Source organism: Panulirus ornatus, chromosome 2, assembly GCF_036320965.1.
Source record: "Panulirus ornatus isolate Po-2019 chromosome 2, ASM3632096v1, whole genome shotgun sequence".
Lineage (NCBI taxonomy): Eukaryota > Metazoa > Arthropoda > Malacostraca > Decapoda > Palinuridae > Panulirus > Panulirus ornatus.
Window position 1 is genome coordinate 104,457,225 of NC_092225.1, and position 72,089 is coordinate 104,529,313.

The window sequence follows — 72,089 nt, forward strand, 5'->3', positions numbered from 1 at the left end:
GAAATATAAAAAAGAAACTTACAGAAGAGGAAAACGCAAACAATCTTGCATGAGGCAGGAATATAGACAGTCCGTCACTAAATGCGTTAAGTTAGGCCAAGGGAGATCGTTATTGTCCGGGGATGGCGCTGCGGTCAGGTCGGGCTCGTCTGTTCATCTCTGACCTTCATAACCTAAGAGTTTGGTCAGTGACTCGTCCCCCGTCCTGTAATGGCGGACTCTGTAGCTTGTGGTTAACCACACTCGCTTACATCCTCTCCAGCTGCCATGTGTAATGCACCGAAATCCACAACCAACTCCTACAGTCTTCTCCGTCTGCCCTCAGCCGTACGTTCTGGCTCGGTTAGGATACCCAGGGAACATTTAATATCCTTTGGGGAAACGATCATCAAACATAAAGAAAACAGTAGTTAGCTGTTAGCTCGTTGGGTCGTTAAAAAGTTTCTTTCTGATGCTTTACCAACGACGTCAGACTTTCCCAAGACTATTTTTCCCCCCATTGATGTTTCCTGCCAGCCAGATATATTGAAAGGAAATCAAAGAGACGTATTTATTCAGGAAACCCAAGCCGAGGGCGTCATTAAATTTAATGAGAGAAAACTGTGGCATTCGTCAGAAAATATGTGAATTTGTTCAAAATTCTTTCCGGAGGTTTTGTTTGTGGATACATTTATGATGTCCATATATATATATATATATATATATATATATATATATATATATATATATATATATATATATATATATATATATATATATATATATTCTTTTTTTTTTTTTATACTTTGTCGTTGTCTCCCGCGTTTGCGAGGTAGCGCAAGGAAACAGACGAAAGAAATGGCCCAACCCCCCCCATACACATGTACATACACACGTCCACACACGCAAATATACATACCTACACAGCTTTCCATGGTTTACCCCAGACGCTTCACATGCCTTGATTCAATCCACTGACAGCACGTCAACCCCTGTATACCACATCGCTCCAATTCACTCTATTCCTTGCCCTCCTTTCACCCTCCTGCATGTTCAGGCCCCGATCACACAAAATCCTTTTCACTCCATCTTTCCACCTCCAATTTGGTCTCCCTCTTCTCCTTGTTCCCTCCACCTCCGACACATATATCCTCTTGGTCAATCTTTCCTCACTCATTCTCTCCATGTGCCCAAACCATTTCAAAACACCCTCTTCTGCTCTCTCCACCACGCTCTTTTTATTTCCACACATCTCTCTTACCCTTACGTTACTTACTCGATCAAACCACCTCACACCACACATTGTCCTCAAACATCTCATTTCCAGCACATCCATCCTCCTACGCACAACTCTATCCATAGCCCACGCCTCGCAACCATACAACATTGTTGGAACTACTATTCCTTCAAACATACCCATTTTTGCTTTCCGGGATAATGTTCTCGACTTCCACACATTTTTCAAGGCTCCCAAAATTTTCGCCCCCTCCCCCACCCTATGATCCACTTCCGCTTCCATGGTTCCATCCGCTGACAGATCCACTCCCAGATATCTAAAACACTTCACTTCCTCCAGCCTCTCACCATTCAAACTCACCTCCCAATTGACTTGACCCTCAACCCTCATGTGTGGCGGGGTGGCGACGGGAATGAATAAAAGCAGCAAGTATGAATTATGTACATGTGTATATATGTATATGTCAGAGTATGTATATATATGTATACGTTGAAATGTATAGGTATGTATAAGTGCGTGTGTGGACGTGTATGAATATACATGTGTATGTGGGTGGGTTGCCCCATTCTTTCGTCTGTTTCCTTACACTACCTCGATAACGCGGGAGAATATATATATATATATATATATATATATATATATATATATATATATATATATATATTTTATTTTATTATACTTTGTCGCTGTCTCTCGCGTTTGCGAGGTAGCGCAAGGAAACAGACGAAAGAAATGGCCCACCCCCCCCATACACATGTATATACATACGTCCACACACGCAAATATACATACCTACACAGCTTTCCATGGTTTACCCCAGACGCTTCACATGCCTTGATTCAATCCACTGACAGCACGTCAACCCCGGTATACCACATCGCTCCAATTCACTCTATTCCTTGCCCTCCTTTCACTCTCCTGCATGTTCAGGCCCCGATCACACAAAATCTTTTTCACTCCATCTTTCCACCTCCAATTTGGTCTCCCTCGTTTCCTCGTTCCCTCCACCTCCGACACATATATCCTCTTGGTCAATCTTTCCTCACTCATTCTCTCCATGTGACCAAACCACTTCAAAACACCCTCCTCTGCTCTCTCAACCACGCTCTTTTTATTTCCACACATCTCTCTTACCCTTACGTTACTCACTCGATCAAACCACCTCACACCACACATTGTCCTCAAACATCTCATTTCCAGCACATCCATCCTCCTGCGCACAACTCTATCCATAGCCCACGCCTCGCAACCATACAACATTGTTGGAACCACTATTCCTTCAAACATACCCATTTTTGCTTTCCGAGATAATGTTCTCGACTTCCACACATTCTTCAAGGCCCCCAGAATTTTCGCCCCCTCCCCCACCCTATGATCCACTTCCGATTCCATGGTTCCATCCGCTGCCAGATCCACTCCCAGATATCTAAAACACTTCACTTCCTCCAGTTTTTCTCCATTCAAACTCACCTCCCAATTGACTTGACCCTCAACCCTACTGTACCTAATAACCTTGCTCTTATTCACATTTACTCTTAACTTTCTTCTTCCACACACTTTACCAAACTCAGTCACCAGCTTCTGCAGTTTCTCACATGAATCAGCCACCAGCGCTGTATCATCAGCGAACAACAACTGACTCACTTCCCAAGCTCTCTCATCCCCAACAGACTTCATACTTGCCCCTCTTTCCAAAACTCTTGCATTTACCTCCCTAACAACCCCATCCATAAACAAATTAAACAACCATGGAGACATCACACACCCCTGCCGCAAACCTTCATTCACTGAGAACCAATCACTTTCCTCTCTTCCTACACGTACACATGCCTTACATCCTCGATAAAAACTTTTCACTGCTTCTAACAACTTTCCTCCCACACCATATATTCTTATACCTTCCACAGAGCATCTCTATCAACTCTATCATATGCCTTCTCCAGATCCATAAATGCTACATACAAATCCATTTGCTTTTCTAAGTATTTCTCACATACATTCTTCAAAGCAAACACCTGATCCACACATCCTCTACCACTTTTGAAACCACACTGCTCTTCCCCAATCTGATGCTCTGTACATGCCTTCACCCTCTCAATCAATACCCTCCCATATAATTTACCAGGAATACTCAACAAACTTATACCTCTGTAATTTGAGCACTCACTCTTATCCCCTTTGCCTTTGTACAATGGCACTATGCACGCATTCCGCCAATCCTCAGGCACCTCACCATGAGTCATACATACATTAAATAACCTTACCAACCACTCAACAATACAGTCACCCCCTTTTTTAATAAATTCCACTGCAATACCATCCAAACCTGCTGCCTTGCCGGCTTTCATCTTCCGCAAAGCTTTCACTACCTCTTCTCTGTTTACCAAATCATTTTCCCTAACCCTCTCACTTTGCACACCACCTCGACCAAAACACCCTATATCTGCCACTCTATCATCTATATATATCCCTCATACTTAATCTCCATTTCCCGCCACTCCCACACACCATTCTAAGGTGAGTACCCATTTATCGACAAGCATAATGGTGAAGATGAACACCTGGGGTTAGGTATGGGCCGACTGCCACGCCGATGATTCGAACCCACGGGGTGTAACCCCGGGTTGGCCTGTGGCGACTGAAGGTCAGGGAGTGTATGCGTGTGTGTGTGTGTGCGTGTGTGTGTGTGTGTGTGTGTTATTTCTCAAGGAAGGATGGAACATTGCAAGTTCTTTCCAATTCGTCCTCTCCAGTTTGCGACAGTTTCATTGCTTGTGTGTCGCCCATGAAATATCTCAACCGTGTAGTTATTGACCTACATTATTGTGCCTGGAGCCTGACTGATCCAGGTTAAGTCACACAGTAAACAAGCCAGACATTAGTTTGAACCGAGGTGTATTTACAGCAATATAAATTGCTCAGATGTACTGAAACGAAAGTCCAAATTGTTTTGCAGTGTTACAGAGCAGTCAATATATTTGCAGCAGTTGTTAGTATATGTTAATGACCTGTATGTCTCCTACTCCAGAGTTTATATTGTTTTATATATGAGGAAAGAAGTGGAAAAATGCCTCCATTATCTACCAGCCAATGTACAACGTGTATGTTGCCTGCATACGATCCATTTTAGAAGGAAGTGACAGACTCACTAACTTATTGAGTAGTGTACGTTACTGCTTCCAAGGCACTTCAGACACATTATGTGACGAGATGATTAGGTTTAGATTTAATTTCTAATACATTTTTCTATACGTTAAAAACATCATTTCTAAATCGCGAGGAATACGACACCATGTTAATCGCAAGAAATACGTCGCGATGTAAGATATGATGATTTTACTGATGGTGAGAGTTGTAGTCTCTAATCTTTAGCTGAATCTAAAGATAAAGCAGTAATGATATTCCCTAACTCTCGTCGTTATATTTTGTTTACTAAAGCACTATTGTACGAGATGAGGAATTCTTCGATGACTTTCTGATATATATTCTGTTTCAACCCTTTTTGTTCTGACCATTTTGATAACAACAGACACTTTACTAAATGGTTTTCCAAGTAAGATAGTTTTAAATTGCATTTTTGCAATCTCCCTCAGTTCCTCCGGAATATAAAGTGAACCGATAAAGTTGAATATAATCTGCTGCTGAGCAGCTGTGAGAGGCCCGGGAACATAAGGCTGGCTGCCCTTCCATCCTCATCTGATCTGGTGGGACGTGGAGAGAAGATCAATGAAGAATTAACCGTATTTTGACTTAAATGTTCCAGTGTCTCAGAGCCAGTTACCTGAGAACCAGTTTCTATGAGAAAGTCCTGGTGTTACACCAGGACTCTTTCTCAAAGTTCCTACAGTCGCAGAGCTGCGGCAGCTTCTAGCAGCAGGGAAACGTTGATTCCTTTGATGTAATGAGTTCTTTGACGAGGTTGAAATCCCTATGATGCAGCCTCAACAAAGGTATTTTTTCACTCGCAGTGTAAACACAAGCAGGCGGAGCATGTCAACACCCCCTCTCCAACACTCTCGACCACATTCATCTTACCACCACATCTCGCTCTTACGCTATCATTTTCATCAGACCTCCTCACATCACATATTTTCCAAGACCATTATATTTGAAAGACATTCTGCCTTTCCCATTCTTTAATATCTATGATCAGTGCATCGCGTGCCTCGCATCCATATAGCACCGATGGAACTACTGTAAAATCAACAATACCCATCTTTTCTCTTCACACAAAGAAATCTGTCTTTCCACACTCCAGAATACACCCAAAACCTTAGAATCTCCATCCAACCTATACTTTACTTAAGCTTCCATGGTTCAATCCGCTCCCATGCCCACTCCCAGGTATCAAAAACACTCCAGCTCTTTCAAGTTCTTCCAACGTAAACTCACACAACAACCATCATTTTCCTTTCCCATGATTAACTTAATGAACTTAATTCAGTTCACAATAACACCAACCTTTCTCTTCTCACACACTCTCGAACTCAGAAACGTTTCTGCAGCTTCTCACTCTAGTCTGTCACTAAATTCGTGTCATCAACAAAAAACAACTGAATAGCCTCCCAGTCTACATCCCGACACCCTAAACACTATAGACCCGACTTTGTGTCCAAGATTCTTGCATATATCTGCCTCACCACCTCCACCATAAAGAGATTAAACAGCCATGGTGACAACACAAACCCTTGCCGTAGACCTACCTTCACCTGAAACAATTTACTTTCCTCTCATCCCACTCCTACGCGAGCCTCACTCCTCACAGAAACTCTTCACTACATCTGTCAGTTATTTTTCCACACCATAGAAATATAACACCTCCAACATAACAACTCCATCAGTGAAATTCTCGACGGAGCCGTCATATTGCGTGCCCTAAAGCGCCATCGTAGTAGCTCCTTCCGTGTTCACCATACCATTCATCATTCCAGATGTAAGCCGCTTAGATCCTGGTTTGATTCATTCCAGAAGGCGCCGCAAGATGCTCGAACAGAACGTCGACAACTTCTACGGAGACCTGTTATACAGGATCCCTAATGACATTCCAAATAAAGTAGAGGCTTTAGAAAACTTAACAATGTAGAATAGGATTTATTTCTAGGCTGTTTTATGACATGTCTGAGAGTTGTGATCTACCTATACTATTCAGCAAGTATGCATATGTGCATGTGTATATATGTATATACACGATAAGTATTTCATTTCATTTTCCCTGTAGACTCATAAGAATATCTTGATCACGCACAAAATTGTGATCCTTTCCAATATATATATTTATATATATATATATATATATTTATATATATATATATATATATATATATATATATATATATATATATATATATATATATATATATATATATATATATATATATATATATATATATATATATATATATATATATATATATATATATATATATATATATATATATATGTGTGTGGTGTGAGGTGGTTTGATCGAGTAAGTAACGTGGGGGTAAGGGAGGTGTGTGGAAATGGGGGGAGCGTGGTTGAGAGAGCAGAGGAGGGTGTTTTGAAATGGTTTGGTCATATGGAGAGAATGAGTGAGGAAAGATTGACCAAGAGGATATATGTGTCGGAGGTGGAGGGAACGAGGAGAAGAGGGAGACCAAATTAGAGGTGGAAAGATGGAGTGAAAAAGATTTTGTGTGATCGGGGCCTGAACATGCAGGAGGGTGAAAGGAGGGCAAAGAATAGAGTGAATTGGAGCGATGTGGTATACCGGGGTTGATATATATATATATATATATATATATATATATATATATATATATATATATATATATATATATATATATATATATATATATATATATATATTTTTTTTTTTTTTTTTTTATACTTTGTCGCTGTCTCCCGCGTTTGCGAGGTAGCGCAAGGAAACAGACGAAAGAAATGGCCCCACCCCCCCCCCCCCCATACACATGTACATACACACGTCCACACACGCAAATATACATACCTACACAGCTTTCCATGGTTTACCCCAGACGCTTCACATGCCTTGCTTCAATCCACTGACAGCACGTCAACCCCTGTATACCACATGACTCCAATTCACTCTATTTCTTGCCCTCCTTTCACCCTCCTGCATGTTCAGGCCCCGATCACACAAAACCTTTTTCACTCCATCTTTCCACCTCCAATTTGGTCTCCCTCTTCTCCTCGTTCCCTCCACCTCCGACACATATATCCTCTTGGTCAATCTCTCCTCACTCATTCTCTCCATGTGCCCAAACCATTTCAAAACACCCTCTTCTGCTCTCTCAACCACGCTCTTTTTATTTCCACACATCTCTCTTACCCTTACGTTACTTACTCGATCAAACCACCTCACACCACACATTGTCCTCAAACATCTCATTTCCAGCACATCCATCCTCCTGCGCACATCTCTATCCATAGCCCACGCCTCGCAACCATACAACATTGTTGGAACCACTATTCCCTCAAACATACCCATTTTTGCTTTCCGAGATAGTGTTCTCGACTTCCACACATTTTTCAAGGCTCCCAAAATTTTCGCCCCCTCCCCCACCCTATGATCCACTTCCGCTTCCATGGTTCCATCCGCTGACAGATCCACTCCCAGATATCTAAAACACTTCACTTCCTCCAGTTTTTCTCCATTCAAACTCACCTCCCAATTGACTTGACCCTCACCCCTACTGTACCTAATAACCTTGCTCTTATTCACATTTACTCTCAACTTTCTTCTTCCACACACTTTACCAAACTCAGTCACCAGCTTCTGCAGTTTCTCACATGAATCAGCCACCAGCGCTGTATCATCAGCGAACAACAACTGACTCACTTCCCAAGCTCTCTCATCCCCAACAGACTTCATACTTGCCCCTCTTTCCAGGACTCTTGCATTTACCTCCCTTACAACCCCATCCATAAACAAATTAAACAACCATGGAGACATCACACACCCCTGCCGCAAACCTACATTCACTGAGAACCAATCACTTTCCTCTCTTCCTACACGTACACATGCCTTACATCCTCGATAAAAACTTTTCACTGCTTCTAACAACTTGCCTCCCACACCATATATTCTTAATACCTTCCACAGAGCATCTCTATCAACTCTATCATATGCCTTCTCCAGATCCATAAATGCTACATACAAATCCATTTGCTTTTCTAAGTATTTCTCACATACATTCTTCAAAGCAAACACCTGATCCACACATCCTCTACCACTTCTGAAACCGCACTGCTCTTCCCCAATCTGATGCTCTGTACATGCCTTCACCCTCTCAATCAATACCCTCCCATATAATTTACCAGGAATACTCAACAAACTTATACCTCTGTAATTTGAGCACTCACTCTTATCCCCTTTCTCTTTGTACAATGGCACTATGCACGCATTCCGCCAATCCTCAGGCACCTCACCATGAGTCATACATACATTAAATAACCTTACCAACCAGTCAACAATACAGTCACCCCCTTTCTTAATAAATTCCACTGCAATACCATATATATATATATATATATATATATATATATATATATATATATATATATATATATATATATATATATATATATATATATATATATATATATATATATATATATATATATCTCAACGTATATATATATATACACACACAGACATATACATATATACACATGTACATAATTCATACCGTCTGCCCTTATTAATTCCCATCGCCACCCCGCCATACATGAAATGACAACTCCCTCCCCCCGCATGTGCGCGAGGTAGCGTTAGGAAAAGACAACAAAGGCCACATTCGTTCACACTCAGTCTCTAGCTGTCACGTATAATGCACCGAAACCACAGCTCCCTCTCCACATCCAGACCCTACAGAACTTTCCATGGTTTACCCCAGACGCTTTACATTCCCTGGTTCAATCCATTGACACCATGTCGACCCCGGTATACCACATCGTTCCAATTCACTCTATTCCTTGCACGCCTTTCACCCTCCGGCATGTTCAGGCCCCGATCACTCAGAATCTTTTTCACACCATCTTTCCACCTCCAATTTGGTCTCCCACTTCTCGTTCCCTCCACCTCTGATACATATATCCTCTTTGTCAATCTTTCCTCACTAATATATATATGCCTATTTCTTTGTGTGTCTGTGTGAGTAACTTGAAAGCACATTCTCTTATCTTAAGATTAATGAACACAATACTTCTTACTTCATCAATGTATGATATATTAAGTCAAAAGAATGAACAGCAGCCAAGAAGCTTTTGTACCAAGTTGCCTCATAATCAAACAGAAAATATCAAACCTTCCGTTCCTCACGCACAGGAGAGATTCGAGCTGTAGCTTTACCATCTGATCAGTTTTGTTCACATTGCTTTTATGTTATGTGGTCACTTCCTCCGGTCCTTACACATAAGCATCATGACTGTGCTGTAGCGTATAGAGACAGGATCGATTTCTGATGGAGTTGCATTCTACTTCATAAGAGCAAGGAAATGAGGTTTCTGTAGGCTATAACAGTGAGACTCGATTCCTGGATTTCAAGTGATATTCTGAACAAACACCGGGACCAAAATACAGGATTTATTGCAGTTGTGTCTCAGTGAGAATACTGGAAAGTAATGGAAATTAATGTACACACCTGCTTGAAACATTATTTACCAGGAGCTGTGATTACGTTGTTGAAAAACAGTTCAAAGCAACAGGATCAGTTACAGAAAAACATGCCATTCTGCCGTAATCCAGATGAGTTGTTTATGCTACATCACCTTAACGTACTAATTCTTTTATTCCCTCAGTACCCATTCCTGCATGCTAACCTACCCCCCCCCCTCCTCTCTCTCTCTCTCTCTCTCTCTCTCTCTCTCTCTCTCTCTCTCTCTCTCTCTCTCTCTCTCTCTCTCTCTCTCTCTCTCTCTCTCTCTCTCTCTCTCTCTCTCTCTCTCTCTCTCTCTCTCTCTCTCTCTCTCTCTCTCTCTCTCCACTCTCCACTTTTCCACGTCAAGCCTTGCTCACACAGACTGACAACATGAGAGAACAATGCATTGTTTAAATGGAGAACAAACTGCAGTGGAATTGTGTCATATTCAAGGGGATCTCATATCTGGGATAAATTCTGACAGAAAAGGGAGGGTTGAGTATGGCAAGATTCATCAGAAATAGGCGATTGGTGATCAAGTGATACCAAAACAGACAAGCCATACACTCAACCAACAGAGCGTAAGCCTTGTGGTGATGGAGGAGGATGGGGTCAGGGGGCACTGTCTGGCTTCTGGTTCGGTGGTGGTTTTGTTGTGTGGTTTTCTCGGTACCACGTCTCCAGGGTCAGGAGTAGACAGGCGCAGATCTGCCATGTTTGAGCATCTATCATTGAGCAGGTCCTGAGTGACCGTGTACAGTTCATTACTGGTAGAGGTTCACGACGAGTGGTGAGATAAGGCGCTCCTCACATGACCGTTCATGGTGGAGGTGTTCTACCGCTGAGGCGCACACTGTCGCCGTCCACACAGTGTCCAGAGTGGGTGACGTGGACGTAGACGATGATCAGCAGGAACGTAAGGCCAACCAACAAGAAAACATCACATCTCTTGCTTGAACACAGCCAGCACCAAGACCAGCACCAAGACCAGCACCAAGACCAGCACCAAGACCAGCACCAAGACCAGCACCAAGACCAGCACCAAGACCAGCACCAAGACCAGCACCAAGACCAGCCCCAAGACCAGCACCAAGACCAGCACCAAGACCAGCACCAAGACCAGCACCAAGACCAGCACCAAGACCAGCACCAAGACCAGCACCAAGACCAGCACCAAGACCAGCACCAAGACCAGCACCAAGACCAGCACCAAGACCAGCACCAAGACCAGCACCAAGACCAGCACCAAGACCAGCACCAAGACCAGCACCAAGACCAGCACCAAGACCAGCACCAAGACCAACACCAAGACCAGCACCAAGACCAGCACCAAGACCAGCACCAAGACCAGCACCAAGACCAGCACCAAGACCAGCACCAAGACCAACACCAAGACCAGCACCAAGACCAGCACCAAGACCAGCACCAAGACCAGCACCAAGACCAACACCAAGACCAGCACCAAGACCAGCACCAAGACCAGCACCAAGACCAGCACCAAGACCAACACCAAGACCAGCACCAAGACCAGCACCAAGACCAGCACCAAGACCAGCACCAAGACCAACACCAAGACCAGCACCAAGACCAGCACCAAGACCAGCACCAAGACCAGCACCAAGACCAACACCAAGACCAGCACCAAGACCAGCACCAAGACTAGCACCAAGACCAGCACCAAGACCTGAGACTTTCCAGAGGAGTCATGTCGTATACAAATTCTAGTGGAGCAGTACATTCAGTGGTACAGGATGTCCACATCCACTGGAGCCACACATTCAGTGGTACAGGAGGTCCACATCCACTGGAGCCACACATTCAGTGGTACAGGATGTCTACGTTCGCGGGCCCAAAAATCACCAATATTTCCCACATTTTTTCCCCATGCAAATTTTCCACTGAAAATCATGCGATACTTGAAGAGCCGCAAATGCCAATATTCCAAACGTTGTATCGCATCATGATATAATTTTCTGGGCATTTGTTTTACGCGTTATTAGTTGCTATCTCGTTAACGCCAATGAAACAGGATGAAAAATATTTGCAGGGGAGATGGGGTGTAGGGGGGGGGGGGGGGGGGGGGGCGATGGCGTCATAAAGCCACAATTTAAATGTTTATTGGCATTATGTGGGCGTCAGCCGCTGGCTGTGTCCTGACGCTTGTTGTGGCCGACTGACAATGATGGTGTGGTGAATACATTATGTTACCCGTCCTCCCAGGGCTAATCCTACGTGACAGAGAGAGAGAGAGAGAGAGAGAGAGAGAGAGAGAGAGAGAGAGAGAGAATTTACGTTAGTGCTGCCCCTACTCTTAATATTGTACACATGCCATGTCACTTAATTTCCAAATATATATATATATATATATATATATATATATATATATATATATATATATATATATATATATATATATATATATATATATATATTATCTATTTATTCATTTTGCTTTGTCGCTGTCTCCCGCGTTAGCGAGGTAGCGCAAGGAAACAGACGAAAGAATGGCCCAACCCACCCACATACACATGTATATACATACACGTCCACACACGCAAATATACATACCTATACATCTCAATGTATACATATATATCCACACATAGACATATACATATATACACATGTACATAATTCATACTGTCTGTCTTTATTTATTCCCATCGCCACCTCGCCACACATTGAATAACAACCCCCTCCCCCCTCTTGCGTGAGAGGTAGGGCTAGGAAAAGACAACAAAGGTCACATACGTTCACATTCAGTCTTTAGCTGTCATGTAATAATGCACCGAAACCACAGCTTCCTTCCCACATCCAAGCCCCACAGAACTTTCCATGGTTTACCCCAGACGCTTCACATGCCCTCGTTCAATCCATTGACAGCACGTCGACCCCGGTATACCACGTCGTTCCAATTCACTCTATTCCTTGCACGTCTTTCACCTTCCTGCAATTTTAGGCCCCGATCACTCAAAATCTTTTTCACTCCATCTTTCCACCTCCAATTTGGTCTCCCACTTCTCCTCGTTCCCTCCACCTCTGGCACATATATCCTCTTGGTCAATCTTTCCTCACTCATTCTCTCCATGTGACCAAACCATTTCAAAACACCCTCTTCTGTTCTCTCAACCACACTCTTTTTATTTCCACACATCTCTCTTACCCTTACATTACTTACTCGATCAAACCACCTCACACCACATATTGTCCTCAAACATCTCATTTCCAGCACATCCACCCTCCTCCGCACAACTCTATCCATAGCCCATGCCTCGCAACCACACAACATTGTTGGAACCACTATTCCTTCAAACATACCCATTTTTGCTTTCCGAGATAATGTTCTCGACTTCCAAACATTCTTCAAGGTCCCCTCCCCCACCCTATGATTCACTTCCGCTTCCATGGTTCCATCCGCTGCCAGATCCACTCCCAGATATCTAAAACACTTTACTTCCTCCAGTTTTTCTCCATTCAAACTTACCTCCCAATTGACTTGACCCTCAACCCTACTGTACCTAATAACCTTGCTCTTATTCACATTTACTCTCAACTTTCTTCTTTCACACACTTACCAAACTCAGTCACCAGCTTCTGCAGTTTCTAACATTAATCAGCCACCAGCGCTGTATCATCAGCGAACAACAACCGACTCACTTCCCAAGCTCTCTCATCCACCACAGACTTCATACTTGCCCCTCTTTCAAAAACTATCGCATTCACCTCCCTAACAACCCCATCCATAAACAAATTGAACAACCATGGAGACATCACACATCCCTGCCGTAAACCTACATTCACTGAGAACCAATGACTTTCCTCTCTTCCTACACGTACACATGCCTTACATCCTCGATAAAAGCTTTTCACTGCTTCTAACAACTTGCCTCCCACACCATATATTCTTAGTACCTTCCACAGATCATCTCTATCAACTCTATCATATGCCTTCTCCAGATCCATAAATGCTACATACAAATCCATTTGCTTTTCTAAGTATTTCTCACATACCTCCTTCAAAGCAAACACCTGGTCCATACATCCTCTACCACTTCTGAAACCACACTGCTCTTCCCCAATCTGATGCTCTGTACATGCCTTCACCCTCTCAATCAATACCCTCCCATATAATTTACCCGGAATACTCAACAAACTTATACCTCTGTAATTTGAGCACTCACCCTTATCCCCTTTGCCTTTGTACAATGGCACTATGCACGCATTCCGCCAATCCTCAGGCACCTCACCATGAATCATACATACATTTAATGACCTTACCAACCAGTCAACAATACAGTCACCCCCTTTTTTAATAAATTCCACTGCAATACCATCCAAACCTGCTGCCTTGCCGGCTTTATTCTTCCGCAAAGCTTTTACTACCTCTTCTCTGTTTACAAAATCATTTTCCCTAACCCTCTCACTTTTCACACCACCTCGACCAAAACACCCTATATCTGCCACTCTATCATCAAACACATTCAACAAACCTTCAAAATACTCACTCCATCTCCTTCTCACATCACCACTACTTGTTATCACTTCCCCATTAGACCCCTTCACTGAAGTTCCCATTTGCTCACTTGTCTTACGCACTTTATTTACCTCCTTCCAAAACATCTTTTTATTCTCCCTAAAATTTAATGATACTCTCTCACCCCAACTCTCATTTGCTCTCTTTTTCACCTCTTGCACCTTTCTCTTGAACTCCTGCCTCTTTCTTTTATACATCTCCCACTCATTTGCATTATCCCTGCAAAAATCGTCCAAATGCCTCTCTCTTCTCTTTCACTAATAATCTTACTTCTTCATCCCACCACTCACTACCCTTTCTAATTTGCCCACCTCCCACGCTTCTCATGCCACAAGCATCTTTTGCGCAAGCCATCACTGCTTCCCTAAATACATCCCATTCCTCCCCACTAGCCTTACCTCCTTTGTTCTCACCATTTTCCATTCTGTACTCAGTCTCTCCTGGTACTTCCTCACACAAGTCTCCTTCCCAAGCTCACTTACTTTCACCACTCTCTTAACCCCAACATTCTCTCTTTTTTTCTGTAAACCCATGCAAATCTTCACCTTCGCCTCCGCAAGATAATGATCAGACATCCCTCCAGTTGCACCTCTCAGCACATTAACATCCAAAAGTCTCTCTTTCACGCGCCTATCAATTAACACGTAATCCAATAATGCTCTCTGGCCATCTCTCCTACTTACATACGTATACTTATGTATATCTCGCTTTTTAAACCAGGTATTCCCAATCACCAGTCCTTTTTCAGCACATAAATCTACAAGCTCTTCACCATTTCCATTTACAACACTGAACACCCCATGTATACCAATTATTCCCTCAACTGCCACATTACTCACCATTGCATTCAGATCACCCATTACTATAACCCGGTCTTGTGCATCAAAACCACTAACACACTCATTCAGCTGCTCCCAAAACACTTGCCTATCATGATCTTTCTTCTCATGCCCAGGTGCATATGCACCAATAATCACCCATCTCTCTCCATCAACTTTCAGTTTTACCCATATCAATCTAGAGTTTACTTCCTTACACTCTATCACATACTCCCACCACTCCTGTTTCAGGAGTAGTGCTACGCCTTCCCTTGCTCTTGTCCTCTCACTAACCCCTGACTTTACTCCCAGGACATTCCCAAACCACTCTTCCGCTTTACCCTTGAGCTTCGTTTCACTCAGAGCCAAAACATGCAGGTTCCTTTCTTCAGACATACTACCTATCTCTCCTTTTTTCTCATCTTGGTTACATCCACACACAATTAGACACCCCAATCTGAGTCTACGAGGAGGATGAGCACTCCCCGCGTGACTCCTTCTTTGTTTTCCCTTTTAGAAAGTTAAAATACAAGGAGGGGAGGGTTTCTAACCCCCCCCCCGCTCCCGTCCCCTTTAGTCGCCTTCTACGACACGTGAGGAATGCGTGGGAAGTATTGTTTCTCCCCTATCCCATATATATATATATATATATATATATATATATATATATATATATATATATTTTTTTTTTTTTTTTTATACCTCGTCGCTGTCTCCCGCGGTTGCGAGGTAGCGCAAGGAAACAGACGAAAGAAATGGCCCAACCCCCCCCATACACATGTACATACACACGTCCACACACGCAAATATACATACCTACACAGCTTTCCATGGTTTACCCCGGACGCTTCACATGCCTTGATTCAATCCACTGACAGCACGTCAACCCCTGTATACCACATCGCTCCAATTCACTCTATTCCTTGCCCTCCTTTCACCCTCCTGCATGTTCAGGCCCCGATCACACAAAATCCTTTTCACTCCATCTTTCCACCTCCAATTTGGTCTCCCTCTTCTCCTCGTTCCCTCCACCTCCGACACATATATCCTCTTGGTCAATCTTTCCTCACTCATTCTCTCCATGTGCCCAAACCATTTCAAAACACCCTCTTCTGCTCTCTCAACCACGCTCTTTTTATTTCCACACATCTCTCTTACCCTTACGTTACTTACTCGATCAAACCACCTCACACCACACATTGTCCTCAAACATCTCATTTACAGCACATCCATCCTCCTGCGCACAACATACTTGCCCCTCTTTCCAAGACTCTTGCATTTACCTCCCTAACAACCCCATCCATAAACAAATTAAATAACCATGGAGACATCACACACCCCTGCCGCAAACCTACATTCACTGAGAACCAATCACTTTCCTCTCTTCCCACACGTACACATGCCTTACATCCTCGATAAAAACTTTTCACTGCTTCTAACAACTTTCCTCCCACACCATATATTCTTAATACCTTCCACAGAGCATCTCTATCAACTCTATCATATGCCTTCTCCAGATCCATAAATGCTACATACAAATCCATTTGCTTTTCTAAGTATTTCTCACATACATTCTTCAAAGCAAACACCTGATCCACACATCCTCTACCACTTCTGAAACCACACTGCTCTTCCCCAATCTGATGCTCTGTACCTGCCTTCACCCTCTCAATCAATACCCTCCCATATAATTTACCAGGAATACTCAACAAACTTATACCTCTGTAATTTGAGCACTCACTCTTATCCCCTTTGCCTTTGTACAATGGCACTATGCACGCATTCCGTGCATATATATATATATATATATATATATATATATATATATATATATATATATATATATATATATATATATATATATATATATATATATATGGTGTGTGGACGTATGTATATACATGTGTATGGGGGTGGGTTGTGCCATTTCTTTCGTCTGTTTCCTTGCGCTACCTCGCAAACGCGGGAGACAGCGACAAAGCAAAAAAAAAGAAATATATATATATATATATATATATATATATATATATATATATATATATATATATATATCGAGGCAAAATTGCTATCAAGTGAACACATGACCCAGACGTCCTGGAAAAGATAATGATCACCTGTTGTGGCTGTCAGTCACACACAGATGCTAGATGATTACCAGTAATTATAGACAGATATCCTGTTAATTAGTAGCAGCCTCATAATGAACGTAAGGCTACGACAACATTATATTGTATTTATTATTCAGGTGATCGGTATCAGACAATGCTAGTATGAAAAACACAGTGTTAGAATATGCACAGGTCATGATCTAGCACAATAAACAACAAGAACTGAAGAGAATTTCTAAAGAAAATATGCAAATGAAGAGGAAATAAACAAACGCGGCTGAGGGACTCTGAAACTCATTTTAACCAGCCAGTACATATTCACCCACAGCCAAGCTCACACACTCACAGCCAAGCTTACTCACTCACAGCAAAGTTCACTGTCTCACAGCCAAGTTCACACACTCACAGCAAAGCTCAATCACTCACAATCAAGCACAAACACTCACAGAAAAGCTCACTCACTCACAGCCAAGCTCACACATTCACACAGAACAAGAAGGCTACTTCTCTGATCAACGCGGGACAACAGCAATTCTATTCGCTTCCAGGAAAATATTCAACGATTTTCTAAGTTTCTAAGATTCATCAATTTTCTAAATTACCGTGCAGAGGCATTGTTCTAAGCTGTGAAGGGCTCTTAATCAAACACAGTATTTTTCTAACTTTAGTAGGTAAACTAACAGTTCCAGGTGACGTTAAATGTAATTCCTTTGCGAAATTGTTTGTTACATATCGTTAGGATAATGAGGCCTTCAGCGTACTGACACTTCAACCAGCGGTGACACAGACTCACAACTCATGAATGAGTTTAGCAAAGATGAGCAACAGCTGAGGTGATGGCGCCGTAGCAGCGGTGGGCTGGCTGGCTGGTAGTACTGCTAGGATGAACGTGTTTGTATGGTATATCTTCAGTAATGGTGGGTAATTACCCTCACACACAGATGGTGGATGACTACACACAAGAGGAGGAGAGCGAGTCTGCAAGCCGACTGCTTGAATTCAAGTATAGACCAGGGAAGGTGGAACCTGCGCCCGGCCAAGTGGAGGAATGCAAGGATTCCACACACACACACACACACACACACACACACACACACACACACACACACACACACACACACACACATACATACATACACATACTTAACTCCTCACGAACTTAGTGAAATAGCCGTGGGTGAAGAAAATCCACTCAAAAATTCTGACAACAATTGAAATACTTGCTCGCCAAACTTGTGCTTACACAAAGCAAGACAAGCAACACCAAGCAGCGTCTAGCCAATAGTGATGAATATTATAAGAAGTGATTCATCACTATCGGTTACTCACACAAGCAGCCTGTATTCCCATTACCATTTTGTAACTTGAAGGCGATACAGAGTAGATCCACGTAACATTCAACGTATGTTATTATGTGAAGTTTGTCTCCATGGTTCACTGGTAAGGTTGAGGCACGACACACCATTCAGAAACATAACCATAAACTTTATCTACACTGCCGACGTATTCAGCCAACTTGGCAATTAACTATGACCATAAAAAGACACACACATTCATACCACATAAATACAGATGAAAAAGTGAAGAAAAAAATAGTACTTCCTCCGACGTTACCCAGAGCAGCAGACAACGTTACAACTGATGATGGTGTTGTATGTAAGGCTGGCAGGCAGGGAGGGAGGCAGGTGAGAACAGGATATTTATGCCGTGGAATAATTCAGGAGACGAGACACAGTGTCACGTACACACACACACCCAAGTGTGCGTCAGGCGCCCATTCATCGACCAGCTCCAGTGGGAACGATGAACAGCTGGGTCGGCCCTGTGTAGGAGTCGATCCCCGGCTCGTTAGATTAGTGGATCGCAACGCAAACCACCTCGTCACGAAAGCATTCGTGTGTGTGTGTGTGTGTGTGTGTGTGTGTGTGTGTGTGTGTGTGTGTGTGTGCGTGTGTGTGGGTGTGTGTGTGTGTGTGTGTGTGTGTGTGTGTGTGTGTGTGTGTGTGTGTGTATTTCTAAGTGTATATACATTTGTGTGGTTCTGTATATCAGACATTCTGTATACTTGATTTTCTGTCTATGTGTCATTGTGTTGATACAGTGTTGTGTGTCTGTATGTGTTCAGTGATGTGGACGGTACTACAGGTAAAGTATTCGTCAAATGATAAACGATAAACAATGAAACATGTAGTTAAGTCTTGTGTCCGCTGGTCTTGGTGAACACAGCTCATGTCGATGAGAAATAACAGTTCCAACCCTTCACACACACACACACACACACACACACACACACACACACACACACACAGCGGTCTACCAGAAATAACGGTATGAAAAAAGAAAAAAATTTTACCTTGAAGCGTTGATTTGTGCGGCGGTGTAGAGACCAAGAAATCTTGGAAGCTTGGAAGTGTGGATCTGCGGTCGACAAGTGGGGATACGTCGAGCAAAATATCACATCTTGTAAGTTATACACAAGGAAGAGCTTACTGGAACTGGCAGTGCAAAGACAGAAGACCTGAACAATGCGTAAGCAGCGAGGAGAGTCTGGTGAGAGGTGTGATAGAAGAAAGAGATGAAGGTAAACGATCACGAAGGAACCGAGAGGAAACCTATGCTGGGTGACTGGAAGCCAGGAACAGTTAGCACATGAAGAGGAAAGCTAACGACAGAGTTACATCCGTGAGAACAGACCAGCCAACAGCCAGCCAGAACACAGGAGAAATGTTGACAAGCTAAAGAGCAATTTACTTGTCACTGGACTCAATGTGGATGTCATTATTTCCAGGTATTAATCAGTAGGTCGTAACCCCAGCTGTTGATCACGAGAGCTGGAATTCAAACTGTTGACCAGGAGACCTGGAACTACAGCTGTAGACCACGAGACCTGGAACTACAGCTGTTGACCAGGAGACCTGGAACTACAGCTGTTGACCACGAGACCTGGAACTACAGCTGTAGACCACGAGACCTGGAACTACAGCTGTTGACCACGAGACCTGGAACTACAGCTGTTGACCACGAGACCTGGAACTACAGCTGTAGATCACGAGACCTGGAACTACAGCTGTAGACCACGAGACCTGGAACTACAGCTGTTGACCACGAGACCTGGAACTACAGCTGTAGACCACGAGACCTGGAACTACAGCTGTAGACCACGAGACCTGGAACTACAGCTGTTGACCACGAGACCTGGAACTACAGCTGTAGACCACGAGACCTGGAACTACAGCTGTTGACCACGAGACCTGGAACTACAGCTGTTGACCACGAGACCTGGAACTACAGCTGTTGACCACGAGACCTGGAACTACAGCTGTTGACCAGGAGACCTGGAACTACAGCTGTAGACCACGAGACCTGGAACTACAGCTGTTGACCACGAGACCTGGAACTACAGCTGTTGACCACGAGACCTGGAACTACAGCTGTTGACCAGGAGACCTGGAACTACAGCTGTTGACCACGAGACCTGGAACTACAGCTGTTAACCACGAGACCTGGAACTACAGCTGTTGACCACGAGACCTGGAACTACAGCTGTTGACCAGGAGACCTGGAACTACAGCTGTTGACCACGAGACCTGGAACTACAGCTGTTGACCACGAGACCTGGAACTACAGCTGTTGACCAGGAGACCTGGAACTACAGCTGTTGACCACGAGACCTGGAACTACAGCTGTTGACCAGGAGACCTGATTAAAAGTCCTACAACAGCTGTTGGTAAAGAATCCTAGAACCCCAGCTGCTGATCGGGGGGCGGGCCTGGAACCCAAGTTGTGATAAATAACGTGTGACGAACAGACAGACAGACAGACAGGATGGCGTCTCTCTTTTTCCTATGATTTTCCTACACGTCCTAGATATTGAGAAACATATTTTTGAAGTTTTCACTAACTCTGGTTATGGTACAATCCTGTCACCCTGAACAATTACTGCCTGATGAAGACGAACAAATAATGGAAAAAATGTACACAGATCAGAAGTTCTGATGTGAACAAAGTTTCCTAGTTTTTATCAACTGTGAATACTAGCACACCTTTGCATCCTATGTATCTCTCTGCGGACTCCTTGCAGGGCTGGAGTTCCCAACCTGAACTCTACCAGCAAGTGAACAAATAGACAAGTGACGCCCAACTCCCCAAGGTTAACCTGCCAACGGTGCTGCCTGCAGGTAGCAAGTGAAGATGAGATCAAGGAACATGGAAACACATGTCTCACTTCAACACATCTGGAATGGGATGAAGATGTGCTTGAGTGTCTCGTGACTATATGTTCTTGATCCAACGCACAGAAGTGAGATTAGATTGATAGATAGATAGATAGACAGATAGGCGGATAGACAGTATATCGTCCCAAGTATCAGTCCATAGTATATTTTATAACTAAGTATTGATATATGGAAGCAGTCGTATGTCTGTATAGGTTACACTTACCACATTAATCATCTCATCATGTTATCATCCCAAGCTGGATTACGAACGTTATGTTGGTGGTTTATCCTTTCCTATGTACCTTCCTTGGTCGTGCCAGTAACACTATATCTGAATTTATCACTTGATGACCTCATGATTTTGTACACTTTCTCCTTTTCGTACTTGGCATCTTGTACATAAACATTGTGTAATTTTCATCAGAATCTTTATTTTTCCTATATTTGGCTTATTATATTGTATAAACACTCTGATTTCTATTACGTTATGATCTGTAAAAGTATAAGGTTATATAGAGACCGTTTATGTACAAGCTTATATAGAGACCATTCGATTCTATATCTGTTTCCGAGAGCAGTGTCCTGATAGACGTGATTGACATAGGCTTTGAGAGATGAATCAGAAATTCATTACGAGCAGCCAGTCATTGCTCCAGTCTGCCAATTGGTATTAGCCAATGATTGGTATTGGCAGCAGTAAGTGTTTGGGGTAAGTGATTTATGGACCTATTACCAAAGACAGACAAATGCAAGTTTTATTTACCCATCAACAGTTGGGTAATCTCCCCTCACGTGATGAGGTATGGTCGGCGGCTACGAATAAAAACGTGACTTTTGATGAGGGTTATTGTGTACAGAGACGTCCTCCTCCTCCTTCTCCTCCTCGTACAGGAACACCCAGGAAGGTGGGACTCATGTTGCTGAGTGTATACAGTCGAGGAGGAGTGACTCCTCTGTGTACGCACAGGTCAAACTAACTATTTTCATTTTTCAACGTTGGCACTGACAACAAGGGCCTTAATCAAGGCCATCCCATTAACATTATAGGTATACCGTGGCCTGATCCAGATACCCATTTTATCAACTAACCCCTAGGGGTAGATGAACAGCTGGGTTGACTGTGGACCGACCGCCGCAACCAGGATTCGAACCTATGCGCTCGACCCTGGGCGGCCCGTGAATGCGTCACGGTCAGGAACGTAAACCATTACATCACGGGAGTCCTTAACTAAAGTACATTTGTTCATCTTGACAACTCCGGATATATCCTGTTACGTGTACTGACTGTCCTGTATTTCATGGAAAAAAATTGATATCTACATGTGGGAGATTAAGTACTCACACAGTCGGACACAAATTAAGATACATAAGACGTGGAAAACCTATTTTGATTCTGAGGATTTTTTCAGACAATCCTTCGCAAGTAAAGCCTATCTTAATGATTTCAGAGGCTGTTCTTGGTTTGGGGAAGATTCCCCGTTGAGATATTGGAACACCTGACTGAATATTTGGAACACGAGGGAATGTTTGGCTCACTTGTGTGAAAGTTTAATTTCTTTTCAAAAAATTCAAGAATTAATTCCACTTCAGTCATAAAATCCACATATAAACCCAGCCTTCAGTATCGATAATGGATAACATAACATCTTGTATAATCTCATCTCATTATCAACTCACAAGGTCTTCATCTCATGAGTTATGATTACAGACGAGTTTACTCAGCCGTTATACCCAGCTTATCAGTTTTCTCACATATCTTCCCTTCAGTCCACAATTTGGGACTGTTTTCTTTACTAACCACTAATATATATTATCATTTTCATTCTGTTCTCCAATCAGTATTATCTCTTTAGTCTGCATGACTCTCCTGTTCCATCTAAACCTCTTGTTATGGATGAGCATCTCAACTGTCTCTTGATTTCATCACATCTGAGGACTGATCGTTTGAAGAAGTCATCCTCCTCTGTCTTACAAAGCTTCATTCCTCTCCTGAACTTCGCACATTTTCCTCTCTTCCGTATTACCTTCTTCCTCTCTCCCTCTCGCAGGATTAAGTCTCGTGCTGCTCCAAGTCTTTCCCGATACTTCCGCTTTCACTTCCTGAAGGTCTTCGTGAGTCACTTTTGCTTCACATGATTTCCTCAGCCCATCGTGGTTTGGTCCTCCTCCTCCTCCTCCTCCTCCTCCTCCGGCCATACCCCGTTAGCCACCAGGGGCATCTGTTCCCTCTTTCTTGTTTCATCATTTTCACATATTCCTTCATTATTCTATATATCCATCCTTCCGGGTGTGTGCTTCAAGCCACAACCTCCATTGCTCTTCCCATCAACCATATCACTCCTATCTCCACCCTTGTCCTCTTCCTGTCTTCATCACACACTCTCACTCACTCCCAATCCCTCAACTCTCTACTGCTCCCCTTTATCTCCCTCCCTCCAACCCTTGCCGCCGGCAAGCCTCCATCACGATACATATTCACAACGTCAGTTTTAGTTCGTCTGTTTCCTACTGGCTTAAAATCCATCTCATTTACATAGAATCTCATTCTCAATCGAGTAAACTTTGGCTTCTCAACTTACTTCAACGTAGCAAATTAATGCGTAAAGTAGAATCCTCATTCTAAGTGTATGGCATCAAAAGGGAATTTAAGGAAAGGTTTCTGAGTCGTAAGTCATTTCATTTGCATATAAAATACACACCAGGCTGGAAGGCGAGCTGGAGTGTTTGTGTAGAGGGAGAGGGTGTGAGAGGCCAGCTTTTTCCCATTTATGTGTTTACATAGTCGTTCCACTCTCTCAGTATATATATATATATATATATATATATATATATATATATATATATATATATATATATATATATATATATATATATATATATATATATATATATATATATATATATATATATATATATATATATATATATATATATATACATATATATATATAAACATTCGTAATTTCCCCGTTAGCTGTTTAACGTCAACAACTGATGACTGAGCCTTAGATGGAAAAATCTTTCTATGGCCTCCTTTTCTCTTCCTTCTTCTGGAAAGTAAAAACAGGAGGGTAGGATTTCCAGCCTCCCGATCCTGCCCCTTTTAGTCGCCTTCTAAGACACGCAGGGAATACGTAGGAGGTATTCTTCTCCCTTGTCCCAAGGGATGATGTGTGTGTGTGTGGATATATATGCATATATTCTTTTTTTTTTTCTTTTCCTCTGTAACTTATTTCTGAGACACAGTCAACAGTGAAGGTCAGAACGCATGCATTATAAGCGGTACGTCCAGTATTGGAAAGCCATCAAGGAAATGAATGTACATTAGATAGGAGAAGTGCGTCGATAAATGTATCATAAATATGTTGGCAGATGTTAAAGTTTGAGTGTTGGTAGTAAAGCCCCAGGCTCACACGCCCATCCTACACCCCAACACACTGCCTCTTAACATGAAATATTACAAGGCCAAAAATCTATCGTTGGAATGCCTCCCGCTGCTACTGGACGGAATACTGTTGATAAAACTTTAAATGTAATAACTGTGTGATACATCCAAGAGAGCGGCACTGTAGTAAAGTTGGTTGGTCTATGAATAGAGAGAAAGACGAAAACTGGTCACTATTTCTTTACAAGCGTTATTTCAAGCATTACTTACCTGTGTCATGAAGCCCCACTCTCAGTCAATAAACGATTTATAAAGTGTTTAACATTATGTGTGAGAATTGATGAGACATACACTGAATAACGTTACTTTAACGATGATGTGTATATCTTGTTGTGTACTGAAAAATATGTGAGATGCTATGATTATTTCTATTTACTTACTGCTATGAATACATCAATGACGGTATATTTACTCTCGAAGTTATTCATCTGCACCAGCACCACCAGCAGCGCCATCTGCACCACCACTCTATAATAAACCACCTGTGAGCCAACTGTTGATCCACCTGAGACCTGGCCTCCCAACGTGGCTTCATATTTACTCTGATCATCAAGAAACTGAAGTGCCAGAACTGATGGCTGATCTCAGATTCTTTGAGAAGTCAAATCGGAAGAGTTTGTCTTCTGTGTGATGTTGTTTTGGTTAAATATTGAATAGCCAACTCAGCTGGCCAGGAGGCTTGAGATAGCCCACTCAGCTGACCAAGGAGGCTTGAGATAGCCCACTCAGCTGGCCAGGAGGCTTGAGATAGCCAACTCAGCTGGCCAGGAGGCATGAGATAGCCCATTCAAATGGTCGAAAAGGCCTGAGATAGGCCACTCAGCTGGCCAAGAAGCTTGGGGTGGGCCACTCAGCTGGCCAAGAAGCTTGGGGTGGGCCACTCAGCTGGCCAAGGAGGCTTGAAATAGCCCACTCGGCTGGCCAGGAAGGTCTAAAATGCTCACTCAACTGGCAAGGAAGACATTAGCAGATGGTCTCGCTCTACAGATACGATGTTCTTTCATACCAGACAGTTAACAAAATATCAAACCAGGATTTCTATTTAACTTTTTATATTAGGAGTAAGGAAGCAGCGCAGGTAGTGCGTCAAGGGTGTGTGATGTAGCTGTGGTTGTGGTGGTGGGGTAGCCTGTGTTGTGGTTGTGGTGGTGGTATGCCTGTGTTGTGGTTGTGGTGGTGAGGTAGCCTGTGTTGTGGTTGTGGTGGTGAGGTAGCCTGTGTTGTGGTTGTGGTGGTAGGTAGCCTGTGTTGTGGTTGTGGTGGTAGGGTAGCCTGTGTTGTGGTTGTGGTGGTGAGGTAGCCTGTGTTGTGGTTGTGGTGGTAGGGTAGCCTGTGTTGTGGTTGTGGTGGTAGGGTAGCCTGTGTTGTGGTTGTGGTGGTAGGGTAGCCTGTGTTGTGGTTGTGGTGGTAGGGTAGCCTGTGTTGTGGTTGTGGTAGGTACCTGTGTTGGTTGTGTGGTAGGGTACCTGTGTTGTGGTTGTGGTGGTGAGGTAGCCTGTGTTGTGGTTGTGGTGGTAGGGTAGCCTGTGTTGTGGTTGTGGTGGTAGGGTAGCCTGTGTTGTGGTTGTGGTGGTGAGGTAGCCTGTGTTGTGGTTGTGGTGGTGGGGTAGCCTGTGTTGTGGTTGTGGTGGTAGGGTAGCCTGTGTTGTGGTTGTGGTGGTAGGGTAGCCTGTGTTGTGGTTGTGGTGGTAGGGTAACCTGTGTTGTGGTTGTGGTGGTAGGGTAACCTGTGTTGTGGTTGTGGTGGTAGGGTAACCTGTGTTGTGGTTGTGGTGGTGAGGTAGCCTGTGTTGTGGTTGTGGTGGTAGGGTAACCTGTGTTGTGGTTGTGGTGGTAGGGTAACCTGTGTTGTGGTTGTGGTGGTAGGGTAGCCTGTGTTGTGGTTGTGGTGGTAGGGTAGCCTGTGTTGTGGTTGTGGTGGTGAGGTAGCCTGTGTTGTGGTTGTGGTGGTGAGGTAGCCTGTGTTGTGGTTGTGGTGGTAGGGTAGCCTGTGTTGTGGTTGTGGTGGTAGGGTAGCCTGTGTTGTGGTTGTGGTGGTGAGGTAGCCTGTGTTGTGGTTGTGGTGGTGGGGTAGCCTGTGTTGTGGTTGTGGTGGTAGGGTAGCCTGTGTTGTGGTTGTGGTGGTAGGGTAGCCTGTGTTGTGGTTGTGGTGGTAGGGTAACCTGTGTTGTGGTTGTGGTGGTAGGGTAACCTGTGTTGTGGTTGTGGTGGTAGGGTAACCTGTGTTGTGGTTGTGGTGGTAGGGTAACCTGTGTTGTGGTTGTGGTGGTAGGGTAACCTGTGTTGTGGTTGTGGTGGTAGGGTAACCTGTGTTGTGGTTGTGGTGGTAGGGTAACCTGTGTTGTGGTTGTGGTGGTAGGGTAACCTGTGTTGTGGTTGTGGTGGTAGGGTAACCTGTGTTGTGGTTGTGGTGGTAGGGTAGCCTGTGTTGTGGTTGTGGTGGTAGGGTAACCTGTGTTGTTGTACTTAAACCTGGAGACACAGAGAGGAAGTTGCTATGGTTGTTGTATGTATATTATGCTGTGTTGTTAGTTTGATCAGAGTTGTAGTTAGACAGAATGTTTGGCCTGTTATGTGATGTGTTCTAAGTAGGATGGTAGAAGTACATACGTATATTAGTGAGATGAATAAAACGATAGAATTTTGGAAAGATAAGGTAGTCAGACTGCAAGATCAATTCATATGGTGAAGAACAAGATGCCGTGAATTGGGTCAAAATTTTTGGACTACAGATTAATAAAGATGGACTTGGGAGAAGTGAACATGAAAGGAAAGTCATGCAGGGCAAAACGATATGGTGTTGGACTGACAGTCATGATGAATGGAACATGTTCAGTGGTAGAGTGAGCGACTAAACTACATGAAGGAGTTCTCATCCCACCGCTGATGAGTGGCTGTTAAACAAGAGTATTTGCGTCAGGTTAAGTCAAAAACAAGAGCATTAGAGATGGATGATTTAAGACGTACAACTGTGATTAAAATGATAGATGAAATGATAAATGAATGTGCGAGAAGGCTATTTGGTGTGGGGTATGTGAGAAGGCTGTGTGGTGTGTGGCGTGGAGTATATGAGAAGGATATGTGGTTCGGAGTATGTGAGAAAGCTATGTGGTGTGGATTATGTGACAAGGCTGTGTGTAGCGGAGTATGTGAGAAGGCTATTTACTGTGGAGAAAACATTAGGAAGGTTGATAGATGAAGTGTTGTATGGTAGTGTGGTCAGGTGGAGCATATGGCAGATGACAGGTTAGTGGGGAGGACGTGCGTGTTGTGGTGCAGCAGCCAGGTAAAGGAGAGACAGGACGTAGAGGAGATGTACAGATATATTGAAGGAATTCATTAATGTTACGTATATTTCTGATATTGTTAGAGGAATGATTACGTATGAATGATGACTGTTGTCTCTACTGACATATGAACTGAGTGTGTGTGAGAAGATAAGATGAGAAGCGCTTTTTCAAATGTTAGAATTCGTGCTTTACAGAAGCATATTAGGAACGGGCTGGAGATGTGGTAGTGATGGTGTTGCGTTTGTATTTGCCTTATTGACTTTATTGACTTGGTAATAATGATGACAGGTTGATAAACAGACACATGTATAGATATAGACCTAGAGAGGTGGATAGGTAGACGAGTAGAGAGACTGATAGGTAGTTAGATAAGATATATCAGTGAAATAATCTCCTGGCTGGAGCGACTGAGTCAGTATACTATATTTGACTCAAAGCGACAGAATGATGAGGTAAGATCCTGGAAGGAAGATTTAATCTCAGCCAGAAACAATCTTCACAGATCACACATCTCGAGGTTCGAGCACAGAAAACTGATTTCCATAAGAGATGAGCAGACGACACGATACCACCCACCGATGCTCAAGTCCCCAGCGAGGAACAGGTTCTCCCTAGACTTGGCTGAACTTGGCAGAGAAGTTCACTCACTGAGAATAAAAGTTTGATATACAGATGGAGCCCACACGGCCAGAAAGTTGAGCCAAGGAGATGCAAATGCGTCTCATGATATTGCGAATATATGGGAGGACATTTACTGGAAGCAGTGAGGAGTTTCTATCAGAAGAGTATACTGGGCGTACGAGTAAGAGGGAGGAGGGTGAGTTGATCTAGGTGAAGGCAGGTCTGCGGCAGGGGTGTGTGATGTCAAGTGAGGGAGGTAAATGCAAAGGTCTTGGCGAGGTGTATTTGTTATCTGTTGAGGGTGAGGGAAGCCTGGGACGTGAGCCATCTACCATTTGCTAATGACACGTTATTGGTGGCTGAATCGAGTAAAAAGAGTCTGCAGAAGCTGGTGTCTGAGTTTGGGAGAGGGTACAAGAGGAAAATGTTGATTGAGAGTTAGTGTGAATAAAGGTAACGTTATTACGTACAGCAGTGGGGGAGGGTGAGAGGTTGGTTGGAGCGTGAGTTTGACTAGAGAAAAACTGGAGGAAATGGGGTGTTTCAGATACCCGGAAGTGAACATGACATCGGATGAAAGAAGTGAAGCAAGACATAGGGTGCATGAAAGGGTTAAAGTCCTCTAGGTGCAAGAGAGGCGTATATGGAAAAAGAGGTCACTGTGTGTGAGGGGTCAAGATAGGTATGTCAGATGATGTAGTGATCCCAACTGTATGGCTGTGAGGCGTTGCTCTAGAATACGAAAGTACTGGAAAGTAATCGATATTCTGGCACTGGCTTGCTTGAGGACAATACGTGGTGTGAGGAGAGTTGAAGGAGTGGGAAATGATAAGGTGAGAAATTAGTGTGATGCTTAGACGGGTATGGTTGAGAGATGTGAGGAGGACGTGGTAGAATGGTTGTATGAAGAGGGTGTGTGAAGAGTGGTTGACCAAAAGGGTAGACGTGTCGGATATGTAGGGAATAAGAAGAGCGAGGTGAATAAGGACGAGATGGAAATATGGAGTAAATTTAGTGATCTGGGACTGAACATACAGGAGTGTGTGACGTGCATGAGATAAAGCAAACTGGAGCGACGTGGCATGGAGGAAGTGACGTGCTGTCAGTGAGTTAATGTCTGTGGAGTTTGGCTCTGAATAAAGAGATATAGTGTTGGTGCGTTATACAGGACAGTTAGAGTGAAAGTGAGCAAATGTGGCCGGTTTTTTGTGTTGTTTTACTACCTTGTCATGTGGAAATGGCTGGCAAGTTATAGAAATAACATATTTGGAAGATATGATAATGAATGTAACTGAACACAGCTGGGGTGCTCCAGTCTTAAAGGAACTTTAATAATTACTGTCAAGGGTGTACTCAGAGTCCCTCAACCTTAGAACGATTCTGTATGTCGTCTGCACGGGCACATTAACAACGGTACGACTCTTAGGTATGATGGCCTGATCTATGACCATGGTAAGGTCAAAGGTCAGATCATCATACCCAAAGAAGGGGAATCATAACATCCAGCTCAGTGCTCCTGCCATGTGTTCAGGAGGTCAGAGACAAAACCTACTCTCCCTCCAGCAACACCTTCGAAGCGTAAATACTGCCACCTCAACAAAGCTGACTGGAATAACTTATGTAACTTCTTTTCTGACTTTCCTTAGGTAAATTACTGTCTCTTACATGATGATGTTTATGTCTCCATCAAACGTATAGCAGAGGTGATTCTTGCGGGAATGGAAGCATTCATCTCCTCATCCTCCAAGACGACCTCTTCATCCAATACATGGTTCAACCGTTCCTGTTCTAATGTCATTCAGGAATGGGATCAGGCATACCGGGCTTGGAAAAACTCTCCTTCCTCTGACTCTCATTCATTTTTTATCACTGCCCGTAATCACTGCAAGCAAGTTATCCGTGAGGCGAAGCGTTTCTTTGTTCAAAGGAAGTGCGATAACCTCTCCTCGTCATCCACTGATAGGTCTTCCTGGTCTTTAGCTAAGTGCATCTCTAATAACTTCTGTCGCACTATTTTCCATCACCTTTCCGTTCTGATGATACAAGAGCTGTGTTTCCCGTGGACAAAGCAACTCTCTTTGGTTCCCGTTTCTCCTCCAACTCCAACTGGATGACTTTAACATTCCTTCAACCCCTGATGTTCCTCTTACTAAACCTATGCCTCTTCCCATAATCTCTTTTCAGACTGTCCGAAAAGCGCTTCTTTCTTTAGACACAAGCAAATCTTATGGTCCTGATGGCATCCATCTACGTGTACTGAAAGAGTGTGCCTCTGAACTTGCATCTGTGCTTGTTCATCTGTGCTTGCTCGTCTGTTTAGTTTCTCTTTAAAAACCAAAACTATTCTTTTTTTAGAAGCAAGCATTGATACATTCCATCCCTAAGAAGGGCGACCGTTCTGACCCCTCTAACTATCGTCCAACTGTTTATATATTAGATGTCGAAACTTCTCTTCTAAACAGTTGCTCCGTTTATACAAGGGACTGATTCGTCCTTTATGAAGTACTACTCACATTTGGGGTGGCTCTAGATCTCTATAAGCTTACATGACAGTTAAGTCGAAAGCGGTCCGACTTACAAACCGTCCCAGGGTAAGTTCCAAACTTTACCCCCTTGCCCTACGTCACTATTTTGGTTCACTTTCCCTCTTTTTAGGTATTAGTTTGGTTTTTGCTCCCAAGAGCTGGCTGCTTCTGTGCCCCCACCATAAATAGACCACGCAATACTCGGCAAACTGCTGCTTCACATGATTACTGTATGGCCATCGGTAGCTCGAGGGTGGGCCGTTTTGATACCTGCTTCATTCCCTACCCGTCGAAGCTTTGGAACTCTATACCTTCTCACGTCTTTCCCAACAACTATGACCTGATACATTTCAAAAGACAGGTCTTTCACTTCTTCCAAAATTCGTAATCACTTTCCCTCGTCTTTTCTTTTCCCGTTTTATAATTCTCTCTGTACTTCAGTTAAGGCTCAGACTTGATGTGGACTTTTGTCCCTGACTGGCGCTCTCAACATAAAAAAGGTGAGCTGTGATAAAGGTAGAAGTAGAGGTAGATATAAGAAACGGTGTAAGGGTAGTAATGGTCGTGTCAGAAGGGAAGATAATATCAGCTTAGCAGCGAGGATAATGGTAGGAATGTTGGTGAATAATTATAGTAATTGTTGTAGGGTAGACCAAGTGTTGCTATGGTGGGGTAATGTTGGCTCTTGTGTTGTGTTTGTCCTGAGGTATATAATATCCTCCCGTAGCTCGTTATCGTGAGGCAAGTACCCCTGTATACCGGAGGGCGCCTCAGGACCCCCTTCATGTCCTCAGCTTACTGGGGGAAGGAGCTGGGGGACAGAGGGAAGGAACTGAGGGACAGAGGGAAGGAACTGGGGGACTGAGGGAAGGAGTTGGGGGACAGAGGGAAGGAGCTGGGGGACTGAGAGAGGGATGCTGGAGATTATGTAATCAAGTAACAAGGGTGAGCAGTGACCAGAGATGGTGCAGGACAGTTATGTGTCCTTCGAGAAGTTACTGTATAACGGCACTGGAGACTAGTGTTTGTTATGAAATAGGAGAAAAAAATGAGGAAAGACAGTGGAAGTGAATATAATGCTAAGGGAAGGGAGTGGAAGATTTTCAGATGGTTGGTTACAAGTGTAAACTACAAGAAACAACAGGAAAATTAGAAATAGAATGTGACAGGATGAGATATTGACCAACGTGTACAATACGTTAATCTTCCGTACTAACGAATGGTTAATCCTGTAACTAGAAGTCACATTTTCTGGGTCCATCATTTTGCTGTGAATATGACGATTGTATGACATGGATGATATACATCGAATGAATAAACTAGGAAGTTTTGTCTTATATAAACAAGTGATATGACGACACCACACAGACAATGAAGGATAGTTAACACACATACAGTTACCTCACCAGGTGATGGAACCCGGGTGGTGTAGAAATGTTGATTATGTTTATCTATTTACCTCAATATCGCTCTTTCTCTGCTCTCTACTATCATAAGTGTACGTATGTACGGATCCTGGCAAGGCTAGAGGAGAGAGGATGTCCTGAGGTGTATGTGAGGACACAGTTATGTCTTCCACAATCAATGAACCTTCCCTGCACCTGCTCACTGGCCACCCCCACCAGTGACCAACAGTAACAACAACAACAACAACAACAACAACATATAATAAATCGTTCACAGTACAATCATTGTAGTATTGTCTTCCTCCCAGTGACGTGACTACCTTCAGCATGACTATGTCTGGCCTCAGCGTCACCAGCAGACCATAATGTTATGTGTCTGATACAGAGATCTGAGGTCTCTATGTCCTACGAGAACAAAATTCTGCAATCTAGTATTTCATTATGTCCGCAATTTTCCAAATATTCTTCTTGATTTCATTCCACGGTGAAGAGGAACAAAGTAAAGTACACAAGGGAATTCCTCTGGCTGGGTTATTGCGACGTCTGGAGGCGTGATCTCTGTACGAGGCAATTAAACTCTTGCTCCCACGATACCAGAAATTCCAGAAGTAAGTCGCTCAGCGGTGGTTCCCAGACGAAGACTATTTCTCGTGGAACATTAAACATGTGTATGGTGGGTGGGTCATGATACGACAGAGGAATCAATACTTGTAAGAAATCATAAGATCGACCGGGAATGTCATACACGTTATACCCTCACCTTAGTTCACCAAAATGTTTTCGATCTGTCACGAAATATATTGGGTTTGTCTCTATTAAGACTTTAAAGATATTAACCTTAGATTATAGAAATGCTGCTTACAGAACCGAAGCTCAACCTCGTCTGCCACAGCTCAGAAGGGTCTCTGGAGACTAACCAATCCTAGTCAATAGGTTTGCATCGATCACCTGCCGCTACTGAGCCTTATACACATTAAGTGCTCCAGGATGTGAACCCTGACTGGCGCCGCTGGTGAGGTTGGGGACACATGAGCCAGCCAGCTTATATGAAGATGTTTACCTTCATGAGACAGCTTATGAACTAATGATCTGACTCACCTCATTCAGCCGGGCATGATAGGTGAATCACCTCCCCAGCACCAAGTGGTGCAATGATTAACACATGTAAACACATGGTTCAGAATCCCGGTCACTAAATGGAACGTGGGTGGGTCAGTCCTCAGGTTCACACATCAAGTAAGGCAGAGTTTTATGTCACCAACTCAGGCATTTGTTTAGGGAGTTTCGAGGTCGCGGATCATGGCGTTCCCTTACACTGAACAATTGCCATCTCCACGCCAGCCACAGCATGGGTGACAGACACCAACATCGGCTGCACCACAGGGTCGGGGTTGGTCATAGACAGGTGGTTCGCTATGGCGGTAGAGCGCCGCCTGAGTCATCAAGGGATGATGAAAGCTTCATTAGAAAACGTAGGATCATTCTGGGTGTCGAAGACCTGGAGAATGTGGAGTAGCTGACGAAACTGTGCCGATGGAGAGGTTGGTGCGTCCACAAGAGGTGGAATATTCACAGCAGACGGACTTTAGATGTCTGTGAACTTCTGTCTGTCTGCCTGTCTGTCTCTGCTCCTAAAGTGATGTAAAGACAACGCTGCTTATGGATAGCTTTACATCCTCACCAGCAGTACTGACGCAGGACTGCCGGAGTGACCGTCTGCAACACACGCCACATCCTGAGTGACAAGTGATGGATTTAGTCTAATGATGTTCCAACACCTCCTCCAGCTGCCTCCTGACCTCCTCTCTCTCTCTCTCTCTCTCTCTCTCTCTCTCTCTCTCTCTCTCTCTCTCTCTCTCTCTCTCTCTCTCTCTCTCTCTCTCTCTCTCTCTCTCTCTCTCTCTCTCTCTCTCCAGCTTGGAAATGAGGATATATCATCACTAAATCACTCGTTCAACATCATTAGTTTGAAGGAATTGTCTGTGTCGACCACTTTATTATCCCTGTCTGTAAGGTGTTGTTATATAACCTTTTAATTTACCAGATAAAATTACTCTACCCAATTTCTTAATATTGTATTGCACGCATGTCTTCCAGTCCTAACATTTACAGGAAACTGATAGACAGGAGATATGGATACCACTTACAGTGTGAACTATTCTAGTGTAAAGAATATTTAGTAAGATATGGTACACTTTGGTCATTATCTCTCCATCTAATTTTCCTTTTGTTTCTTGATTTTCATTTTGTAATTCATCCCCTTATGTTCCTCCACTTCCTTCTTTCAAGTTTATGTTTGCCTTCCACTGTCTTTCTTCATTTTTTTTCTCCTATTTCATAACAAACACTAGTCTCCAGTGCTGTTATACAGTAACTTCTCGAAGGACACATAACTGTCCTGCACCATCTCTGGTCACTGCTCACCCTTGTTACTTGATTACATAATCTCCAGCATCCCTCTCCCAGTCCCCCAGCTCCTTCCCTCTGTCCCCCAACTCCTTCCCTCAGTCCCCCATTTCCTTCCTTCGGTCCCCCAGCTCCTTCCCCCAGTAAACTGAGGCATGAAGGGGCTCCTGAGGCGCCCTCCGGTATACAGGGGTACTTGCCTCACGATAACGAGCTACGGGAGGATATTATATACCTCAGGACAAACACAACACAAGAGCCAACATTACCCCACCATAGCAACACTTGGTCTACCCTACAACAATTACTATAATTATTCACCAACATTCCTACCATTATCCTCGCTGCTAAGCTGATATTATCTTCACTTCTCACACGACCATTACTACCCTTACACCGTCTCTTATATCTACCACTACTTCTACCTACATGTGGTCCTGGAGGGAGAGTTGGCTTTGTCTCTGACCTCCTGAACACCATGGCAGGAGCACTGAGCTGGACGTTATGATTCCCCTCCCTGGGGTATGATGATCTGACCTCTGACCTTACCATGGTCATAGATCAGCTTATCCTACCCAAGGGTCGTACCGTCGTGCTAACGTTGAGGGACTCTCCAAGTACACTCATGACAGTAATTATCACAATTCCTTTAACAATGGATCACCCCCCCCAGCTGTATGATTGGATCGTGTATCTTTCTATTCAAATTACGTTTATTGCTATATATTTAAAACATTTCCTTTTTTAACTTGTTCTTCGCTTCCCACATAGAAAGGCGGTACTAAAAACAGAAGAAAGCTGCCTCATTTGTTCACATCCATTCTCCTGCTGTCATGTGTCACACACCAAAACTAGATCCCTCCATCCACAACCAGGCCACACAGACTGTTCCATGGTTTCCCCTTTATATGCTTTATATGCCGTGGCTCAACCCACTAACAGTTATCCCACTTTATGTTATATCGCTGCAGTTCGCTTTATTCCATGTACGCCTCACACACCCCTACCTGCCAGAGCCCCGATCACTCAAAGAATCATTTACGCCACCTCGTCCTGGTCTTCCCGTTTTCAAAGTTCCCTCCACATGACACGTACACCCTCTTAGTCAACCTCTCCTCACTCATCCTCTTCATATACCAAAACCAATTCACAACATTCCCTTCATTTCCCTCAACCATCCCCTTCTTGTTTGTACAATTATCTTTTACCGTGTCATTTCTCACTCGATCAACCTTCCTCACATCACATATTGTCCTCAAGTATTTCATGACCTACATATCCACCCTTTCCCGTGCTTTCATATCTATGTTTCAAGCATCGCATCCATGCAGAGGGGACTACTGATCCATTTAACATTCCTATCATTATCCTCGCAGATAGTGATCTCTTTTTTCACACACTCTTGATTATACCCTAAGTCTTCGCTCACTCACCTACCCAAAAGCGTACTTCAAATCCTATGGTTTCATCAGCATTCATGTCTACTGCCAAGTATCTAGAATACACTCAACTGTCTTCAGGTTATCTCCAATCACACTCACACACCAACCAACCTGTCTCTCTTCCCTGATGAACGTCATAACATTAATATCATTCATACTAACTCTCAACTCTCTTCACTCGAACACTCTTCCAAACCCAGACACTATCTTCCCCTGGATCTCACTCGAGTCTGCCACCAGAATCGTGTCATCAACAAACAACAGTTGGCTCGCCTCTCAGGCGCCCCACCCGACTCCCCACAGACTACAAATCCGCCCGTCTTGCCTGGACCCTCTCATGTCTCTCCGTCACCAACCCATCCATAAACATACTGATCAGCCATGGTGACGTCACACGCCCTTGCTGCAGATCCATCTTCATCAAGGACAACTCAACCTCATTACTGCCGACTGGTGCACATGCCTTACTCTCTTGATAAACTTCGCGCTGCCTTTAGCAACTTTCCTCCCAAACCACACACTCGTAACACTTTCCACAATCCATCTATATCAGTCTTTTTATGCATTTTCGTAAGATCTGTAGATGCCACTCACAAATCCTTCTTTATATCTAAGTATTTTCCACACAGAATCTTCATAGCAAAAGCCTGGTCCACACGTGTATCCTCTCCAACTCTAAAGACATATTGTTCCTTCCCAGTTGACTGTTCCGTGTATACCCCCGCTCTTTCAATCACGACTCTCCTGTACCGCTGACAAGACACGCTCAACAAACTTACACCTCTGTAATTAGTACGTGCATTCTTGTCCCCCATACCTCTATATAGTAGCACTAGATGAGCAGTCTCCCATATCTTAAGCACCTCACTTTCAACCGTAAATTCTTTGAAAATCATAACTAATCACTTAACAACACTGTAACCCTATCTATCACAGACGCTTTTCATTACTTTATCTTTCCCAAGGCATTCCTCAGCTCTCCTCATCTCATCAAGTCACTTGCCATGACTCGCATCGCATACATAATTCCCAAACGTCTGTCACCTTACAATCTAACACCGGCTCTCCTTCAGGATACTCCACCTCCTCTTCACCTCTTCTTTGCCTGTCGCCACTTCCCCAGTGCTCCAAAAGCTGTTAGCATTTTCATTCACAATGAGTACACCCCCTGTCCCTCATCTATACCTTCAACTGACACATCACCCAGTCTTGCATTCAAATTGCCTATCACTATTTCTCGATCCCTCATATCAATATTGCTGACGCACTCACTCAGCTCCTCCTCAAACACTCTCCTCTTTTCCTCACTCCTCTTGACATAAACTGCATAAGGACTAAATGTCTCCAGTAACCCACTCTCATTTTTACCCACGTCAGTCTGGCGCTCACTCTCATTTACTCCCACACCTTCCCCTCAGCAGAAGCTCCACCCTCTCTTTAGCTCTCGCCCTCACACAGCCCTCGTCACTTGACCAATAAGACGTTTCCAAACCATTATTTCCCCTTCTTTTTGAGCTCAGTTTTACTTAGAGCCAGAACATCCAGGATCCTCTCCTTATACACACTACTTATTTCTATCTTCTTTTCATCCTTTTTACATCCATGCACATTCATGCACCCCAGCCTGAACCTTCGAGAAGGATGAGCACGCCTTCGCATGGCTCATTTTCTGATCCATCATTTTGGAGTGAAATTTAAGAAGTGGAGGGTTTCCAGCCTCTCACTCCCGCCCCATTCAATCCCTTGTGCGAGGCGCAGGGAATACGAGAAGAGTATCTTGTCTATCGTACATCGTCTGTTCATTTATGACCCACGATAGTGAGCAAACATGGAAGACTTCTGTGATACCAGTAAGTATCTTAAGGATTTAATCATATAAGATTTGCGATCATTTGATCAACGTCTGTGACAGTTTACACCTTTCTCAGCCAGGAAAGTAGATCTTCGTACTGATTAATCATAGATGTAGGTGGTAATGTGTCAATGTTTATATTGAAAAAGTAAGCAGAAGTTTAGTAAAGAATCTCATGTCCGCCACGTATCATGTGGCAACCTGAAGTACGTTTTCTGTAGAAAAGAGATAAGATTAATTTAATGGCGCGTGGGACTCTCAATTTCACACAACCAATTAAATACAGACTCCACCATGACAGGTGAGAGATTGTACAGTTATTAATGATGGCTTCCACTGAGGGTGTGGAGAGCTGGCTACGGCTCCACGTACCGTGGAGACAAGAACTATGAAGGTCAGTTCTCTCAGCTTTCTTTATCAAAGTCGTTGATGAGAAGTTCCTATAACACACAACGTTATGGGCCAGTCACCGACTGTTACCTACATGCCAGACTAGATGATCATATTGATTAACTAGAAAACTCCACGATCAATATGATGTGGGTTTTGTAGCTTCAGTGTAACGATCAAACCAGGAGTAAGGAAATGGTGAAATCCTCTGAAATAGGAATTCCTCGACCAGACTATACTCCTTTCCCTCCACTGACGATAATACAGACTTGTCTACGTTGTAACCATACCAGTTCGGTAGGATCTAGATGACCTTATGACAACAGTATACGATTCTATATGGCTGCTGAGGTCTGTGTCCTTGTTAAATCCTGTGCAAAGTCGTTGGAAACGTAATGTTAGGATATCCACAAGTATCTGTTGGTTAGACTGGATGACATCAAGGTAATCACATAGCTCGTGAAAACTTGGATGTAACTTTTATATTCATGAGGAACAACGCCTGATGACCCGTCGTAGCTCCTAGCTTAACGTTTGATCAGATAAAGTTTCCATTTTTCAGTCTTGGTGTTTGACCCTTGAGACGGTTAAGTGGTCGAGCTGCGCACACTTTGATCCTCTGATTGTAAGCTAAGTACCTCCAAGAACAGCCAAGTGGTATTACTTTTAAAGGATAGTCACTAGTTACTGCTGGCATTCAAGAGCTGGAGTCGTGGGGGCTGGGACATATTTCCACTAGAGCAAACCTCCGACTCAGGCCTGGACACAGACATTTCAGTGAGGTATACGCTGAACTGTATCTCTGATTCGCCAGAACAGTCTGATGGAACAGATCTTACATTAGCATTGGTTGGTTGGCCACCGATGCTACATCACACTGAAGCTTTCCAGTGTCCATTCCCTCCCCTGGAACTTGCTTAGTTTCCCTACCAGTATGACGACTGTGTACTGGTTGCCCAGCATCACCTTAGCTCACTCTTCACCCAGCCAGGCTGACGGAAGTGGTCCCACGTCAGATGCAGAGCTGCCGTACATTTCAGAGTGAAGTCCTGGATAACTGTGATACTTGAAGTTCTTTATTCTTATTCTGATAATATGATGAAATTCTTTAACGCTTAATGTGCATTACAGATTTGATGGTGAGTTACAACCTTATACATAGCATTGTCTCGTATAACCTTTATGGTCATGACCTAGCCAGCGTTCTTCCTTCAGAATCAACAGTACGACAACACAGAATGATTACTGCACACAATTGCTCGTTACGAGACATACGGTTAAAAGAATGACAGTCAATCCTGTGGTTGATATTCCTCCTGGAAATTCAACAACATAAACAAAACACTGTCTGCAAAACATTGTCAGTGTTCCTTACTCGCTGCAGTCGAGAACATCATAATGAACCTCACTGAATGATTCAGTTCCTCAGATATATTTTGATTACGTTCTGTTGTGATGGCAATGTTGGATAGTGTTACGTTAAAGTTACGTCACGTTTTTAATCTTACTTTATCCATTGAGTTGCATGGTAGTGTGAGCAGACCTTGTGAGGCGCTCACAGGTTGTCTGGTAGAGTGAGTGAAAATTGTGAGGCTCTCAGTGTTGCATGGTAGGGTAAGCGGGACTTATAAGGGTCTCAGAATTACAAGAAAAGGTGCATGGAAGTTGTGAGGATGCATGACAGGAAAAGTAGAACTTGAGAGTCAGTTAGGAGTTGCCTGATGCGGTGAATGTAACTCATAAGGGACAAAGGATTTGTTAAGGCAAGTATATCTGGTAATGGAAAAATCAAGATTGTGTATAAACCTCAAACGTTAGCTTGAGATACAACCTCTGTAAACATTAGAAAGAATTTGACATTCCGAAATGTCTTATTTGCATATTGTAATGGCTAGATCCGCCACCTCTGATTCAATATTCATTTCCAATAAATATATGCCAAACTGGGAATCCAAAATGATTTTTTTTCCTCACACTCTAGCAATATATAGAATACTACAGACATGTATCATATTTCTCTCTCTCTCTCTCTCTCTCTCTCTCTCTATATATATATATATATATATATATATATATATATATATATATATATATATATGACGGGAATGAATAAAGGCAGCAAGTATGAATTATGTACATGTGTATATATATATATATGTCTGTGTATGTATATAAATATATATGTATACGTTGAAATGTATTGGTATGTATATGTGCGTGTGTGGACGTGTATGTATATGCATGTGTATGTGGATGGGTTGGGCCATTCTTTCGTCTGTTTCCTTGCGCTACCTCGCTAACGCGGGAGACAGTGACAGAGTATGATAAATGAAAGAATATATATATATATATATATATATATATATATATATATATATATATATATATATATATATAGAGAGAGAGAGAGAGAGAGAGAGAGAGAGAGAGAGAGAGAGAGAGAGAGAGAGAGAGAGAGAGAGAGAGAGAGAGAGAGAGAGAGAGAGAGAGAGAGAGAGAGAGATGTATTTACATTTCAAGGAAATAGGGGAATGTGTTGCGTAATAATGAATGTAACGTAGCAAATGGAATTTATTGCTACCGTCTGAATAACATAATGAACTAACTTAATTAACACAATAAACTGTACCATCCTAACGAAAGAAACTACAGCAATAAACATAGTTGATCGTGCAACTGGATTCACGAAACACATTGAGCTAACACGTTACCAGAGAACACAACTTGACAATAAGGTCTTCACTAGTGAACAATATATATATATATATATATATATATATATATATATATATATATATATATATATATATATATATATATATATATATATATATATATATATATATATATATATATATATATATATATATATATATATATATATATATATATAAACAAATTAAACAACCATGGAGACATCACACACCCCTGCCGCAAACCTACATTCACTGAGAACAAATCACTTTCCTCTCTTCCTACACGTACACATGCCTTACATCCTCGATAAAAACTTTTCACTGCTTCTAACAACTTGCCTGCCACACCATATATTCTTAATACCTTCCACACAGCATCTCTATCAACTCTATCATATGCCTTCTCCAGATCCATAAATGCTACATACAAATCCATTTGCTTTTCTAAGTATTTCTCACATACATTCTTCAAAGCAAACACCTGATCCACACATCCTCTACCACTTCTGAAACCACACTGCTCTTCCCCAATCTGATGCTCTGTACATGCCATCACCCTCTCAATCAATACCCTCCCATTGTTTATGGATGGGTTGTTAAGGAGGTGAATCCAAGAGTTTTGGAAAGAGGGGCAAGTATGAAGTCTGTTGTGGATGAGAGAGCTTGGGAAGTGAGTCAGTTGTTGTTCGCTGATGATACAGCGCTGGTGGCTGATTCATGTGAGAAACTACAGAAGCTGGTGACTGAGTTTGGTAAAGTGTGTGAAAGAAGAAAGTTAAGAGTAAATGTGAATAAGAGCAAGGTTATTAGGTACAGTAGGGTTGAGGGTCAAGTCAATTGGGAGGTAAGTTTGAATGGAGAAAAACTAGAGGAAGTAAAGTGTTTTAGATATCTGGGAGTGGATCTTGCAGCGGATGGAACCATGGAAGCGGAAGTGGATCATAGGGTGGGGGAAGGGGCGAAAATCCTGTGAGCCTTGAAGAATGTGTGGAAGTCGAGAACATTATCTCGGAAAGCAAAAATGGGTATGTTTGAGGGAATAGTGGTTCCAACAATTTTGTATGGTTGCGAGGCGTGGGCTATGGATAGAGTTGTGCGCAGGAGGGTGGATGTGCTGGAAATGAGATGTTTGAGGACAATGTGTGGTGTGAGGTGGTTTGATCGAGTAAGTAATGTAAGGGTAAGAGAGATGTGTGGAAATAAAAAGAGCGTGGTTGAGAGAGCAGAAGAGGGTGTTTTGAAGTGGTTTGGGCACATGGAGAGAATGAGTGAGGAAAGATTGACCAAGAGGATATATGTGTCGGAGGTGGAGGGAACGAGGAGAAGTGGGAGACCAAATTGGAGGTGGAAAGATGGAGTGAAAAAGATTTTGTGTGATCGGGGCCTGAACATGCAAGAGGATGAAAGGAGGGCAAGGAATAGAGTGAATTGGAGCGATGTGGTATACCGGGGTTGACGTGCTGTCAGTGGATTGAATCAAGGCATGTGAAGCGTCTGGGGTAAACCATGGAAAGCTGTGTAGGTATGTATATTTGCATGTGTGGACGTATGTATATACATGTGTATGGGGGGGGGGCCATTTCTTTCGTCTGTTTCCTTGCGCTACCTCGCAAACGCGGGAGACAGCGACAAAGTATAATATATAATATATAAAATATATATATATATATATATATATATATATATATATATATATATATATATATATATATATATATATATATATATATATATATATATATATATTTTTTTTTTTTTTTTTTTCTTTTGCTTTGTCGCTGTCTCCCGCGTTTGCGAGGTAGCGCAAGGAAACAGACGAATGAAATGGCCCAACCCACCCCCATACACATCTATATACATACGTCCACACACGCACATATACATACCTACACAGCTTTCCATGGTTTACCCCAGACGCTTCACATGCCCTGATTCAATCCACTGACAGCACGTCAACCCCGGTATACCACATCGATCCAATTCACTCTATTCCTTGCCCTCCTTTCACCCTCCTGCATGTTCAGGCCCCGATCACACAAAATCTTTTTCACTCCATCTTTCCACCTCCAATTTTGTCTCCCACTTCTCCTCGTTCCCTCCACCTCCGACACATATATCCTCTTGGTCAATCTTTCCTCACTCATTCTCTCCATATGACCAAACCATTTCAAAACACCCTCTTCTGCTCTCTCAACCACGCTCTTTTTATTTCCACACATCTCTCTTACCCTTACGTTACTTACTCGATCAAACCACCTCACACCACACATTGTCCTCAAACATCTCATTTCCAGCACATCCATCCTCCTGCGCACAACTCTATCCATAGTCCACGCCTCGCAACCATACAACATTGTTGGAACCACTATTCCTTCAAACATACCCATTTTTGCTTTCCGAGATAATGTTCTCGACTTCCACACATTCTTCAAGGCTCCCAGAATTTTCGCCCCCTCCCCCACCCTATGATCCACTTCCGCTTCCATGGTTCCATCCGCTGCCAGATCCACTCCCAGATATCTAAAACACTTCACTTCCTCCAGTTTTTCTCCATTCAAACTCACCTCCCAATTGAATTGACCCTCAACCCTACTGTACCTAATAACCTTGCTCTTATTCACATTTACTCTTAACTTTCTTCTTTCACACACTTTACCAAACTCAGTCACCAGCTTCTGCAGTTTCTCACATGAATCAGCCATATATATATATATATATATATATATATGTGTGTGTGTGCGTGTGTGTGTGTGTGTGTGTGTGTGTGTGTGTATATATAAAAGTCCTCGTGGTTTTATGTATATGCTAGGTCACGTGCACCACTGTGACCTATTGCAATATATGTATATTCATCATATTTTGTCATATATGATCGCCGTTTCCCGCGTTGGTTTTTGCAAATATTCACCACATATTTTGCTTCATCAGATGAAGTGTGAATCAAATATCCTATATATTCCTTTTCGCTTTATTTCTGAAATACACGAGACGTTTTTGCCTCAAGAACACTGTGTATTTTCAGTCCAATTGAGTGGTGGACTCTTGTTTCCCTAACTTCAGGTGTACCCACCACATTACCGAGCCAGGGAAAATGTTATTTTTGAACAGATTTATTTTCATATGGAATGATTCAGTCATCAGGGTAATTGAAAGCAGGACCATAGATATGGTGAGGAACAGACGTAGTTACGGTATACGTAAAGTTTAGGAACACTTCAAACTACCTCTATACATTTTCACTCTTCCCACACTAACCCCTTATCTCTTACTCTGTTACAGCCAGTGGTCTGTTGGTGTTTGAATTCCTTTGTCTTTATTTGAATTTCTATACATTGTTGAAGACCATTCCCTAAAGTCACGCATCAAAGCCTAAGAGCCAAAGTTAAGTTTCATGGTGTACGTAGTCGGGCTTTGACTACGATGGAAAATGAATTTTGTTTTCAGGCGATGCAAAACTTTACAAATCGTCAGAAGAAACAAGAAAACAACTTCAGTAAATTATATTGAGCAACTAGACGTGAATGAGGGAAAGATTGGATGTGCTAATCTGTGGTGACCTAAAGTCAGGATGCAGTGCAGACAAACAACAATTAGAAAAAATATAAAGAAGGCAAACAAAATAGTTGTCTTTCTAAGCAAGAAATTCGGATGCAAAGCTACGAAAAGATCCTCAGTCTTTACAGTCACTGGTGCGTCTTCATAATGAATACTGAGCTCAGTTGTTATTCCTCTACTATAAGAGAAATAGAGAGAATATAGTCGTAAACTACTACCATAATTCTTAGAATGAGGAATAGACCTTATGAAAACCGTTCAGAAGACCTAAGCTTATCTATCTTAGACAAGATGAAGGCTAACAACAGATGATTGTACGTAAAGTGGTTCTTATGATTATCAAGGGCAGCTAAAGTTTTGATGTAAGTCGTCACTCAAGGCTGTATCAGTCCGGGTTCACTAGTGGACACACACTTCACTTCTAATGCAAGAAAGGCATTTTGTTAACATATGGAATGATTTGCCACTAACTGTGTGAGGCAGTCACATTATAGAGGCGTTTAATTACAAATGATAAAAATTCTCTTCAAGTCCACGTGTAACATTATTTCCAGAACTGTTATTATATCCGCCCGTTTATATATGAACAGTTTTCACTGAACCATTTGCTTATCTTTTCACTGTTGCAGCAGGAATGTATGTGTCTGATCTCTCCTGCTGCCACACAACCACTGCTCTGCTGCTGCTGCTTGCTCTCCTCTGTGTTCCGTTGTTGGAGGGTACGATGGTGTTGGGTTCTGTGGAGGAGGAAGCTACTGAGGAAGGTACAGTGATGGAGGGTACTGCTGAGGAGGGTTTCGTAGTGCGGGGTACTGCTTAGAAGGGTATCATGATGGAGGGTAACATGGAGGAGGGTACTGCTGACAAGGGCGCCATAATGGAGGGTAACATGGAGGAGGGTATTATGGTGGAGGGTTACGTGCGGAAGGGTAACACGTTGGAAGGTAATGTGGGGGAGGGTAACGTGGTGGAGGATAAACGTGAGGGAGGGTAACGTGGGGGAGGGTAACGTGGGGGAGGGTAACGTGGTGGAAGGTAACGTGGGGGAGGGTAACGTGGGGGAGGGTAACGTGGGGGAGGGTAACGTGGGGGAGGGTAACATTCGTTTATCTATTTATTCAAACATTTCTGCAAAGTTTCTTCCCAAAAATGACGTCATTACTGAAAAAAAGTAACTTTTGAAGTTTGAACGTGAGACGCGTAGTGATACATGTGGGACTCTTGAGTAAAGCAATACCGCCTGACTGCTTCTGCGAGCAAAATGTTGGAACGTTGTCGCTTTACAGAAAATGTCTCCCTGACAGACTCCAGAAAAAAGACTCCATCGCTTGTCACTTTCCTTATCAATAAATTAGAAACTCACTGGCCAAGTGAATGACATTAGAGCAGTAAATATTTCCATGTTGTGGAAAGATGACTTGTTACTGAAAAACCTATCAATAATTTTTACTCTGCCAAGCGCCTGAGCAAGTAACTTGGTAGTCAAACATTGGGCCTCACACTCACTGAAGAAATATATTGCATTTGTAAATGCGCTTTAAGTCCAGCGTAAAATTCATGTGTCCCCATTCCCCATTTTCCTTTTCTTATAATCATACTATAAGTTTCCTGCGAACGCAACAGTGTCCAGACACAATTTGTATTTCCTGACATTAAATGTGTTGTGATGATTGCCCCAGAAAAATGTCTTCCTCAATCAACACAACATTTCGACTGTGAAACTCAATTCCATTTTCTAATGTAGAATATTTATTGAAAAACTGATATTTGGTTCCAGATACAGAATAGCTTTTTTTTCTTTTTGCGGCAACAGTCGGAGCTCGAGCGGCGCGACGCATTTTAGAACCGTGAGGCTATGTAACGACAGGGACTGTGAGGCTATGTAGCGTCGGGAACCGTGAGGCTATGTAGCGTCGGGAACCGTGAGGCTGTGTAGCGTCGGGAACCGTGAGGACGTGACGCACAACAGCTGCACGTGAGGAATATCTCATCCGTGACGTCGTGCAACATTAGTATCAAACATATGTAGGTAGAGGCCACGCCCCGTACTACAAGTAAGGGATTCACACCACTTAGGTACCGGTATCGCATCCTTATACAGGTGCCAACCCGTATTAAGATGAGGACCACGAAGATGATGGGGTCATGTCTGAGCAGGGACTGACCACAGGGTGAGGACGCAGGTCAGGGATACGCGCCAGGGATAGTGGGGTTGTGACGGAGGCCGGGACAAAGGGCAGTCCCACGTGCCTGGCTACACACGGGACTGACGCAGTCATCTACGTAGTCAACAAGATGAGTGCTAATTAACTCAGGTGATTATGAACTAAAGACGATAAGCTCATGTGAGTCAACTTCACCAAGCCAAGCAAGGGAACTCATGACACTCCGTGAAGGGAGCAGAGCTGCTCACCATGCTTGATTTTTATATTGTTAAGGAAGAGGAAGAAGAGGTGAGACAGGGGAAGAAATGGTCAGAAATGAAAAATAGAAGATTGAAGTGAGTATATATATATACGATGTAAGTTTTCTGATGCATTTGAGTAATTTTCTCGAAGAAAATGGCATTCACATTTGTTCACGTCCATATTCTAATTGTTATGTAAAATGAACCGATATAACTGAGACCTTTTTCTACAGTCAAGCCTCAGAGAACTCACAGGGTTATTCCTTGCTCGATCAAACTTCTTTCCACGACACATAGCCCTCAGGCATTTCATTTGCAACACATCCACCCTTCTCCATACTTGTACATGTAGGGCCTACAACATGCGCCCATACAGCGCCCGTGAGGAGACTGTATCAACAAAGGTATCCACTGTTGTCCTCACCCACTGTATGATTCATTTTAGCTCCCATAATTCCCTCCTCATTCACGTCCACTCCAACGTATCTAAATTACCCCACTTCCTCCAGGCTAACTCTAATCAAAATCACAGTCACACCGACCTGTCTCTCTCCCCCGCTTATCACGTTAACCATACCATTCATTATTCACAGTGGTTCTCACTTTCCCCCTTTTGCATGTTCTCGTAGACTCAGACATCAGTTTCAGCAAATTCTCATCTGAGTCTACAACCGTGGCTGTCTCACCTGCAAACAGGAACTAACCAAGCTCCTGCCCCCCCCCCCCCCCCCCCCCCCCCAACCCCACCCCATCAACCCTCCAGCCCCATCAGATTGCATTTCCACTCCTCTCTCGAAAATTGCCGAATCCATGAGCATAGTAATCACCCATGAGCATAGTAATCATCCGGTGATATAATACACTCTTGACGCAGACCCAGCCTCGCCTAGAACCCCTCACTCTCCTCTGTTCCTAATCATACACACACTTTACACTCTCATTGATTTTAGTAACTATCTTCTCGCATTATATATTCATACCAATTACGACAAACTATTGCTGTCAACTGAGTTATAAATCTACAAATCAAATATACACCTTTGTCTCTCTCATCTTCATACAGTGTCACTATACATTTATTCGCTTGTCCTCAGCCACCTCATTTGAGCTATACATACACTGAACGATCCTGACGAGCCAAACAGCAACACTGTCACCACCTTTGTCACTTGCAGTCTTATCCACTACAGCCACTTTGCCACACTTAACCTGACGCAAGGGTATCACCACCTCTTCTTTTCACCGCACCATTTGCCATGGCTGTTGCTCCACAGTCCTTCAAGTCCCAAACAGTAAACATCTTCCACGCTGTCATCTGACACATTCAACACACCTTCAGAATACTCACTCCAGCTCCTCATTAACTCATCATATCCTGTTCACTCTTCTCTGTTGCCCTCAATGTTTCTCTTGCTTGTTCTCTGTTCTCCTCATATTATTCATCTCCTTCATAAAATATTTTCTTAATTTCATTGAAACTTGCCTATAATTTTTTTCACCTTCCTTCTTTTTTCACTGGAAATAAAAACGAAAAGTCTTTCTACACTTGTATTTCCCAGGAAACAAAGATGAATATCATCATTTATATGAAAACTCTCCATCCTGAGTGTTGTATATTCTCCAGGGTAAAAGTCAGACAATATCTGGGTACAAAATACGATCCATGGAAATGATTGAACTAAAGAAAAAAGAATATGCTTTTTTATGAAAAATACAAGTTTCTTCCCGGAAATGATAGTTCTAACAACATCTCTTCTTTGTAAACAATAATTAAGTGGCGTTAGTGTCATTATCTGCCCAGCGACAGTATGGACTTCATAGAGAAAACAATTATTCATTTTTCATGAAGATTATTACATTGTCAAAACAAATGTATGTATCGCTCCTAACAGTAATTACCAACTGGAACCTGTTTGGTAAAAATAGTTTACCAAAATTCTAAGAGTTCTCATCTGTCAGGTTCACGAGAGAGAGAGAGAGAGAGAGAGAGAGAGAGAGAGAGAGAGAGAGAGAGAGAGAGAGAGAGAGAGAGAGAGAGAGAGAGAGAGAGAGAGAGAGAGAGAGGTGGGGATTGGAAACATAGTGCAACCTGCATATTTAAAACATTTTAATGGAAGATGAAATAAATTACACTATGGAAAGGTCTGTTAGGACTGGATGTGGACAGGAAGCCGTGTTTTCGATGCATTACATATGACAGCTAGAGACTGGATGTGAGCGGATGTAGCTTTCTTGGTGTTATCCTAGTGTTATCTCGCTATGAAATAGTATGAAGAACAAACAAGATATACCTAAACAAATATGGCGCAGTACAATACGTATGTGAGATATAGATTCTCAATCTCTCCTCATGATGGTGTTGGACCATCCACTCATTCTACTCATCATCATCATCACCATCCTGGGTTAACTTCGTCCTTATGCTTCGTGTTAACACTGGTGATGACAGTGAGTGATGACCTGCTGGACAAGTGATGATGGATGTTAGCGGTCACTACACCTTAAGATGAATCCTTTCAACACCGACGTTTGTTCTAGGTCAATGCCTAAGATTTTCACTCACTGTGACCAGTGAGCATCACATTGTCTATGTGAGATGTTGTTAGGTTGTTACAGAGGAGTGTCAGCTGGGATGAAGTACAGGAGTAACTCCTTGGTTGTCACATATAATGGATCAGTCACGCTGTGATGTAACTGGTATATCAGGGTGTGAGGCGCACGAAGTATCTGCTAGCTTGTAGCACGTGGATCAGCTAGGTTGTATCTATTAGGTTATAACACAAGGAATATCAGCTAGGTTGTAACATGAGGAATATCTGCTTGGTTCTAATATATACAGTACCTCCTAGGTTGTAACATGAGGGGTACCTTCTAGGTTGTAACATGAGGGGTACCTCCTAGGTTGTAACATGAGGGGTACCTTCTAGGTTGTAACATGAGGGGTACCTCCTAGGTTGTAACATGAGGGGTACCTGCTAGGTTGTAACATGAGGGGTACCTCCTAGGTTGTAACATGAGGGGTACCTGCTAGGTTGTAACATGAGGGGTACCTGCTAGATTGTAACATGAGGGGTACCTGCTAGGTTGTAACATGAGGGGTACCTGCTAGGTTGTAACATGAGGGGTACCTGCTAGATTGTAACATGAGGGGTACCTCCTAGGTTGTAACATGAGGGGTACCTGCTAGGTTGTAACATGAGGGGTACCTCTTAGGTTGTAACATGAGGGGTACCTGCTAGGTTGTAACATGAGGGGTACCTGCTAGGTTGTAACATGAGGGGTACCTGCTAGGTTGTAACATGAGGGGTACCTGCTAGATTGTAACATGAGGGGTACCTGCTAGGTTGTAACATAGGAAGCATCTGCTTGGCTGTAACACAGGGAATATCAGATGCAGGACATAATTCTGTTGCCAGATCACGTACAATGAACACGACAAACACACACCACAGGTCGTGCTGATCGTCTGTTGTAACCACGTCACCGGCAGGTCGTGCTGGTCGTCTGTGGTAACCACGTCACCGGCAGGTCGTGCTGATCGTCTGTGGTAACCACGTCACCGGCAGGTCGTGCTGGTCGTCTGTGGTAACCACGTCACCGGCAGGTCGTGCTGGTCGTCTGTACAAATAAGACGCAGCTGAGCAAGGTGTGAGGTGGATCAGTGTAGGCAACAGTGGTGCCTGTCTGCTCAACTCAGAGGAAGTGTTCAAAGTTCTCTCGAGTTTTTAGCTCGTTGCACACGACCCGGGAGGAATTGGAGACTATAACACATAGTCAGCATTGTTCTGGATCTTTGTTCTTTGTTCTCGTGCCTGCCAAAGGATTCAAACGATTGGAATAGCGTCCCTTGCTGCATTCGCAGGTGGGAGGGAGGAAGGTGGGGAATACTGAGCTACACCTGAAGCATTGTGACCTGCTGGAAAAGTTAGATTTGTGAGGAATATGATCGAGGGACGTCTGCGTCTGACGACAGACATGTGTCATGGCAGGTAAGGAGACTGCATGACGTGAGGGGACTGCATGATATGCATGAATGACTAGTGAGGAGAAGGTTCGGAGAGTAACTATGAGTAATGAAGAAACTAGAGACTTGCTGGATAAGTTTTAAAACTTGATGACTTTGATAACAGAAGATTAACAGTTAAAAGATAAAATATATCTTATGACTGAATTTCATGACATTCCATTCCACGATTTCTAGTCAGGTATTCTTTTGCTACAAATGTAGATCTATATTCAAGATGGTATTACCATTTGATCAGGTAATCTTGATATATATGATGCTAGTAATGATGCTAGTAACGATGCTAGTAACGATGATAGTAACGATGCTAGTAACGATGATAGTAACGATGCTAGTAACGATGATAGTAACGATGATAGTGACGATGATAGTAACGATGATAGTAACGATTATAGTAACGATGATAGTAACGATGCTAGTAACTTGATGAAAACTTTGCGAGTAAATAATTCTTCTTTTACGACAGAAAAAGAAATTCGAGCAACATGGGAGCCTTACTACGATCGTCATCCTGGTAAGTTTGACAGAAACTAAGAACCTTGCATGATGCAGGCGTTGCAACACGCAGCAGTCTGTCCTCTGTGCCTGGAAATGTCTATGATTTTCCTTTCCTGGGTCTGCCATGAGTCTGTCGTCTGAGCTTTGCTTAGCTGTGTCTGAGGAGACGAAGCTGAGGTAACGCACCTGGCACTGAGCTGGGGTAAGGCATCTGACACAGCTGAGGTAACGCACCTGGCACTGAGCTGGGGTAAGGCATCTGACGCAGCTGGGGTAACGCATTTGGCACTGAATAACTGGAGCTCTAAAGTGGCAGAATGTTTACCTTCTTCAGTATTCTCACTCGTGAATCTTGTTGACGTAAAGATGTCTTATGTCGTTTACGTTAACAGATTCGCTGTAAAGAGTGAGAGTCAGTTGTGTGAGTGTACACACAGGTATTATTGCTACACATCTTGAAGGCATTATGGGTGTATAATCAGTCTGGTTTTAAATGTATAATGATTTTGTCATTACTCCTATGTCTTTCTATATATCATGAAGCTATTATCATTCTGTACAAGATATATCATGGTCAACAAAGATTGTATATGTATGTTGGTATTGTGGTGGGATTATACAGCGTATGTTTAAAGCGACGGTGATATACATTCCTCCTCACGAAGGTTCCTCCTAAACTATAAGTCACAGTCTAGGTGAGAGGCTAGAGGGCAGCCGAGCGTGTGTGTTTAGAGACATACAAGTCAAGGATACGTCTCTGAAGCACTCCAGACGAGGGTGTGTGTTTAGGTGACATTCTCTCCTAGGATGTGCATCTTGGAGACACTACAGTATCATCAAGAATGTTCCTGGCCAGGTAAGGAAGGTAACATACTTTATGTTTACGTTTACACAAAACGAGTCTTTTCTTTGTGAACAATTATTTTTCCTTTTTTTTTTTTGCGTTGGAGGTTCCACTCACGGACCAAAGTCCACATCAAGGCCGGCCTTAATTAAAATATAGAGGGGTTAATGAAAGGGGAAAAAACGAGACGAGTAAAAGTATTTTGTGAATTTTGGTTGAAGTGAAATACCAGTCTTTTAAAACATGACAGGCCATACATACTAGGAAAGACATAAGAGAGCAGAGTGTTTTAAAGTTTCGAGGTGTAGGGAAAGAAACAGTTATCAAACCAGCCTACCCTTGAGTTGTCAATGGCCACACAGTAATCGAGTGATGCCGCAGCTTGCCGAGTATTGCGCGGTCTAGCTAGTGGTGGGGGCACGCAAGCAACCAGCTCTCGGGAGCAAAACCCAAAGCAATACCTATAGAAGTGGGATGTAGGGCAAGCGGGTCAAGTTTTGAAGTTAGCCTGGGACTGTTTATATGTCGCTCCACTTTTGACTCACCTATGTCAAGTAAGGATATAGAGCTAGAACCACCCCAGATGTGAGAGCAGTACTCCATACAAGGAAGAGTCATTCCTTTGTAGAAACGGAGCAACCGTTCAGAAGAAAAGTTTCGACATCTAACATGACTCCTAGTTTCTTAAAGACAGACTTAGCTATTTCCGTAATGTCGGGATTTCAAGGGAGTGTGGCTGTTACAGTTATACCAAGTATGTTCACTGAATCAACAGGCTGGATCACAGAACCGGCGAAGGAGAAAGTTGTGAGGAATTTCAAACAGTGACGGAAGTGTTGAATACTGACAGTTGCATCTTCCCTCGAGGATTACAGGGATACATATATAAGGGTGAAAAAATATCCGAACTAAAATGGTCTCTTGAGATTCAGCCTAATTCATGACATACACGAAGGATGAGAATCAGTGACGTATATCTGGTGGAGGCAACAACTGTACTTCTGTCTCACAAGTTTGCCTACACGCTGTCGAAAGGTCGGAACAAGAAGGTTATAGAAAAATATAAAATATTTCATACAAGAAAACGTACTAATCCCTTCCTACCAAAGCAATCAGGAACAAAATAACTCTCCAGTTTTACTGTAGGGGAAAGTAATCACTCATATGCATTTTCGTATAAATATAGAATCTGTAACAAATGAAAAATTTGAATTTCTTCAAACATCGGGAGAGAGAGAGAAGACAGAAATACGAGAGACGCTTGACACTGAGGAACAATAATAGTGGTGCGCTCTGTTAAGGCAGTGGGCGCCACCAGACACCCGGACGACGGGAGAGGAGGAGCAAGTCACACGGCAGGATCTCCGCACCTCACGAGCTACACACGTCCGCTGGGAATGCAATATCAACTCTCTCTCTCTCTCTCTCTCTCTCTCTCTCTCTCTCTCTCTCTCTCTCTCTCTCTCTCTCTCTCTCTCTCTCTCTCTCTCTCTCTCTCTCTCTCTCTCTCTCTCTCGCTCTCTCTCTCTCTCTCTCCGTCATAGGAAAGTTGCTTGTGATAGGTCGCTGTATTCCTGGCCCCCTGGTCAAGGATCAGTGTAGGACAGAGCATCTCCCAGCAGCCAGACGCTTTTACAGAATCATGTACCAACTGTAACCTTATAAGACTCAGTATTGTTATGTACGATCGTGATAGAGTGATGTAACACACACACACACACACACACACACACACACACACACACACACACAAGACAATGAAGGAGGAGGAGCAAGTTGGGCGCCGTTAATAACAGATAACTTTGTTTCAGGAAATTATAGAGATTGTCCCATCGCTGCACTGCAGACGATAAAAACCGACAGAATCAATCTTAGTGGTGCGTAGTGATGTTGGCATTACATAAATCCCCAGATGATTATAACGATCCAGAACAAAAGAACAGTGGTAGCAATATATGAACAATCAAGGCGGTGCATATGGCAGTGAAGCACACTCTGTACCGACACGTTCAAGTCTTGTTACGAAAGAATTTCATGATGAAAGATAGAGTGAGGGAAATTGGATCATAATGGTGACATGAAGTTATGGAGACAAAAGTTTTTTCGAGTATGTACAGGAAAATGTTCGACATGAACATGTCAGTGAACACATTACGGTGAGAGAGACGAGAGATCACGTGTACCAACATGAAGACTGAGATGTTGTGGGCTGCTGCTACTGCAGCTCTGGTTTGCTATGTCCACACGATGTGGGCACAGGTCACTCATACTCTGGCCCCGAGGACGATGCAAATTCACTCAAAGGTGATAGCATCTTATATATATACATATATATATATATATATATATATATATATATATATATATATATATATATATATATATATATATATATATATATATATATACATTGATATATATATATATATATATATATATATATATATATATATATATATATATATATATATATATATATATATATATATATATATATATATATATATATATATATATATATATATATATATATATATATATGTATCATATTTCATATATCATTCAAACCTCCAACGGCCAAGATCGAACCCGGGACCCTGTGCAACAGGCGGGACGCTACGCTAGTCCATGATCGCCCCTAATAGGGAAATAACTATTCGAATACTATGTATTCGATTCGAATACACTTCGTCTCACGTTGGTGAGCAACGGGGTCTACACCGGTCATTTCACAACAGGCGCACATAGCCAGCAGATAGCATTTTACCGAACCTAACTGTACAACGCGGAGGTATATGAATACGAAAAAGTGCATAGGAACGCCCACCTTCATAGAACATACAAACCTCCAACAGCCTGTTGCACAGGGGTTCCGGGTTCGATCCTGGCTGTTGGAGGTTTGTATGTTCAATGAAGGTGCGCGTTCCTATGCACTTTGTTCGTATATATATAAATATACTTAAATAGATAGATAGATAGATAGAGAGATAGATAAAACACAAAAATACTTCATATTCACAAATATGCTAGAAAACACAGGGAAAATGAAACACGAAGATTCGAATACTTTCGTGAAATTTCACATCTTCAGTAATACAGAGATACTGAACAAGTCTAGGTGTCAAGGTTCGGGACAACAAGAGGTCGTGTGACCAGAGCCAAGCGTCACGTGACCACAGGCAAGGGCCAGGTCATGATTTAGGTCTCAAAGTTGTACATGGTGATAATTCATTTGGTCCTGAATGAATCTTGTTTGTATTTTCCTAAGCTGATGTTGATATTACTACTGAGTCTGTGGTTGATCACGATATGTTTCGATCTTCAGAGTAATGACAAGATACAGTTATCTGAGCGCTGGTCCAGTCAACAGGCTGGCCGGAGTCTCGCACAACAGAACATTGGGTTGTTGGCCAACACGAACACTACGCTGAAGATGCTTTAATCTTAAATGTAATTCTCTTCACTTTGTCATTTTAGACTGTACTGCATTCTCTGCATGGTAACTAAACGGATGGTTGTTTGCCGTATACCATGCAAAGAATGCGAGATAGTTTACTTGAGACAAAGTAGAAAAGAAGATTTAGTGGTGATCCCACGACATGTCCGCATCCACTACCATCTCTCACTTATGCCAAGTACACAACTACAGACCTACCCGATTGGAAAAGACGAACACCTGGGTAGACTGTGAGCCATCTGAGGCGATCGCGACTCGATCCAAGATGTGAGTGACTCGCAGATCACCTCATGAGTAAGCTGCAGTGAGACTTGTCATACTCGTTTGAACTTTTGCGTGAAATTAGACAAGTCTTAGATAACTAAAGATTAAGTTTTGTACTAAAAGTTGCTCATACATAACAACATGACTACATCTGTTGATTGTCAGTATAGGAGAGTGAGATGAATGGTCAATTTAACTTAGTAGATCATTTCTTAGATTCAGTGGCACATGTTCATCTGTCAGTCATCATCATGCAGCCTGTTGTATGTTGCTGACGGCTGATCCACGGCAGGCCCGTCAGCCATACCTCGATCATTCTAACGTAAAGTATCAGCCCGAATAGCTGACGACTGACTGAGCACCCACCAAACGTGTACTAACTGTCCCCAGGGATCCTGACAGAAGGCGTCAGCCCAGATGCCTGACGGCTGACTCAACGCCTACTGGAAGCCCGTCAGCCAGCCCCCGGGCTCCTGAACCTTGCTACCTCTGTGACTATCAATCATGTGGAATGCAAAGTGGAATCCATTTGCATGTGTAATAAAACAGATCCCTTTTAGAGGCAGCCAACTGTAAAATGAAAAGCGTTGTAGCCAAATATATACATAAAAATAAAATTCATTCCAAATGGTGTTTCCCGTCTGGGTGTCACCTGCCACCATGGTCGACTACCCTTCATGAATGTGTTGCAACATTTCCACCAATGAAAACTTTTTCGTTTCAATCCTGGCGTCCTGGGTAACTCGCTGGTGCCTTATCGTCTTACCTGAGGCAACACGCACGAATCTATGTGTCTTGCGAGATTGCAAAAGAAAAATAATACTTTATCATGTCAAACTTTAAGAATAAAGGAAAAAAGATATATTGATAAATTTAGAGAAAATGAGGGTATGTAGATATGTACATACGTTCATACATACATACATACATAACAAAATGATGATAGAAAATGTACAATCTTATCCAACTGTCATGGAATTCACAAAGTTTTGTTCCTCGAGGAACCGTCACTATGTTCCTATGTCCCGTAAGTCGTCAGGTAACACAGGGAAGCACCAGTAACATTAAGCAGAGGAATGTTTACTTTATACATTGAAGGAAATGTTTCAACACAATCACGAAGGGAAGTCGACCAGAGTGCCGGTTGACACACAGTTGAATAACACCATTTGCAATGAAACTGATATATATATATATATATATATATATATATATATATATATATATATATATATATATATATATATATATATATATATATATATATATATATATATATATATATATATATATATATATATATTTTTTTTTTTTTTTATACTTTGTCGCTGTCTCCCGCGTTTGCGAGGTAGCGCAAGGAAACAGACGAAAGAAATGGCCCAACCCCCCCCCATACACATGTATATACATAAGTCCACACGCTCAAATATACATACCTACACAGCTTTCCATGGTTTACCACAGACGCTTCACATGCCTTGATTCAATCCACTGACAGCACGTCAACCCCGGTATACCACATCGATCCAATTCACTCTATTCCTTGCCCTCCTTTCACCCTCCTGCATGTTCAGGCCCCGATCACACAAAATCTTTTTCACTCCATCTTTCCACCTCCAATTTGGTCTCCCTCTTCTCCTTGCTCCCTCCACCTCCGACACATATATCCTCTTGGTCAATCTTTCCTCACTCATCCTCTCCATGTGCCCAAACCACTTCAAAACACCCTCTTCTGCTCTCTCAACCACGCTCTTTTTATTTCCACACATCTCTCTTACCCTTACGTTACTTACTCGATCAAACCACCTCACACCACACATTGTCCTCAAACATCTCATTTCCAGCACATTCATCCTCCTGCGCACAACTCTATCCATAGCCCACGCCTCGCAACCATACAACATTGTTGGAACCACTATTCCTTCAAACATACCCATTTTTGCTTTCCGAGATAATGTTCTCGACTTCCACACATTCTTCAAGGCTCCCAGAATTTTCGCCCCCTCCCCCACCCTATGATCCACTTCCGCTTCCATGGTTCCATCCGCTGCCAGATCCACTCCCAGATATCTAAAACACTTCACTTCCTCCAGTTTTTCTCCATTCAAACTCACCTCCCAGTTGACTTGACCCTCAACCCTACTGTACCTAATAACCTTGCTCTTATTCACATTTACTCTTAACTTTCTTCTTCCACACACTTTACCAAACTCAGTCACCAGCTTCTGCAGTTTCTCACATGAATCAGCCACCAGCGCTGTATCATCAGCGAACAACAACTGACTCACTTCCCAAGCTCTCTCATCCCCAACAGACTTCATACTTGCCCCTCTTTCCAAAACTCTTGCATTCACCTCCCTAACAACCCCATCCATAAACAAATTAAACAACCATGGAGACATCACACACCCCTGCCGCAAACCTACATTCACTGAGAACCAATCACTTTCCTCTCTTCCTACACGTACACATGCCTTACATCCTCGATAAAAACTTTTCACTGCTTCTAACAACTTGCCTCCCACACCATATATTCTTAATACCTTCCACAGAGCATCTCTATCAACTCTATCATATGCCTTCTCCAGATCCATAAATACTACATACAAATCCATTTGCTTTTCTAAGTATTTCTCACATACATTCTTCAAAGCAAACACCTGATCCACACATCCTCTACCACTTCTGAAACCACACTGCTCTTCCCCAATCTGATGCTCTGTACATGCCTTCACCCTCTCAATCAATACCCTCCCATATAATTTACCAGGAATACTCAACAAACTTATACCTCTGTAATTTGAGCACTCACTCTTATCCCCTTTGCCTTTGTACAATGGCACTATGCACGCATTCCGCCAATCCTCAGGCACCTCACCATGAGTCATACATACATTAAATAACCTTACCAACCAGTCAACAATACAGTCACCCCTTTTTTTAATAGATTCCACTGCAATACCATCCAAACCTGCTGCCTTGCCGGTTTTCATCTTCCGCAAAGCTTTCACTACCTCTTCTCTGTTTACCAAATCATTTTCCCTAACCCTCTCACTTTGCACACCACCTCGACCAAAACACCCTATATCTGCCACTCTATCATCAAACACATTCAGCAAACCTTCAAAATACTGACTCCATCTCCTTCTCACATCACCACTACTTGTTATCACCTCCCCATTTGCGCCCTTCACTGAAGTTCCCATTTGCTCCCTTGTCTTACGCACTTTATTTACCTCCTTCCAGAGCATCTTTTTATTCTCCCTAAAATTTAATGATACTCTCTCACCCCAACTCTCATTTGCCCTTTTTTTCACCTCTTGCACCTTTCTCTTGACCTCCTGTCTCTTTCTTTTATACATCTCCCACTCAATTGCATTTTTTCCCTGCAAAAATCGTCCAAATGCCTCTCTCTTCTCTTTCACTAATACTCTTACTTCTTCATCCCACCACTCACTACCCTTTCTAATCAACCCACCTCCCACTCTTCTCATGCCACAAGCATCTTTTGCGCAATCCATCACTGATTCCCTAAATACATCCCATTCCTCCCCCACTCCCCTTGCTTCCATTGTTCTCACCTTTTTCCATTCTGTACTCAGTCTCTCCTGGTACTTCCTCACACAGGTCTCCTTCTCAAGCTCACTCACTCTCACCACCCTCTTCACCCCAACATTCACTCTTCTTTTCTGAAAACCCATACAAATCTTCACCTTAGCCTCCACAAGATAATGATCAGACATCCCTCCAGTTGCACCTCTCAGCACATTAACATCCAAAAGTCTCTCTTTCGCACGCCTGTCAATTAACACGTAATCCAATAACGCTCTCTGGCCATCTCTCCTACTTACATAAGTATTCTTATGTATATCTCGCTTTTTAAACCAGGTATTCCCAATCATCAGTCCTTTTTCAGCACATAAATCTACAAGCTCTTCACCATTTCCATTTACAACACTGAACACCCCATGTATACCAATTATTCCCTCAACTGCCACATTACTCACCTTTGCATTCAAATCACCCATCACTATAACCCGGTCTCGTGCATCAAAACCACTAACACACTCATTCAGCTGCTCCCAAAACACTTGCCTCTCTTGATCTTTCTTCTCATGCCCAGGTGCATATGCACCAATAATCACCCACCTCTCTCCATCAACTTTCAGTTTTACCCATATTAATCGAGAATTTACTTTCTTACACTCTATCACATACTCCCACAACTCCTGTTTCAGGAGTATTGCTACTCCTTCCCTTGCTCTTGTCCTCTCACTAACCCCTGACTTTACTCCCCAGACATTCCCAAACCATTCTTCCCCTTTACCCTTGAGCTTCGTTTCACTCAGAGCCAAAACATCCAGGTTCCTTTCCTCAAACATACTACCTATCTCTCCTTTTTTCACATCTTGGTTACATCCACACACATTTAGGCACCCCACTCTGAGCCTTCGAGAAGGATGAGCACTCCCCGCGTGACTCCTTCTTCTGTTTCCCATTTTAGAAAGTTAATACAAGGAGGGGAGGATTTCTGGCCCCCCGCTCCCGTCCCCTCTAGTCGCTTTCTACGACACGCGAGGAATACGTGGGAAGTATTCTTTCACCCCTATCCCCAGGGATAATATACATATATATATACATATACACATACACACACATACACATACATACGCACATATACACACACACACACATACATATATATACATATGAAAAATGTAAGAAACAATTTAGAAAACTGAAACTTCTAGCTTGAAATGAATGAAAAAAATGAATGTCACATAATGGTTCAACCTCTGGCTATGGAAAAAAGGAAATGTATAATTTATTTACACAAACGTCAATAGCAGTTCTCATCAATTTAACCACTGTATCAATAAGCTTCAATGACTAAGCTACATTTTTCTCCAATTTCACTATTTTCCTTCACATTTTCAATTGTGTCTGAAGGTTCTACTTCAAGAGTGATTGTTTTTCCAGTAAGGGTCTTCACATCTTGGTTACATCCACACACATTTAGGCACCCCACTCTGAGCCTTCGAGGAGGATGCTTTACTTGTGGTGCTGACTTCCCTGACGACAGGATGATGAGGAAAGTATATATATATATATATATATATATATATATATATATATATATATATATATATATATATATATATATATATATATATATATATATATATATATATATATATATATATATATATATATATATATATATATATATATATATATTTTTTTTTTTTTTTTTACTTTGTCGCTGTCTCCCGCGTTTGCGAGGTAGCGGAAGGAAACAGACGAAAGAAATGGCCCAACCCCCCCCATACACATGTACATACACACGTCCACACACACAAATATACATACCTACACAGCTTTCCATGGTTTACCCCGGACGCTTCACATGCCTTGATTCAATCCACTGACAGCACGTCAACCCCTGTATACCACATCGCTCCAATTCACTCTATTCCTTGCCCTCCTTTCACCCTCCTGCATGTTCAGGCCCCGATCACACAAAATCTTTTTCACTCCATCTTTCCACCTCCAATATGGTCTCCCTCTTCTCCTCGTTCCCTCCACCTCCGACACATATATCCTCTTGGTCAATCTTTCCTCACTCATTCTCTCCATGTGCCCAAACCATTTTAAAACACCCTCTTCTGCTCTCTCAACCACGCTCTTTTTATTTCCACACATCTCTCTTACCCTTACGTTACTTACTCGATCAAACCACCTCACACCACACATTGTCCTCAAACATCTCATTTCCAGCACATCCATCCTCCTGCGCACAACTCTATCCATAGCCCACGCCTCGCAACCATACAACATTGTTGGAACTACTATTCCTTCAAACATACCCATTTTTGCTTTCCGGGATAATGTTCTCGACTTCCACACATTTTTCAAGGCTCCCAAAATTTTCGCCCCCTCCCCCACCCTATGATCCACTTCCGCTTCCATGGTTCCATCCGCTGACAGATCCACTCCCAGATATCTAAAACACTTCACTTCCTCCAGTTTTTCACCATTCAAACTCACCTCCCAATTGACTTGACCCTCAACCCTACTGTACCTAATAACCTTGCTCTTATTCACATTTACTCTTAACTTTCTTCTTCCACACACTTTACCAAACTCCGTCACCAGCTTCTGCAGTTTCTCACATGAATCCGCCACCAGCGCTGTATCATCAGCGAACAACAACTGTCTCACTTCCCAAGCTCTCTCATCCCCAACAGACTTCATACTTGCCCCTCTTTCCAAAACTCTTGCATTTACCTCCCTAACATATATATATAACATATATATAACATATATATAACATATATATATATATATATATTCCTATGAGTCCACGGGGAAAATGAAACACGATAAGTTACCAAGTGCACTTTCGTGTAATAATCACATCATCAGGAGAGACATAAGAGAGAAATATAACAGTCAGTTGATATACATCGAAGAGACGAAGCTAGGACGCCATTTGGTAAACATGCGATTGTCCAAGACAGACAACGGCCGTATCATAAACTTATGATGTGGACAAGAAGGGGAATGGTTTACAAATTTTAGCAATAATATAGCTATCAAATTTGTATAGACCTTCATTGATATTAAGGTTATAATTCTTTATGTATTCAATAACAGAAGATTCAATGATTTTTCTTGTGATACTGGAGTTATACTTAATAACTGAGATGGTATTACTCTAGTCTGTACAATAATCATAATATCTAACATGATTAAACAAGACATTTGATTCTTGTCCTGTTCTTGTACTATATCTATGTTGCTTAAGTCTAAGAGAAATATCTTACCAATCTGCTCAACATAAAACTTATCACAATTTTTACAAGGCACTCTATAGATGCATCCTGCAGAGCTTTCTGATGAGTTTTTGATTAGATATTCTTTATAGTATTGTTGTTGCTGAAGGCTACAATTACATTACAGGATTAAAGCAACATGGGAAGTAAAGTAAAATTTTTACTTAGAAAGGAGAACTAAAAGGTCCTTGGTGTCGAGGGGCGGTTTATTGAATGACTGTACCGCTAGGATCTCCAAGTTACTGTTTTACCGGTCTGGGCAGATTATACATTTTTACATGCCTTACATTTGACGGCGAAACACTTCCAATTTTCGGAAAATTTAGCGTATTTGTGATTAAGCTCTTACTGATGATCGTATTATATTGGATAGCAATTCTTTTTATTTACTATCTATTTATCTATCTATTTATTCATTTATTTATTTCTGCCTTCCGCTTATTGTGGCTACATAGCGAGAGTGAGGTCACCTTCAGTGATGCTGCATCAACGTTAGTAGACGGGAGACAGTACGTTCTTACCAAAGAACATCTCACTCCAAAGGAGTCGTTCATTTCCCTGCTCCTCTCTGGAGTGCAGCCTCAGAGATGCAGAACCTCACAAAGGAGTCCTGGGATTGTATGATAATGTTATACACGTGGAAGTAAAACGCTAATGTTGAGGAAGTTTTAAATCATGGACATGTTACAGAGAAGCTGTGTATAATGCAGTACAACACCAGCATAAAAACCTACCAATGCAAGATAAGAGAAAACATAGACATACAGATGTTATAAGAACAAAAATATGTATTTGTTTTTCGTTTTCGCCCATGATCCGGATTCTGCTTGTGAAACGTGAGAGCAGAGAATCAGGTGTACCATCAGGCCAGACGGTGAGAGTAGGGTGGAACCTCAGGCGTCTTCACTCAGCCTAGCCTCTCCCCAGCTACAGTAAGATGTCTCTCCTCAGCCTAGCCTCTCCCCAGCTACAGTAAGATGTCTCTCCTCAGCCTAGCCTCTCCCCAGCTACAGTAAGATGTCTCTCCTCAGCCTAGCCTCTCCCCAGCTACAGTATGATGTCTCTCCTCAGCCTAGCCTCTCCCCAGCTACAGTATGATGTCTCTCCTCAGCCTAGCCTCTCCCCAGCTACAGTATGATGTCTCTCCTCAGCCTAGCCTCTCCCCAGCTACAGTACCGACAGTAAAAGCTGTTACTACGAACTCCCGCAATGCTCCATCACAATCGTCAGTTTTTCGTAATATTCGGAATATTTTGCTTCAGTCAGGAGGGTCTGGAGTGGGCAAGGACTGGGGTGGTGTCAACAACCTCCCTCAGACGCGTTACACATCAACATTGATCATTTTGTTGTTCTCACTGTGTGCTGTCTGTCTTTCTTCTCTGGCGGATATGTTTTCAAAAGATTTGTTTTTTTTAAACTGAATATAAAGTTTCCAGAGCCTATTTGTTTATCGTTCATCTATCCTAGAATATTCTATAATCTATATATATATATATATATATATATATATATATATATATGGATGGGGTTGTTAGGGAGGTGAATGCAAGAGTTTTGGAAAGAGGGGCAAGTATGAAGTCTGTTGGGGATGACAGAGCTTGGGAAGTGAGTCAGTTGTTCGCTGATGATACAGCGCTGGTGGCGGATTCATGTGAGAAACTGCAGAAGCTGGTGACTGAGTTTGGTAAAGTGTGTGAAAGAAAGTTAAGAGTAAATGTGAATAAGAGCAAGGTTATTAGGTACAGTAGGGTTGAGGGTCAAGTCAATTGGGAGGTGAGTTTGAATGGAGAAAAACTGGAGGAAGTGAAATGTTTTAGATATCTGGGAGTGGATCTGGCAGCGGATGGAACCATGGAAGCGGAAGTGGATCATAGGGTGGGGGAGGGGGCGAAAATTCTGGGAGCCTTGAAGAATGTGTGGAAGTCGAGAACATTATCTCGGAAAGCAAAAATGGGTATGTTTGAAGGAATGGTGGTTCCAACAATGTTGTATGGTTGTGAGGCGTGGACTATGGATAGAGTTGTGCGCAGGAGGATGGATGTGCTGGAAATGAGATGTTTCAGGACAATGTGTGGTGTGAGGTGGTTTGATCGAGTAAGTAACGTAAGGGTAAGAGAGATGTGTGGAAATAAAAAGAGCGTGGATGAGAGAGCAGAAGAGGGTGTTTTGAAATGGTTTGGTCACATGGAGAGAATGAGTGAGGAAAGATTGACCAAGAGGATGTATGTGTCGGAGGTGGAGGGAACGAGGAGAAGAGGGAGACCAAATTGGAGGTGGAAAGATGGAGTGAAAAAGATTTTGTGTGATCGGGGCCTGAACATGCAGGAGGGTGAAAGGAGGGCAAAGAATAGAGTGAATTGGAGCGATGTGGTATACCGGGGTTGACGTGCTGTCAGTGGATTGAATCAAGGCATGTGTATGGGGGTGGGTTGGGTCATTTCTTTCGTCTGTTTCCTTGCGCTACCTCGCAAACGCGGGAGACAGCGACAAAGCAAAAAAAAAAAAAAGAAAAAAAAAAATTTATATATATATATATGCTTTGAAGAATGTATGTGAGAAATACTTAGAAAAGCAAATGGATTTGTATGTAGCATTTATGGATCTGGAGAAGGCATATGATAGAGTTGATAGAGATGCTCTGTGGAAGGTATTAAGAATATATGGTGTGGGAGGCAAGTTGTTAGAAGCAGTGAAAAGTTTTTATCGAGGATGTAAGGCATGTGTACGTGTAGGAAGAGAGGAAAGTGATTGGTTCTCAGTGAATGTAGGTTTGCGGCAGGGGTGTGTGATGTCTCCATGGTTGTTTAATTTGTTTATGGATGGGGTTGTTAGGGAGGTAAATGCAAGAGTCCTGGAAAGAGGGGCAAGTATGAAGTCTGTTGGGGATGAGAGAGCTTGGGAAGTGAGTCAGTTGTTGTTCGCTGATGATACAGCGCTGGTGGCTGATTCATGTGAGAAACTGCAGAAGCTGGTGACTGAGTTTGGTAAAGTGTGTGGAAGAAGAAAGTTAAGAGTAAATGTGAATAAGAGCAAGGTTATTAGGTACAGTAGGGTTGAGGGTCAAGTCAATTGGGAGGTGAGTTTGAATGGAGAAAAACTGGAGGAAGTGAAGTGTTTTAGATATCTGGGAGTGGATCTGTCAGCGGATGGAACCATGGAAGCGGAAGTGGATCATAGGGTGGGGGAGGGGGCGAAAATTTTGGGAGCCTTGAAAAATGTGTGGAAGTCGAGAACATTATCTCGGAAAGCAAAAGTGGGTATGTTTCAAGGAATAGTGGTTCCAACAATGTTGTATGGTTGCGAGGCGTGGGCTGTGGATAGAGATGTGCGCAGGAGGATGGATGTGCTGGAAATGAGATGTTTGAGGACAATGTGTGGTGTGAGGTGGTTTGAGCGAGTGAGTAACGTAAGGGTAAGAGAGATGTGTGGAAATAAAAAGAGCGTGGTTGAGAGAGCAGAAGAGGGTGTTTTGAAATGGTTTGGGCACATGGAGAGAATGAGTGAGGAAAGATTGACCAAGAGGATATATGTGTCGGAGGTGGAGGGAACGAGGAGAAGAGGGAGACCAAATTGGAGGTGGAAAGATGGAGTGAAAAAAGATTTTGTGTGATCGGGGCCTGAACATGCAGGAGGGTGAAAGGAGGGCAAGGAATAGAGTGAATTGGAGCGATGTGGTATACAGGGGTTGACGTGCTGTCAGTGGATTGAATCAAGGCATGTGAAGCGTCTGGGGTAAACCATGGAAAGCTGTGTAGGTATGTATATTTGCGTGTGTGGACTTATGTACATGTGTATGGGGGGGGGGGGGGGTTGGGCCATTTCTTTCGTCTGTTTCCTTGCGCTACCTCGCAAACGCGGGAGACAGCGACAAAGTATAAAAAAAAAAAAAAAAAAAAAAAAAAAAAAAAAAAAATATATATATATATATATATATATATATATATATATATATGTATATATATATATATATATATATATATATATATATATATATATATATATATATATATATATATTTCTTTCATACTACTCGCCATTTCCCACGTTAGCGAGGTAGCGTTAAGAACAGAGGACTGGGCCTTTGAGAGAATATCCTCACCTGGCCCCCTTCTCTGTTCCTTCTTTTGGAAAATAAAAAAAAAAGAAAAACGAGAGGGGAGGATTTCCAGCCACCCGCTCCCTTCCCTTTTAGTCGCCTCCTACGACATGCAGGGAATACGTGGGAAGTATTATTTCTCCCCTATCCCCAGGGATAATGATTATAATCACTTTCTGGTTTACACACACAGACACACACACACCCGAAGGGGTGGTAGGCAACCACCGCCCTGGGCGGTACTCTGGCCTCGGTATCGGGAAAGTTAGGTTGACGGGGTAGTGAGCCAGTACTACAGTGGATGTCAAGTTTCCCTTCATTGCCCAATTATCCACCTTTATCTTTCAGCTTCATATTCATGAGGATTGCTGTCAATCAGGGCACATGTACATGTTCTTTCCCTTTTACATATAACACTAGTTGAAAAATATTTCCCACGATTATTGCTGCTAAATTCTGTATCTTGCTATGGTGATCACTACACAACATGTGAAAGGCATAAGAGAGCAAGGAATGAGAATAACAGGATAAAATAGGAGGAACAGAGAAACTCTCAGAAGAATATTAAGGACAAGCAAGATGATGATTCAAAACTTTACCATATACTCAACACGGGGAAACTGGCATTTAAAAAGCAGCTAATCACGGTAATGGTCTTGGAGGAAAGACTGGGGAAAGATTATGTTAAGATATGCGAGGAGGTGAGTGACAAGACGAGAAGCGTCTCCACATCAGGGATGCAACACTCGCAACACCAGTGAAGAAAGACGGGAAGAAGGTCTTAGAAAGTCTTGAAGCATCGAGAAAACATAAGCATGATACTGAAGATACATGACTGGTGGTCTGGATGAAGTTCCTCCTTATGTGATGAAGAAATATGTAGATACACTTAATCTGTTGCTCAAGATTCGCTGGAGGAAGGTAAGGTGCCGAGGAAGTAGAAGAGAGTAAATGTCATGTCCATCTTTAAGGAAAAATGACCGAGAAGAGTGTGGGGCGACCGGTGTGGGCTGTGAGGCACTGGGTGAGATATGGTCAGAAAGTAAATAGATGACTACGTGCAGAGAAGAGACTACCCATGTGAGAGACAACAAGGAGTTAGAAGGTCAGGTGTTTAGGAACACTAGGACTTCTGTGAGAGAGGGAGCTCCATTTTGAACTAAGAGAAGGTTACCTGCGTTGTGTGTATCAGGAGAACCTGGAAACATTTGAAACTGTATCACACTAGGAAGCTGGTAGAAATGTTGCATTTTCGGATCAGAATAAACGGGAAACTGCGACGACGGATACAAGTTTATCTTTGTGGAGAGCTAAAAAGGACGCATATCAAAGAAGCCTCATCGAAATTGATTGCGAACACCAGTGGTGTACCTGGGCCCATTCCTGTTTTTTTTATCTATCTATATGAGTGGCCAGGACTGAGGTAATACGTTTGTGGACAGTGTTAAGGTTACTTCAAATGCCAACAGCCAACCTGGAGACCAACATTATCAGCATCACAAGGTCTGCCTATCTGAAGCTGGGGTGAAGTAACGGTATGGAATGCTGCTTACATATATGGCATGGCTATTCTTGGGTCAACAGACTGGAGTCAAAATCTTTCCCTCTCATTAATGTTCTTTCTGTACACCATAATCTTGCTCCTCTCTCTCTCTCTCTCTCTCTCTCTCTCTCTCTCTCTCTCTCTCTCTCTCTCTCTCTCTCTCTCTCTCTCTCTCTCTCTCTCTCTCTCTCTCTCTCTCTCTCTCTCTCTCTCTCTCTCTCTCTCTCCAGGTATCATTTGGGCCACTATCCTCGAGAGCTGTCCGCCTAGTTCCCCGCATCCACCACGTTTAGACACGTGGCACGTTACTGCATCCTACAGCTTCTGAGCGGAGACCGAGCACACGGGGACTGACCGTGCTGATACCTCCCTCTGGCCACACACAGCAAAGTTGTGGTATGTGCTTCCTCCTCTCGTCTTTCCTCCTTCCTGTAGACTTTCCACCTACACCAGTCAGGTCTGCAAAAGCTTGCGGAATCATGATTAATCTCATCTTTCTTTTTCTCTCACTTTATTCCTTTCACTCGAGATGGCCTTTGACCGGGGCATGTTTTGCCAGTGGTCTGTCGGTCACAGCTGTGAGGAACTTGGGAGACGACAGTGTGCCTTACCTGGTGCCAGACTCCCACTTAAGAGGGTATTAATGAAGACAGACTGAGTGTCTGCTGAAGTATATTGGAATTGATTTCCAGGAAAACTTCTCCATACTTCTCGCATCTTACATCAAACCAAACAAATATATGCTTCTCAGTTTTGGTTTCTGCACTTAGGTAATTAAGAAGAAAGAACTAGTGGAGATGGGAGCAAAGATGACACTTGAATTAAGTGACCTGAGTTACAGTGAGAAGTTTTGGGCAATGATTTTGTCTATCGTGGAAAAGAGAAGAGTAAGGGGTGACTTGTTCACATCCTCTACGGTTTCAACCCCGTTTGATGGCGAAGAGAGTGAAAGGACCTTCGAGAAATAGAGATACAGAAACCTTGGGTCATGATAGGATTTCAAGCAGAAAACACGTTGGAGAAGATAGAAAGAAATACTTATATAAGTTTAGAAGATAAATAGAATAAATTGAGTCATGAAAATGTGGATCCGGACAGCGTATAGAAAATTAAAAAGTAATATCACAGCAGAAAAAGTTCGAAAGATGGGGCCTCACTAGCATGGAAGTACCTCCCCGTACAGTGCACACACAGACACACACACACACACACACAGAGAGAGAGAGAGAGAGAGAGAGAGAGAGAGAGAGAGAGAGAGAGAGAGAGAGAGAGAGAGAGAGAGAGAGAGAGAGAGAGAGAGAGAGAGGTACAATACATACGATATACCAGTCCACACGCCTGAACACCAGAATACAGAAACACAGGTATATAGACGATCTGTGTCACGAGAACAGATGGTCGACCAAAAAAATTAAAAAAAAACGGGATGACGAAACTTTGACAGATATGTACCACGTCATCCTTGAGATAACAACACAAACTGTATGGGATGTTCCTCCCGAGCCACATCATGATAGTCACATGAGTAAAGTAAAAGAAAACGATTGAAGGCTGTGTAAATTGTTAGGTCAAGAGCGCGCGCGCGGGCTAGCATCATCACGCGACGCAGACTTCATCAGGGATGCCAGCCAAGCGGCGGTTCCCTCCTCAACAGGAGACAGTTTTCACGAAATTGTTGGTCAAACTTTGGGTTGTGATCATCACGACGGACGGAACGGGAATGTTGGCCTCACAGATTCTCAGAGAAATACCAGTGCAGGAATATCTCCATAAATGAATGATATATATATATATATATATATATATATATATATATATATATATATATATATATATATATATATATATATATATATATATATATATATATATACATATATATATACATATATATATATATATATATATATATATATATATATATATATATATATATATATATATATATATATATATATATATATACGACAATGTTGTATGGTTGCGAGGCGTGGGCTATGGATAGAGTTGTGCGCAGGAGGATGGATGTGCTGGAAATGAGATGTTTGAGGACAATGTGTGGTGTGAGGTGGTTTGATCGAGTGAGTAACGTAAGGGTAAGAGAGATGTGTGGAAATAAAAAGAGCGTGGTTGAGAGAGCAGAAGAGGGTGTTTTGAAGTGGTTTGGGCACATGGAGAGGATGAGTGAGGAAAGATTGACCAAGAGGATATATGTGTCGGAGGTGGAGGGAGCAAGGAGAAGAGGGAGACCAAATTGGAGGTGGAAAGATGGAGTGAAAAAGATTTTGTGTGATCGGGGCCTGAACATGCAGGAGGGTGAAAGGAGGGCAAGGAATAGAGTGAATTGGAGCGATGTGGTATACCGGGGTTGACGTGCTGTCAGAGGATTGAATCAAGGCGTGTGAAGCGTCTGGGGTAAACCATGGAAAGCTGTGTAGGTATGTATATTTGCGTGTGTGGACGTATGTATATACATGTGTATAAAAAAACATAATATATATATATATATATATATATATATATATATATATATATATATATATATATATATATATATATATATATATATATATATATATATATATATATTATGTTTTTTTATTTTTATTATACTTTGTCGCTGTCTCCCGCGTTTGCGAGGTAACGCAAGGAAACAGACGAAAGAAATGCCCCAACCCCCCCCCCCCCCCATACACATGTATATACATACATCCACACACGCAAATATACATACCTACACAGCTTTCCATGGTTTACCCCAGACGCTTCAATGCCTTGATTCAATCCACTGACAGCACGTCAACCCCTGTATACCACATCGCTCCAATTCACTCTATTCCTTGCCCTCCTTTCACCCTCCTGCATGTTCAGGCCCCGATCACACAAAATCTTTTTCACTCCATCTTTCCACCTCCAGTTTGGTCTCCCTCTTCTCCTCGTTCCCTCCACCTCCGACA